We start from the raw sequence: 70,387 nt of genomic DNA on the forward strand, positions 1-70,387 counted from the left end.
CGCACCAATCCCAAATTACATTATGGGCTCCTTCTTATCATGAGTGTGTTAGTCTCCCTGTGTTTAAGATTACAAATGTCCACTAATTAAGTAAGTTACTGACAACTCACTTAATTAATATCTAGCTCCAAGAGTAGTACCACTCAACTTTATTGTCATATCGAACTAGGTCCACCTGCAGGGTTTAACATGGCAATCCTTATGAGCTCCTCTTGGGGACATTCTCAACCTAGATAACTAGGACACAGATTCCTTCTATAATCAACAACACACACTATAAGTAATATCATTTCCCAACTTATCGGGCATATTGATTTATCGAGCTAAACCTCACCCTTTGATAAGTTAAAGAAATAAATATTAAATATATGTGCTTGTTATTATATTAGGATTAAGAGCACACACTTCCATAATAACTAAGGTGTAGTTCTTTTACTAAGTCAGTATAAAAAGAACATACCTAAATGATCCTACTCAATATACTTAAAGTGTATCAGTGTAATTTATTAGTCAAGATAAACTAATACTTAATTACACTACGACTATACTGATAGTTTGTTCCTTTCTATCTTAGTCGCAAGCAACTGTTTATAATTTATAGAAAACCGACAACATGATCTTCTGAGTGTGACACCACACTCCATATTGTCTACTATATAAATTAATTGAACAATTATATTTAACAAATAAATGCAGATATTGACCAATGTGATTCTTTTATAATAAATAAATATTTACAAAAGCTAGGCTTTTAGTATACACTCTAACAAAGTGCTCAGCTAGTAGTCGAGCCAGTGATGTTGTCGGGTCGAGCCTCTCCGTATCTTGGTCGTTGGAACCACTTGCCCGATCGGCCGGTGATATTGGGACGTTGACCGCCTTGACTCTGACCTTCATTGACCTCCACCGTGGCCACTTCCACCGTGGCAGATTGGGTGAGGCCTCTCCTTATCACCGCATCAGACATCTTTCAAAATCATATTTGATAAAATAATTATTAATTTGGCCATACCATGCATAAGGCGATTGCTTCAACCCATATAATGAATTTTGAGCTTATATACTTTATCCTTATCACCTATTTTCACAAAACCAAGGGTTGTTTGATATAAATTTCTTCTTGAAGAAAATTATTTTAAAAAGTTGATTTGACGTCTATTTGAAATAATTTCCAACCATTTTGAGCAGCAAGTGCAATAATTAATCTAACTATATCAAGTCTAGAAACAGGAGCAAATACCTCATTGAAATCTTAACCTTCTTTTTGTTGTATCCCTTTTCAACCAATCTTACTTTGTATTTATTAATGGAGCCATCTGGATTTGTTTTAGTCTTAAAGATCCATTTCACACCAATCGGAGATTTGTATGGTGGCAAAGTATTGAACTCCCATGTACCATTTTTCTCGATGGAGATTATTTCTTCATTCATAGCATGAATCCATTTCTTTTATTTTGATGCTTCTTCATATGTGATTTGATCTTCTCCTGCGAAGAATGCAAAAAAGACTTGATCTGTCACATTTACCTCTTTGATCTCATCATAAATATCTCTCAAACTTCTTGTTTTCTGTGATGGTGATGGAGACATGTTCCTTTCAAGAATATTAGGTTCTAGTGATGAAGAATCATCTTCAAATTCTAAATTTTCCTAACTTGATGAACCTGCCAATTTTGAGAAATCCTAAGAAGCTTTTTCGTCAAAGTGGACATCTCTACTAAACACAATTTTTTTTTTGTTTTTGGATTGTAAAGCTTGTAAGCTTTGCTTCTCTCGCTATATCCAATAAAAATGCACTTTTCAGACTTGTCATCAAGTTTAGTTCTTAACGCATGGAATATGAGAATATATATGCAAGACAACCAAAAGTTTTTAAATGAGTAACATTTGGTTTCTTTCCATATCATGCCTCATTTGGAATAGAATTCTGTAACCTTTTTGTCGGTGTATGTTGATTAGGTAGACCGCATAAGAAGTTGTTTCAGTCTAGAATTCAGCTGATAAATTTTTCTTCTTCAACATGCATCTGACCATATCCATGATTGTCCTATTTTTTCTTTCCGCGACACCATTTTGTTGCGCGCGTATACCAAGATGTCAATTCATGTCTAATACCATGGTTTTGACAAAATTCTTGAAATAAAAAAGATAGGAATTCACCTCCTCAGTCACTTCTCAGATTTTTTATTTGATAGTCAGAAAATTTTTCCATTGACTTTTAAAGACTTTAAAGCAAGAGAGAGCTTCGGATTTTCCTTTAACACAATAAATCCAAGTTTTTCTGGTATAATCATCAACAAATAATAAAAAAAAAATATAAGTTACCTCCAAGAGATGGTACATGCATAGGTTCACAAAGATCTGTGTGGACAAGTTCCAAGGGTGAATGTGATTTCCACTTAGATTTAGATGGGAATGTCTTTTGGTGTTGCTTTCCAAGCTAACACTCTTCACAGACTTCACTTATCCCATCAAGTTTAGGAAGTCCTTGAACAATATTTTTGCTTGCTAACTCCTTCAAGATTTGAAAATTCAAATGTCGAAATTTGTCATGCCACAACTTGGAAATTTCTTCATTTGCAGTAAGATAACAAGCAACATTTATAATATTAAGTTTGAGAGGAAATAAATTATTTGAACTCAAACTGATCTTTGCCACATACTGATTTTTCTTCTTCATGGCGCAATACTTATCAACAAAATGATATCAAAACCTTTTCTTAATGAATGACCAATACTAAGTAGATTACTCTATAAACCAGGAACATAAAATACCTCAGACATTTTGTCAATTTTTCTAGACTTTCTTTTGAAAGAGATTTCTCCTTCTCCTTCAATTTTGTAGGACTTAGCATCTCCAATAGTTACCTGCCCATGGTTAGCTTCTACTAGGATTGAAAATAAGTTTTTATTACCAAGCATATGTCGACTTGCACTGCTATCCAAATACTAAATATTTTCAATATTTCCATCACTAACCATCAGTAAAGTTTTAGAATTTTTATATTCATTTTTCATGTACTAATCCAGCTTCACGTTTTTTCACTAGATATTTTTCCCAACAATTATTTATTTTATGTCATGGCTTATGACAATAATGATATTCAATATAAGGTTTTGTACTTTTGTAATTCCCACGTCCTCGTCCTTTTTGGAGATTGTAGGAAAATTGTCTCTCCTCTTTTGAGACTCTTCATTTCCATTTTCTTGTGACTGTTGGTAAGAAAATCAATCACCTCTTCTTTGATTTTGACCTCTTCCACGTCCATGATAAGAGCCACGGCCTCCCGTGGATGTGAACTGGGATTTCAAAGCTTGATTTAAAGAAGAGATAAGAGGACTTCGCTGTAGGATTCTAACCTCATGATCGAGCTTCCAATCTTCCTTGCAAACTTTGCAAGGACATTAGTGAAATATCTTGTGATTCTTCAATAGCGACTACCACATGATCAAATTTGTTTCATAGGCTTTGTAAGATTTTCTCCACCACCCTTTGGGTCTCCATAATTTCTCCATTTGATGGCACTTGATTCACAATAGAACCGATTTGTGTGAAATACTCTGAAATTTTTTCATTATCTTTCATCTCTAATTTTTCAAAATTTGCTCGTAGAGATTATAAGCATACATTTTTCACTTGGTATTGGACATAATAAGTTGTTTGTAGAATCTCCCATGCTCTTTGAGCACTCCTTACTTTTGAAATCCTTTCATAAACTAAAATTTCAAGCGCTTGATTAATTAAAAAGAGTTTTTCTATCTTTCTGCTTCTTGTTTTCAAAATATTTCTTTGTGATTCGGTTAATTGATCTTCCTCTTCTGGTACTCCTTCAATAACACTCCATAAGTCTTATGATTCAAGACATGACTTCATGAGAGTGCTCCAATAATAAAAAATTTCACCATTAAATCGAGGCACAAGATAAACGAGATTGTTGGTCAATCCTTTGATACCATATTGAAGGTAGATTACCCAAGGAACAAAGTATATTTAGAGAAGAAAGAAGATTAAGATGAAGCCAAGCTTTTTGGTTTTTACTATATCTCTCAAAAAATAAGACACGTTCTTCTCCTATTATACACTTTTGAATGGCTTGTAAAACACATTAACATTAAAGAAGATATTAAAGACAACATTAATTTTACGACTCTTTTGAAAACTAAATTTATTATAGGAAATGAAGAGCTTTGTTGGAAAGTTTTATTTTCACTTAATCCTCAACATGTAAGGAAGATGATGATGAAAAAACTTTTGTTAGGAAGATAACTTTGATTTAATTAATCCATCATCATGTCTTTAGCATAGAATAATGATATCTTTTATACGCAAAACTTGTTCTTTATATTCTTCATTCAGGTATAATTCCTTTATTAATATTTTCTTTTCCGGTGCAGGATGATGCAACTCCATTAAAAGCTCATCGAGCATCACATCAAACCCATGAAATAAGATCATTATCATGGCTACCTGGAATTGCACTACAAAATTCTAGGATGCCATTGTCACATCAACACTGATATTAAAGCTTCACTGATGTTGCTGCTTAGCTTAATTAAGTGTTTTCGGGGAATAATATATATAATTTTGTTGACTTAACAGATCTTCTGTTCATTGTCAACAAATTATAAAAATAAGTGGTTGGAGTCATTAGTAATAATCAAACATAATATATATTCGGATCAGAATTTCATATTTCAAAACCAATGCAAGTCAAGAATGAATCAATCCAAAAGCTGCAAGTCAAGAATGAATCAATGCTCTTTTAGCTCCACTTTTAATAGTGAATATATATAGCTGCAGTATCTTGATATATATATATAAAGATTTTGTTTGCGAGCAGGATTTAATATATATCAAATCAATAAATGAATCTTATCCTTCAAAGAAAGCTGCAAATTGAGAACAGTACACTAAAAAGTTTACATTTCCAAATTGACCCCGAGTCTTATCAAAACCTAATTATATTACTTGTCTTATTCAAAGAATTCGACTATATATCAACAATGTCATAGAAATCTAATTAATCATATAACCAATAATTATGATTAATATCTCAATAAACCCCCACCAATAAATAATAATTATGATCATTAACACATGTTCACTATAATAATATGACTCAAGCAATCTATACATTGAAGAGATACTTAACTAGTTAATTAAAAATACATTTGACAAATATTGGAGTCTGATTGAGATCATGCATGTGAGGCAAAGTGAGAGGAATCTGATGGTGGTGGCCTCGCCCTCCACCACCATCACCGTCACCATCCTCTTGGTTCTTTATTTCTTTTGTTGCCATCCTTTGTTGCACCAAAGAGGGGGAGGGAGAGAGAGGGAGAGAGAGGGAGGGGGGACTAAGTCATAAAGCTAAAGTTGTCATGTTCCATTGACAGAAGAAGCTCTTTCATAACTCAAAACTTACATTTGTTTTACACTCGATCTAGAGTTTATTTACATCGGGAATAAACTCGAGTAGAGTTATTGAGAATAAATAAGTAGAGTTGTCATCTTACAGAGGTTGATACTCTGTCAGATCTCTCATACTATATATCAAACACCTTGCTATATGCACTCTGACAACTATAACCCATGCAGATGCAGGGAGGTTTCTCTTTTTTTACCCCTCTTTTTCCTTTAATTTTGTACTACATGGATAAAAGCCTCAGACACCACCTTTATTCTCCAATGGAGGGCCAATTTAAGAAAGCTGCCTTGGTCTTTGCGAAAGCGACGATAACCCAGATTCCTTCAGCCACACTACTCATGCATCTATGGACCCCAGGCCACCTCCCTCTCCTAGTTAAGTTAATTGCCCCTTCTTCATTCTCTTTCTTCTCCATTCTCCATTTCTCCTCTCATATTTCAGTGCATGATCGGCTTCTACGACTACTGGCAATTGCAGGAATTTTAGTGACAGTGGCTTAGCTTTCGGCTCTCTTTTATCTGTATATAGTACACTGCCTTTACTTGATCTACACATGATGAACATCTAATTAACTGTGGATCTACATTTTCGTAGCTAGTGAATGGAAATTAATCCAACAGCCTGGTTATTGTACCTAATGAAAGGTAAATGACAGTGCATGCATGCACGAGGATGCATGTTTACACACATTGATACAAACCAATCCATGCAAGTAGAAGTAGTACTGTTGGTCAAAAGCTGTTCTTCCTCTATCTCTCAAAAGATGAGAAGTAATGCTTCATGAAAGCTTTAATCTGAATCTCTCTTACAAAGATGCAGGGAAAAAATAAAGCTTCAATTGTAATAATAATAATAATAATAATAATAATTTATGCTACTTTTAGCTTATATGATATACAAATAAGATATGAGTAGTCTAGCTAGATAATTTTTTTCTTAACAAGATGCACACATGAACAGATAGAGCTTGTAAACCTGTAAATGATCAATGTAATTAATTATATAAAGATTCATCATGCAATATAATTACATGATCAATGTAATTAAGCCATTATATGCAACAGGAGAGAGATGTTTCTAAACTTGATTAATTAGAACATTTTGTTTAGGAAAAAAAAAATCAACGAGACACTGAAGCATGATCGATTAGCAAATGATCCAGCCAACCTGATGCATATGGTGCATCAGTTTATATATAATTCGACTATATATAAGTAAAATACACAGCATATTAGTTAAGAACACACAACCTAGTTAATAGTAATCCGAAATTAACCGAGCTGAATGAAACCTAGCTACCACCTACCTACATTTCTTAGACTCGATCCCTTGTAGTAGTAATCCGTCATGATCATATCATCACAAGTTACTAATTAACTTCTTAATTCTTCTTCAAATGCTCTCCGTCGATCGGTGTTCTTCGAAGCCATTGCTCAAAAACTAATTAGCTTCTGGTCTATCAACGCCACAATTTTTCAGTTATCATGATCACATTAGATTGCCCAGGGAAGAGTTGTTGAATCCAGATAAATCGGGAGCCCATCCACCACCACCACCGTCGCCACCATTGCTGGTACTTCCGCCGCCGCCGCCGCTTCCGTTCCAAAATAATTGATCATTGCGCGAAAGACCAAGATACTGCATCCTCGCTAAATTATGAAACATTTGTTGGTTGTTGTTCTTATCCTCCATCTTCACCGCCGACGGTTCAGACGATTGCGCGTGTCCCGCAAATGATCCGGCAATGAACGAGCCGCCGCCGTCGCCTTGGAAAGGGTAGACCGGCATCGGAGCCGGAGGCGGCAGTGCGTGATCGAGATGCCCTTCTCCTAGAAGAGGGAATTGCGTCAACTGATGTAGCCTCAAATTCTCGGCGGCGGTCGCGAGCTGGTAATCCAATGTGTTCGCCGGTGGTTGGACTACTCCAGCTCCGTAGCCGCCGAAGTCGCGAAGCTGGTGCAGCGAGGCCATGAACGGAAGCTGGTGCAACGAGACGGCCGAGGTGGTGGCCGCCGAGGAGGATCCAGAGGTGGCCGCCGCCGAAGGGATCACAGCGGCAGCCGCGGTGGATGTGTTGGTTGAATTGGCAGAGCTGGAGGAGGGTTTGGTGCGCTTGTTGCGGCGGCATCCTCCGCCGACGGGGACGTTGCGGAGGGCGCCTCCGCGGGTCCAGTAACGGCGGCAGGTCTTGCAGAAGTGGCGCGGCTGCGAGAGGGAGTAGTTGTTGAAGTAGCAGAACTTGGTGTTGGCCGAATAGCACCGGGGGCACTTCATCCCTGCCTCCGGTTGCGGGATCTTCGCCAGTCGGGCTCGGTCCGACATGGAGCCTGGCCGGATTGATCCGGCTGCGAGGGCCAAGCCTGCCGGCGGCGGCAAGTGGGAACTACCATCTCCGCTTCCTCCGCCGCCGCCGCCGCCGCCGCCGCTACTGCTTCCTAGTAGACGAATTTGTTGATGCTGCTGCTGCTGCGGTTGCTGTTGCTATAAGAATAGATGAATATTCAAATGATCATGATAATTCCGAAACAACAACAACAACAACAAAAAAAAGAGAATAAAGCAAGAAATTAATGGTGTGTGTAGTGGTGGTATATTCAAGAACAAAAGTGAGGTTTTTTTAAAGTCTTTTTTGTTGTGTGTGTGAGAGAGATGCAATTAAAGAGAAAGCACTGAATTAAGGAAGAAAAAGATAGGAGGAGGAGGAAGAGGAGAAAGCAAAGGAAGGCACTCACCTGCTGGTTCAAATTAGGTGGATCTAGATAGAGAGGAAGAGAAGAGAAAACCATGGTTGGCCAAGAAGCTAGCTATAGCTTTGTGCTTCCTCCTAACCTTTAAGAGTGATTTCTTTTTTTTGCAAAAGGTTGATAGTGGTGGAGAATCACACATCCACAAGGAGAGAGTTGCAGAGAGAGCAAGGCACACAAAGGAGAGGAGGAGGAGGAGGAGAAAAAGGAAGAAAGGAATTAATTTATTATTTCTATATTATCATTATCGTGTAGTGGCGATTATATATATAAATATATTTTTAATTGATTGTGTCTGGTTGGCAAAGAGAAGCAGAGAGATTCCTGAGCCTTAGCCCTTAAGCTTTTAATGGCGGCATGCCATTTCAGTTATGCATAGGGTTCTTAATGAATTGAGTATTAGTATGTTCGATTTAATCAGAGTTTATTTATATTCATTTAATATATATAAGCATAATAATTTTTTAAATTAAATAAATAAATTTAAACACATATATTTAGTTTATTAATGTTCATGAATCATATTTATCAATAAAACTCTTATTAATATGATAAAAAATAAATAAATAAATTTATATTATCAAGTTTGATAACCAATTAAATTAATTTGAAATATAAAAAATTTCAAACAATCAAACAATCTTGAATTAAAAATTTGATATCATCTAAACGAACTATACTCAAGCTTATATAAAACAAACTAAGTCAAGATCAAATAATCATTTCAACAATAATTTAGTTTATTTTAGACTCGGCTTAATTATTTTATCAAATAACTTTGAATATCATAAAATTCAGCTTGACTTGACTTGTTTATAACTCTTTTGCATGATAAGGGTATCCTAGAAGTGTAATACCAACATTTTAAAATTAACCTTAGGGAGTTATCTCGAGATTGGAATTTTAAGATGTAACCAGTTTAGTTTAGTATGTAAGATTTTAAAAGTTATTGACAAATCATGTGTTTTAAGCACAAGAGGGGTGCAAATGAGTCAAGCTATTAGTGAGTTATTCATATTTCGGTTCAAAAAAAAAGTTTGTTCGATTAAATTAACGAGCCGAGCTCGAGTTATCAATATTTAGTTCGTGAGATCGTAAACATATTTATTTAGAGGGTTGTGAACATTTAATAATATATATATATATATATATATATATATATATATATATATATATATATATATATATATATATATATATATATATATATATATTAAGAGCCATGTGGAGAGGGAAGATTTTTTTCCCTTTCTCTCTCCAAGAGGAATACTTTTTAGACTTCTCTTCCTCCTTTAACAAAGAACACCTCTTAGACTTTTCTTTTCCTTCCCCCTTAATGACATCCTTCAATGGGATGCAACTCTTAGCCTTCCCTCCAAGAGGCACACCCCTTCGTTGGTCCCCTCTATATAAAGATTAGGGAAGGGAAGAAATGAGGGGAAGAAAATAAAAGGGAGGACTGTTCATTCTATTCTATTATAATTTCCGACCCACGAGCCGTCTCCGACCCATGAGTCGTCTTCGGCCTCCTCACAGCCTCCAGCAGCTGACACTACTCGCAGTCGGTTGACGCCCGCAGCCGGATGACACGTCTTCAGTTGTCCTCTAGATCATCATCATTACCGTATGCCCCTCAGATCCAACCGACTATACATGCCCGATGGCGATCCGGCATTCACTCCTTTAATATAGTCTATCTCTGACCTTTGATCCACTATTCTGTTTCGGTCATCGAACCGTTGTTGTATTCCGGTCTTCGAGCTATTGTTGTATTCCGGCCTACAGGTCGTTGTCATATTCTGACGATCTAGACCGCATCCATCTCTGTGCTGACAGATCCCTCTCGCATCCAGCTCCATGTCGTCAGGTCTGGCTCTATGCCATCAGATCTGGCTCCTCCGTCTCACATTCATTTACTCTTCCAGATCATGACGACTCGATCTGCATCACGGCCAGCTCACCAATCCATCCGAGGACGTCCCCTTGGGTCAGGGTATGTCACTGTACTTATTCTTTATTCATTTCATTATTCTACTATTAATCTATTCCTTATATATCTGTGGTATCTGCCTCGAGCATCGGGGTGCCAAGGACCGGGGAATCTCGGGCCCTGCCTGCAAGTAGAATTGATCAGAGATTTTATGATGACTGGGTCAACATAGAAGACAGCTCATCACACTCCCCCTTGGGTCATGGCGACTTGGTCTGCGTTCCAATCACGTCATTTCGGTAGTTCCTATTGGAACCCCAAGGTTGTTTTGGTGTGATCAACAAATTAAGTTAGGTCCTGTGTGTTTCTAAGCTTGTGTCTAAGTGTGCAGGAGCTTAGGAGCACAGGTACTCGAGCGGAAGACGCAGCTAGCGAGAAGGACGGCACGTAGTGAGTCCGAGGAACGAGGCACTGCGGAAGAGTACACCGGCGGACGAGAAGGAAGCATGCAGTGGTTCCGAGGGACGAGAAGCCGGAGCGGAAGATTGCTCGGGGAGCAAGAGACGCAGCTAGCGAGATGGTCGACACGGGGTACGACCGAGGGACGAAAACTGCGGATGAGTACGTTGGTGGACGAGAAGGAAGCACGCGGCGATTCCGAGGGACGAGAAGCCGGAGCGGAAGGCTGCTCGAGAAGACCGGAAGTTGGGTTCGGGGTGAGCTCTTTTCCGGATGACAAAGATCACCCAAGCGAGCGGATCCGGAGCAGAACACCCGGACCGAGGCGAGACTGAACCAGAGAAGAGGTCCCGGACAAAAAGTCAACTGCTGTTGACTTTTTGCTCCGGGGGCGCCCGGAACCATTCCGAGCGCCCCGAGTAGTCCGGGGGCGCCCGAAATGCTTCCGGGCGCCCGGACCCGACTTTTGACCAAGATCGAGATTTGGCTCGATCTGATCGTTAGGGGATAAAATTTATTCCCCCAGGGCACCCGGAACCCTTCGGGGCGCCCCGACCAAGGCTATAAATATAGCCTTGGTTCATAAGCTTTTTAACGAACTCATTACTTGTAATTCCAACGCTTGTGCACTTCTAGTTGTAGTTGAGCTTCTGTTTTCTGTGCTTCAACGCTGTAAGAGGCTTCTCCGCCTGAAGGAGTTTTAAGTGCTTAATCTTCCTTGGATTAACAACCACATCGGTTGTAACCAAGTAAATATCTTGTACCTCATCTTTTAATATTTTATTTATTTGCTCTGTTTATTATGCAAGTATTAGTTTAAAGAGTTCAAGAAGGGTTGTCTTCCTTTTATTTTTGCAGGATATCCAACCCCCTTTTTAAGCCGGCCGCAACGGTCCTACAAGTGGTATCAGAGCCAGGTTACGCCTCAAAAGGACTAACCGTCATCTGAAGCAACAAAACGATGGCCGGAGCTAGCGACTACCCACCAGCATTCGAGGGGGAGTTCTCCTTATGGAAGCAACAAATGGAGGTATATCTAAACTCTGATTCTGGTATTTTATCAATAATGAAACTTGGTTATGAAGAACCGAAGAACACAAATGGAGAAGAACTCGATATACGCCTCTAGAACAAGAAGCAACGTGACGAGTCAATGGCAAACGATCGGGCAGAATTTCACATTCTAACCGTAATACCAAATGAAGATCTCAATAGAGTTGGCGAATATAAAAGCGCAAAAGAACTTTGAGAAAAGTTCTTAAAACTCTATGAAGAACAAGTCAAAGTTGAATCCAACACCGATTCATTGCCAGAAGAGTTCGAGAATGAAGAAACTGGCCAAACAGCCGAAGTCCATCCCAAAGCCACAGAAAGTTCATCCCAGATGACCATCGATGAAGGGGGAGAGTCTTCGGAAGCAAGTGATTCAACAGGGGGAGAACCAACGGTCGACGAGATAAGTAAGGTATGACCTTTACCCTCTGAACAACTGGTTAATTTAATAGAAAAGTTGCCTAAAGATTTTTGTTATTTAAAAATTGAATTATAAAAAGAGTGTTTCGGTTTACCAATCATTTTGAAAGAATCTTACAAATTACAAAATATTTTGACAAAAGAACTTTGCAAGTTAGAAATTTTACCGAAAGACTTTTGTGAATTACAAAATATTTTTTCGAAAGAATTTCGCAAATTAGAAATATTGCCAAAATTTTTTTTCGAATATTCTTTTGAATTACAAATTATGTTATCGAAAGAATTTTGTGAAGTAAAGTCTATAAAGTTAAAATAAATAGTTTGTCGATTAAAATATCTCGACAAACTATTATTAGAAATTGAATCGTCGAAAAAGTTTTTTAGATTAAGAAATCTACTATCAAAAGAATCATCAAAAGATTTTTACAAATCAGAATTTTTGTTGTCAAAAAATTCTTGTAAATTACAAAATATTTTATCGAATGGATTCTGCAAATTAGAAAATATTTTTCTGAAAGAATTTTGCGAAGTAAAGACATTGCCGAAAGAATTTTTATAAATTATATTGTCGAAAATTTTTATTAAGTTAGAATTTATACTATCAAAATATTTTTACGAATTAGGAATTCAAAACACAATAGAAAATGACATGTTACAATTTGTACAAACTTTTACATGTTAAAATTTTCTTGCTTCAAATTTAAGAAATTATGATAAATTAAAATGAAAATTTAAAACTTTCTGATAAAAGTATTAGAATAAAATAAATAAATAAATGCATAGGAAATTTTTTTAATGTTATCAATTTTCTTAAATTTTCTTGCATAAAGTTTAGGGCTTAGAAATATTTTTTATGGTGAAAACTTAGAAAATTTTCAAAAGTTATTTTTTGACTTAGAAATTTTTTCCTTGACTTGGAAATATTTTTTCCAGAAAATCATTGAAATATATTTCTATAATTTTTCTAAGTGTCAACCCTTAGATTGTTCTTGCAACCCCAATTTTTTATATAATCAAAGGAGGAGAAGAAAAAGTATAAGTCTAGGGGGAGGTAGAAAATTAAAATTTTTTGAAATTTAATTTTTTTCTATCTTGTTGCATGTTATTGCAATATAAACTGTTTAATTTTCATGTCTATTTTGACCCTAACTTAACTTGGGTTGATCACATCAAAAAGGGGGAGATTGTTGGAACCCCAAGGTTGTTTTGGTGTGATCAACAAGTTAAGTTAGGTCATGTGTGTTTCTAACCTTGTGTCTAAGTGTGCAGGAGCTTAGGAGCACAAGTACTCGAGCGGAAGACACAGCTAGCGAGAAGGACGACACCCGGTGCGTCCGATGAACGAGGCACTGCGGAAGAGTACACCGGCGGACGAGAAGGAAGCGTGCGGTGGTTCCGAGGGACGAGAAGCCGGAGCGGAAGATTGCTCGGGGAGTAAGAGAGGCAGCTAGCGAGAAGGTCGGCACGGGGTGCGACCGAGGGACGAAAACTGCGGATGAGTACGATGGTGGACGAGAAGGAAGAACGCGGCGATTCCGAGGGACGAGAAGCCGGAGCGGAAGGCTGCTCGAGAAGACCGGAAGTTGGGTTCGGGTGAGCCCTTTTCCGGATGACAAAGATCAACCAAGCGAGCGGATCCGGAGCAGAAGACCCTGACCGAGGCGAGACTGAACCAGATAAGAGGTCCCGGATAAAAATGTTAGGATCGATGGACGCGGCTAGAGAGGGGGGGTGTGAATAGCCGCCCCAAATTCTTCGCGTTTCTTCCTACGATTAGGGTTAGCGCAGCGGAAATAAACAATAGAAACGACAACGGAGAATAGCAAACCTCAAACTCGTCGGATGTAACGAGGTTCGGAGGTGATACTCCTACTCCTCGGCGTGTCCGTAAGGTGGACGAGCCCTATCAATCCGTCGGTGGATGAGTCCCCGGAGAACCGGCTAATAAATACTCCTTGTGGGTGGAGAAACCTCGCCACAATAGCTTGCAACAGCAATATGGAAATACAAAGAAGAGCAAGAACAAAATACACAATGAATGTACAAATACTCGCTTGCCTTCTCGTCGACTGAAGTCCCGGATGAAGCATCAACTTCACGGACGAATGCCAACAAGCAACTCAGTCAAAGAAGCTCACACGAAGCTTCGGAGCTCAACAAAGCTCAAGAGCACAGCTTTCAGAAGAACAACAGCTCAGTTCAGAGGAGGAAGAAGAAGGAAGAAGTAGAAGTAGATCTGTAGTGCCTCTCTATCCTTTTATAACCTCTGATATCCTGAGCCAACCTGCGAACCTGCAAGGCAAAAAGGCCAGAACACAGAAGCCCGAAATAGCCTAGCCGTTGAGTCACAACGGCTAGGCCTGGACCGATCAGGCTCCACCCTGATCGGTCATGGGGACCGATCAGGCTCTATGCTGATCGGTCCCCAGACCGATCAGAATACTCTCACAGAGAGTTGCCCAACTCTCTGTGCGTACCCTGATCGGTCCCGGGGACCGATCAGGCTTCCTGCTGATCGGTCCCCAGACCAATCAGTAAGCTCACAGAGGCACTGATCGCTTTCTGATCGGTCTCCAGACCAATCCAGGTCTTGGTTTTTGCCCAAACCAAGTCCAAGCCAATATCCGGTCAACCTTGACCTCTTGGTACATCATGCTTGGTATCCGGTCACTCCCTTGACCTGCTAAGACTCCCCACCAAGTGTCCGGTCAATCCCTTTGACCCACTTGGACTTTTCTCTTCGTGTCAAGTATCCGGTCACTCCCTTGACCTACTTGACCTTCTCAACACCAGATGTCCGATCACCCTTGATCCATCTGGATTTTCCCTTGCCCGGCTTCACTCACCAGGACTTTCACCTAGCTTCACTCACTAGGGTTTTCACCTGGCTTCACTCACCAGGATTTCCAATCTGCCTGGCTTCACTCACCAGGACTTTCCCACTGCCTGGCTTCACTCACCAGGACTTTCCCACTGCCTGGCTTCACTCACCAGGACTTATCCGTCTGCCTGGCTTCACTCACCAGGACTTTCCACATCCGGTCCAGAGAACGAGCTACCGAGCCCTCTCTGACCACAGTTCGGAGAACGAGCTACCGAGCCCTCTCCGACTTCCATCCGGTCCAGAGAACGAGCTCCCGAGCCCTCTCTGACCACAGTCCGGAGAACGAGCTACCGAGCCCTCTCCGACTTCCCATGTGCCAAGCTTCCATACTTGGACTTCTCCGTGCCAAGTCTCCATACTTGGACTTTTCCCGTGCCAAGCTCCCTGCTTGGACTTTTCACCATGCCAAACTCCCTGCTTGGACTTTTCCCATGCCAAGCTCCCTGCTTGGACTTTTCCGAGTCAGGTCAACTCACCTCGGGTCAACCAGGCCAACCTTGACCACAGGTTGCACCCACAATCTCCTAAGCTTGTATCCTTGTAAAACATCAAGATACAACTTTTTTGTTCACGTCAAACATTGTCAAACATAACTTGTCAAACATCAAAACACAACTCGAGTCAAGTCAACTCGAGTCTGGTCAACCAGGTCAACCTTGACCTAAGGTTGCACCAACAATCTCCCCCTTTTTGATGTTTGACAAAACCCATAATCAAACCCATAATCAAGTTAGGTTAACCCGATAACCTAACTTAGGTTTTCCAATGTTCTTCCCTGAACATTCTCTAGACATTCTCCATTCTCCTTTCTACTCTCCCCCTTTTTGACACATATCAAAAAGAGTGAATCAAGGTCAAGAGTTTCTTCCTAATGAAAGTCTCATACCTTTCATTGAAACTCTTAATTTCCCCCTTGATACTAAGGTCCAACAATTAATATATATATATATATTAAGAGCCATGTGGAGAGGGAAGATTTTTTTCCCTTCCTCTCTCCAAGAGGAATACTTTTTAGACTTCTCTTCCTCCTTTAACAAAGAACACCTCCTAGACTTTTCTTTTCCTTCCCCCTTAATGACATCCTTCAATGGGATGCAACTCTTGGCCTTATCTCCAAGAGGCACACCCCTTGGTTGGTCCCCTCTATATAAAGATTAGGTAAGGGAAGAAATGAGGGGAAGAAAATAAAAGGGAGGACTGTTCATTCTATTCTATTATAATTTCTGACCCACGAGCCGTCTCCGGCCCATGAGTCATCTTCGACCTCCTCACATCCTCCAGCAGCTGAGGCTGCTCGCAGCCGGTTGACGCCCGCAGCCGGATGACACGTCTTCAGTTGTCCTCTAGATCATCATCATTACCGTATGCCCCTCAGATCCAGCCGACTGTACATGCTCGATGACGATCCGGCATTCACTCCTTTGATATAGTCTATCTCCGGCCTTTGATCCACTATTATGTTTCGGTCATCGAACCGTTGTTGTATTCCAGCCTTCGAGCTATTGTTGTATTCCGACCTACAAGTCATTGTCATATTCTGATGATCTAGACTGCATCCAGCTCTGTGCCGACAGATCCCTGTCGCATCCGGCTCCATGTCGTCAGGTCCGGCTCTATGCCATCAGATCTGGCTCCTCCGTCTCACATTCATTTACTCTTCCAGATCATGACGACTCGATCAGCATCACGACCAGCTCACCAATCCATCCGAGAACGTCCCCTTGGGCCAGGGTATGTCACTGTACTTATTCTTTATTCATTTCATTATTCTACTATTAATCTGTTCCTTATATATCTATGGGATCTGCCTCGAGCATCGGGGTGCCAAGGACCGAGGAATCTCGGGCCCTACCTGCAAGTAGCATTTATCAGAGATTTTATGACGACTGGGCCAACATAGAAGACAGCTCATCACACTCCCCCTTTGGTCATGGCGACTTGGTCTGCGTTCCAGCCACGTCATTTCAGTAGTTCCGTCTTCTTAGATTCCCTACAGGATCATAATGGCGCCATTGAGCTCGTGACTTTCCATCTACCTGATTTCACTCACCAGGGCTTTCACCTAGCTTCACTCACCGGAAATTTCACCTGCCTAGCTTCACTCACTAGGTCTTTCACCTGACTTCACTCACCAGGATTTCCAACTGTCTGGCTTCACTCACTAGGACTTCTCCTTGCCTAACCTCCAGTTAGGACTTTCCCAGTCAAGTATCCGGTCAACTCTTTGACATACTTGACTCTTCTTCACATCAAACCAATCAAACCTTGACCAGAGGAGAATTGCTCCAACAATCTCCTCAATCAGATGATTGCTCCTGCAATCGCCATATATTGTCAAACATCGAAACTCAAACATCAAGATTCAAGCTTGAGTCAACTCAAACTTAGTCAACCTGGTCAACCTAACCCAGGGATATTGCACTAACAATATTAGAGTCATGGGCTCTAGAAGTCAAGCGGAGACTATAAACCCTCGAGTCAGAGACTCCCGTACTGATTGTTGGATCGAGACGCGCTAGAGGGGGGGTGAATAGCGCTCGTGGCTATTTTATTCGATTATCGAAATCGTAAGAATTATCGGAGTAATTAAGCAGCGGAATTAAACAAAACAAGTACACAGAGACAGGAGGATTTTTACTTCGTTCGGAGCCTTGATCGACTCCTACTCAAAGGCCCGCGATCCTTGATCGCTTCCGGTGGGCAACAACTATAAGCTCGATAAAAGGATTACAAGATGAAGTACAAGTAAATGGAAAAACTAGTTATACCGACGACAAGAGTAGAATTTTAAAGCTTCGGGTCGTCGGAGACTTGTAGCAGCACTTCCGGGCGTCTTTCGGAGCAGCACGTTGAAGAGAGAAGACTTGGAATGCGTTGTTGTTCAATGCTGCTTGAAGTCCCCTTATAAAGGGCATCCAAGGCGCCTTAAAGGCCTCTGAAGGCGCCTTCAAGGCTCCGAGTCCACCGTGCAGATGAGCGCTGACCAGTTTGCGCTTATCACCTTTGAGGGCGCATTCAAGGGCCTTCAAGGCGCCTTCCAAGGCGCCTCCAGAGCTAGCTGAGGCGCCTTCCAAGGCGCCTCCAGAGCTAGCTGAGGCGCCTTCAACCCTGTTTCACGGCCAGGTCAGCTTTTGTACCCGAGGCGCCTCCAAGCTCCATGGAGGCGCCTCGGACACTGTTCATCCGAGGCTTTAGGTTGCTCTTTTGCACCTGCAAGATACGTTAGTCCCAAACACTATCCTGCAGCACAAAGTTAGCACAATAAACATGATAAATGAAGTATAGACAGTCTCCGGACTGTCCGAGTCTGACTTCGGATTTCCATCCGGAAACCCTAGGTCGACCCGACGCCTACTGTTCCCTCTACGGGGAACGCGTCCTCACCTACTCCACTCAGGAGATTTACCTGTTGCCAGTCGATCCTCCAGATCGACTGGACTTTTGCTCAGCACTCGATGCTTCCGGACTTTCTGCTGGACATCCGCTTCCCGGCTAGTCCAGACTTTCACCTGGTTCGCGACACCAGGACTTTCCTGTTAGGACCAAAAGTAGCTAGAGGGGGGGTGAATAGCTCGTCGCGTTCGCTTTGTGCGCTTCGTTGCTTGGCGTTGCTTGTTTCTTCTTGGATGTGCAGCGGAAAATACAGAAACAAACATAAAACGCTAACACTAGGATTTTACTTGGTATCCACCTCACAAGAGGTGACTAATCCAAGGATCCACACCAACGCACACACCCTCCACTAAATAAAACCTCCTTTGTGGTAACTACCAAGGGCGGAGAAGCCCTACAAGACTCAATACAAGAAGAGAGGGAAAGGATACAAGAAATACAAGCTTACAAGCCTTACAATGAGTACAAACCCTAACCCTAGCTTCTCTTCTTGGCTTTGATCCGCCTCTTGACTTGGAAAGCTTCCAAGAACCTTCAAGAACTGGCGATCACGAGCTTGGAGAGTGTTGTGGAGGAGCTGGCGAAATGCTGGAGTTAATCGGAGAAGAGATCGTGAAGTTCTACCGAAGACCACGCTCGCCTGCGGCTTTAAACCCGACGCAACGGTCGGATCCCGATCGATTCGAATGTTCCGAATCGATCGGGGAGGCTTTGGATCGATCCACGGATCGATCCGAGCTCGAGCTGAAGCGCGCTGGATCGATCCACGGATCGATCCGGCGCTTATCGCGCGAAAGTCGCCGATCGATCGTGATCGATCCGGGACCTGATCGATCCACGGATCGATCCGACCAGCTGGCAGAAGAATGCGGATCGATCCGATCGATCCACGGCTGAATCGATCCACGGATCGATCCGGCGCGATTTTGCCCAAACCAAGTCCCAAACCTCCTCACCAACATCCGGTCAACCTTGACTGTTGGTACATCATGCCTCGCATCGGTCACTCCCTTGACCAGGACTCCCCACCAAGTGTCCGGTCAATCCCTTTGACCCACTTGGACTTTTACTCGTCGTGCCAAGTATCCGGTCACTCCATTGACCTACTTGGACTTCCACTAGATGTCTGGTCAACCTTGACCCATCTGGACTTCCTTCCTTGCCAAGTATCCAGTCAATCCCTTTGACCTACTTGGACTTCCCAACACCAGATGTCCGATCATCCTTGATCCATCTGGATTTCCTTCCTTGCCTGGCTTCACTCACCAGGACTTTTACCTAGCTTCACTCACTAGGACTTTCACCTAGCTTCACTCACTAGGGTTTTCATTTTGCCTAGCTTCACTCACTAGGACTTTCACCTGGCTTCACTCACCAGGATTTCCTTCTGCCTAGCTTCACTCACTAGGACTTTCACCTGGCTTCACTCACCAGGATTTCCTTCTGCCTAGCTTCACTCACTAGGACTTCCTTCTGCCTAACATGCCAGTTAGGACTTCCCAGTCAAGTATCCGGTCAACCTTGACCTACTTGACTCTTCTTCGATTGATGTCTTATTGTCAAACATCTAAACCCTAACCAAGACTCAGCTTGGTTAACCAGGTCACCCTTGACCTGAGGGATATTGCCCCAACATTTCCACCTAGGGTTACCACCCCCTAGGACTTTTGCCTGAAGCCATCGACCTTCCAAGACTTTCCGCATAGGGTTACCACCCCCTATGACCTAGGGTTACCACCCCCTAGGGTTTTCCCTTTGCCTAACCGCAGCTAGGACTTTTCTCCACCTAGGGTTACCACCCCCTAGGGTTTTCACCTGCCTAACCGCAGTTAGGACTTTCCTGAAACACTCATTCAACATATTAGATAACAGAGAATCTTAACTTTGAATCCCTTTGCCATTATCAAAACTTAGGTTCGATCGTCGGATGCTTCCTGCACCAACAATCTCCCCCTTTTTGATTATGGCAACAAAAATTCAAAGTTAAGAAAATAATGCCATTAAAAGATAAGCATGAAAATACAAGCATAATGATAGTTAAGTGCAGAGCTAAATTAAGTGCAGAGCTCCCCCTTAATATAAAGACTCCCCCTTAATAAAAGCTCACTTTTTAAAATTTGAATTTCTTTCAATTTTCTTTAATTCTTTGAATTCTTTAATTCTTTGAATTCTTTGAATTCTTTAATTCTTTAATTCTTTGAATTTTCTTCTACTCTCCCCCTTTGCCATATATCAAAAATCAGTTGAAAGCAAGTTTTAAGATTTTAAGAAAACAATCTTTTTGAGAGAAGGTAGAAGAAGGCTAATATATGGATGATTTCGAATGATGTCTTTAGCCACTTTTGAGACTTGGTTGTTTTTAGAAAGACATACCTAACTAAAGTTAGAAAAACTTAGCTAGATTTTTTTTTTTTTTATTTTGGAGCCAAATTGTTTGTAAAGAAATTTGAAGTCTCAATTTACTTAGCAAAAGTCTTTTGAAAGCCATGAGTTAAATTTTGCAAGTAAAGAAATATGCTTTTTAACCCTTTTAACTTAGAAAAGTATTTTAGCATTTAGAGTTAAAATTTATAAGGTGGCTAAGTTTGAGAAAGTTTGAAGGGTGCTATATGAGTCACTTTAGCTAAGCCTTTTGCAAACAATGAATTTTGAGAATGTAGGTTCAGTTTAAAAGGTACTTAGCGTTAAAACTTAATTTTGAAAAGATAGGAGTAAGAATTTTTTTTTTTTTTTTTTGATAAAGAGGGAGTGACTAAATGTTTAATTTAGGTTATTTATTTTAGTTGGTCTTTAATTCCAAGCATGAGGTTAAATAGATTTTAAGTTATCCAGATTGTTTTGTTCAGGTATCAGAGTCCTAAAGTATGAGCATGCTCAAACTTCAAATCTCCATTTCCTTCAGGGCTAATTCCATATTCTTGTAAGTCTAGTAAATTTAGGGGAGCAAGATTTTCAAGTTAGTTTTTTTTCAAGTATTTTTCAAAGGATTTTGAAATAAGTTTTTCAAGTATTTTTCAAAGGATTTTGAAATAAGTTTTTCAAGTATTTTTCAAAGGATTTTGAAGTAAGTTTTTCAAGTATTTTTCAAAGGATTTTGAAACTAGTTTTTCAAGTATTTTTCAAAGGATTTTGAAGTAAGTTTTTCAAGTATTTTTCAAAGGATTTTGAAATAAGTTTTTCAAGTATTTTTCAAAGGATTTTGAAGTAAGTTTTTCAAGTATTTTTCAAAGATTTTGAAACTAGTTTTAAAAGATTTTTAAAATAATTTTGAAAGATTTTTAAAATAATTTTGAAATGAAGTTTTAAAAGATTTTTAAAGATGATTTTGAAAGATTTTTAAAATAATTTTGAAATGAAGTTTAAAAAGAATTTTAAAGATGATTTTGAAAGATTTTTCAAATAATTTTGAAATGAAGTTTAAAAAGATTTTTAAAGATGATTTTGAAAGATTTTTCAAATAATTTTGAAATAAAGTTTTAAAAGATTTTTAAAGATGATTTTGAAAGATTTTTGAAATAATTTTGAAATAAAGTTTTAAAAGATTTTTAAAGATGATTTTGAAAGATTTTTCAAATAATTTTGAAATGAAGTTTAAAAAGATTTTTAAAGATGATTTTGAAAGATTTTTCAAATAATTTTGAAATGAAGTTTAAAAAGATTTTTAAAGATGATTTTGAAAGATTTTTGAAATAATTTTGAAATAAAGTTTTAAAAGATTTTTAAAGATGATTTTGAAATATTTTTAAAATAATTTTGAAATGAAGTTTTAAAAGATTTTTAAAATGATTTTGAAAGATTTTTCAAATAATTTTGAAATGAAGTTTAAAAAGATTTTTAAAGATGATTTTGAAAGATTTTTAAAATAATTTTGAAATGAAGTTTTAAAAGATTTTTAAAATAATTTTGAAATTAATTTTGAAAAGATTTTTAAATAACTTTGAAATTAATTTTGAAAAGATTTTTAAATTGAGTTTAAAGGATTTTTGAAGTAATTTTGAAAATAATTTTAAAGTTAATTAAATTTGAAAAATAATTTTTGAAAGATAATTTTAAAGTTAATTAATCTAAAAATAATAATTTTAAACAATTTAGAATGATTTAGAAACTGAGTTTTAAAATAATTTAGATTTGAAAATAATTCAAGTTAAAATAATTTAATTGTTAATTAACTTGATTTAAGTTAAGTCAATTTTAATAATTTAATTTCCTAGTCATCTCACCCGATCTAAAATTGTCAATCAGGGAACCCTATAATTGTTGTGAGATGAATTATGGTTGAATTTAAGGGTTTGGTTTAACTTTGTGTTAGATTCAGGTTTAGCTTTGGGTTCAACAAGTAAGCATTCTTTAGATAAACTTCTGGGCTATGGTGAGTCACAAGGAACTCATTAAAGTAACCATGCCTTCGAGGTTTTCCAAATAGTCCTACCCATTGAACTTAATATTAAACCTTAGTCTAACTAGTTAGGATCCATTTAAGGGTAGCTTCGGTCAGTTCCACTTGGTCAAATGCACCAGGTCGAAGCCATATCTTCCTAGACATGCGATGCCCAAGTTTTCCTAACGTACTATCATCCAAAAACTTCACCAGTACTGTGAGTCAAGTTAAACCTAGCCCGTTTTGATCTAACTTTAATTACCCTGCCGGGTAATCTACTCTTGTTTTACCCATTTCGGGTAGATTAGGTTCAGTTACCCTGTCGGGTAGTTCAGTTGGGGGTGCCAGCGAGTCTGGATCCTCCATCTATTTTTATTTAACTTAAGTTGAAATTTAATTTTGAATTAATTTCGAATTGAATTTCAAATTTAATTTAATTTCAAATTTTTAATTGAATTTTAAATTTTGAATTTAATTTTGAATTTTTTAATTTAATTTCGAATTTTTAATTGAATTTTAAATTTTGAATTTAATTTCAAATTTAATTTGAATATTAATTGAATTTTAAATTTTGAATTTAATTTCGAATTTAATTTGAATATTAATTTGAATTATGTTCTTAATATTGTTTTTCTGTTAGCTCCCCCTGGATCATAGCCTCGATATTGTCTATCAAAGTAATAGACTTGATCCTTGGGGACCCAATAGTGACCAGTTCCAACTTGATTAACCAAGTTGGATTTTGGCACCCATGCTTGGAGAATTTTTCTATTATTTCTATTAACTAGCGATAAATATGATTTGTATTTTATTTTAGTTTTAAATCCAAGTCCAGTTTTGTTGTAAACGGCTCGCTGTTTTCCAAGAATCAGATCCAGATTCTTGGAGCCCAAGGTGAACCGTTCCAACGTGTCCTTGAGTTCTTTAATTTGAGCTTTCAAATTGGAATTTTCTTCCTCAAGTTGTTGGACTTGAGTTGAACTTCCAATTTGAACTGACTCAGTTAAAGAGCTCGAGTCAGCCGCTTCCTTAAGGGATGTTACCTCCTTTTGGAGCGACTTAACCCGGACGTTGGATTTAGCCAACTTTTTTACTAAGTAAGGTAATAATTCATGCAAGTTATCTAATTGAAATTCTGTGAGTAGTGAACTTACAGTGGAGTTCAGTCCTTCGGAAATGGATGTGGATCCGTGGCTTTGCTCGGACTCGGTGTCCGACTCGCTCTCGGTTTCGGATTCGGACTCGGACTCAGTTTCCACCACAGTTGCTAGTACTGGTAAAGCAAGGAAGCTCGTCGGTTCTTCTTCGTCGAACCCGGATTCATCTGAAGACTCAGACCATATCACCTTCAACATCTTTTCCTCTGTCTTACTTGTACCTGCAACCATCGTAATACCTTCCTCGGCCGAAGTAGTATTTTTCTGCTCATCTAATTCAAATAAATCATTTATTAAATTATGCCTACTTACTTGAGCATCGGAAGTACCTTCGTGTAGTTCAATCAATTTTTGCCACAACTCTTTTGCACTTGCGAAGGGGCCTATGCGGTTCAGTTCTTCATCGGTTAGACCGCATTGTAGCATGCAGGTCGCTTTGGCATCGACTTCAACTTTTCTCATTGTGCTAGAATCCCAGTTGATGCATGAGATAAGTTTTCCGGTGACGTCACGTGGAAGTTCGAGTCCGGTCTGGATGATGATCCACATCTCGACTTGCGTCTTGAGGTGGTATTCCATCCGGTTCTTCCAATATCCAAAGTTCTCGCCAGAAAAGAGCGGCGGTCGGACGGTGCAGAATCCTTCTTGGAATGCCATTTTAAAAGAACCTTGCACACAAAAAAATAGCAAAAAAATGTACCAAGACTTGATCCTGGATTAGCAGTGCGGTATGGAAGGATAGAAATAGAAGTTCACAAGTTTCGAGACAAAATAATAAAATAATAATAAAATATTATTAAAAAATATTTTTAAAAAATATTATTTCAAATTTTGCCAAATTCAATATTTTATCAATACTAACAAACCGTGAAAGGATGAAAATGAATTTTTCGAAAAATAATTTTGGAGGGAAAAAAATGAAAGGCGAAATTGGAAGTGACCCCGCTCTGATAAAGACGAAAAAGCCACAAAAGAAATGCTTGAATGGTGGTTTCACCTATTCGAAGCGACCCCGCTCTGATACCAATTGTTGGATCGAGACGCGCTAGAGGGGGGGTGAATAGCGCTCGTGGCTATTTTATTCGATTATCGGAATCGTAAGAATTATCGGAGTAATTAAGCAACGGAATTAAACAAAACAAGCACACAGAGACAGGAGGATTTTTACTTCGTTCGGAGCCTTGATCGACTCCTACTCAAAGGCCCGTGATCCTTGATCGTTTCCGGTGGACAACAACTATAAGCTCGATAAAAGGATTACAAGATGAAGTACAAGTAAATGGAAAAACTAGTTATACCGACGACAAGAGTAGAATTTTAAAGCTTCGGGTCGTCGGAGACTTGTAGCAGCACTTCCGGGCGTCTTTCGGAGCAGCACGTTGAAGAGAGAAGACTTGGAATGCGTTGTTGTTCAATGCTGCTCGAAGTCCCCTTATAAAGGGCATCCAAGGCGCCTTGAAGGCCTCTGAAGGCGCCTTCAAGGCTCCGAGTCCACCGTGCAGATGAGCGCTGACCAGTTTGCGCTTATCACCTTTGAGGGCGCCTTCAAGGGCCTTCAAGGCGCCTTCCAAGGCGCCTCCAGAGCCAGCTGAGGCGCCTTCAACCCTGTTTCGCGGCCAGGTCAGCTTTTGTACCCGAGGCGCCTCCAAGCTCCATGGAGGCGCCTCGGACACTGTTCATCCGAGGCTTTAGGTTGCTCTTTTGCACCTGCAAGATACGTTAGTCCCAAACACTATCCTGCAGCACAAAGTTAGCATAATAAACATGATAAATGAAGTATAGACAGTCTTCGGACTGTCCGAGTCTGACTTCGGATTTCCATCCGGAAACCCTAGGTCGACCCAACGCCTACTGTTTCCTCTACGGGGAACGCGTCCTCACCTACTCCACTCAGGAGATTTACCTGTTGCCAGTCGACTTTTGCTCAGCACTCGATACTTCCGGACTTTATGCTGGACATCCGCTTCCCGGCTAGTCCAGACTTTCACCTGGTTCGCGACACCAGGACTTTCCACCTAGGGTTACCACCCCCTAGGACTTTTGCCTGAAGCCATCGACCTTCCAAGACTTTCTGCATAGGGTTACCACCCCCTATGACCTAGGGTTACCACCCCCTAGGGTTTTCCCTTTGCCTAACCGCAGCTAGGACTTTTCTCCACCTAGGGTTACCACCCCCTAGGGTTACCACCCCCTAGGGTTTTCACCTGCCTAACCGCAGTTAGGACTTTCCTGAAACACTCATTCAACATATTAGATAACAGAGAATCTTAACTTTGAATCCCTTTGCCATTATCAAAACTTAGGTTCGATCGTCGGATGCTTCCTGCACCAACACTGATTGGCCGAGTTTGAGTTATATTAGAGTCACGGGCTCTAGAAGTCGAGCGGCAATAATAAACCCTCGAGTCAGAGACTCCCGTGCCGATCAGCCAGGTTTGAGTTATATTAGAGCCACGGGTTTTAGAAGTCGAGTGGCAACTATAAACCCTCGAGTCAGAGACTCCCGTGCTGATCGACCAGGTTTGAGTTATATTAGAGCCACGGGCTCTAGAAGTTGAGCAGCGACTATAAACCCTCGAGTCAGAGACTCCCGTGCCGATTGATCGAGTTTAAGTTATATTAGAGTCACAGACTCTAGAAATCGAGCGACGACTATAAACTCTCGAGTCAGAGACTTCCGTACTGATCAACTATAAACTCTCGAGTTAGAGACTTCCGTACTGATCAACCGGGTTTGAGTTATATTAGAGCCACGAGCTCTAGAAGTCAAGCAGCGACTATAAACCCTCAAGTCAGAGACTCCCATGTCGATCAGCAGAGTTTGAGTTATATTAGAGCCACGGGCTCTAGAAGTCGAGCGACGACTATAAACTCTCGAGCCAGAGACTCACATGTCGATCGATCGGATTTGAGTTATATTAGAGCCACGGGCTCTAGAAGTCGAGCGGCGAGTATAAATCCTCAAGTCAGAGACTCCCGTGCCGATCGGTCGAATTTGAGTTATATTTATATTAGAGCCACGGGCTCTAGAAGTCGAGCGGTGACTATAAACTCTTGAGTCAGAGACTCCCGTGTTGATCGACCGGGTTTGAGTTATATTAGAGTCACATGCTCTAGAAGTCGCACGACAACTATAAATCCATGTCTACGCCATCTCCACTAGTCTCGGACCAGCTTATTGATATATTTATCTTCCCCATTTGGGGTTGAGTCGTCTCCACTGGTTTTTGACCAGCATATCAGATTTCTTATCTCCCTCGTTTGGGGTCCAGTGGTCTTCACTGGTATCAAATTAGCATATCGGATTTCTTATCTCCACCGTTCGAGGTTGAGGTATCTCCACGGGGCTCGAACTAGAGCATCGCCACCAGTCTTGGATCGGAGTATCTTCGCTGGTCTCAGACCAAGGGTATCCCACGGGTTTCATGCTCTCCGATCGCACGAGCCTCGCACCCACTCTGGACACCAACATCATGCTTTTCGCTCTCGAGATCCTCTCCCACTCGGCATCATCCCGCTCGGTACTACTCAACTAACGGGTCTGCATTTTACGATCGCTTGGTCGGCATTCTCTGGGCCGCTTGGTTAGCACTTTTGTAGTCGCCTGATCCTTATCGCTCAACCGTCTGCTTAGCCACTTGCTCGTATCATCTGACATCCTTATGGTCGCCTGGTTGGCATTTTACAATCAGCCGGTCGATAATTTTCGATTGCTTGGTTACGGTCATTCGGTCGACATTCTTCGGTTGCCTGGTCGTCGTTTTACGATCATTCAATCGACATTCTCTCAGTCGCCTGCTCGATATTGTCTCAAGATCCGCTCCTGGCCGGTGTGCTCTCGGTCGGCACTTCTTGTCCGTACGATTTGCATTCATTCGACACCACTCGGTTGTTCCTTTTGTCACATTCAGGTTATCAGTTGGCATTTTCTCGATCGAGCGCTCGGAATAGCTCGTCCGTCGTCTTTCCACCCGCTCAACCTCCTCCCAATTGTCATGTTGCATTCTCCCGACCATCTGCTCGATATCACTTGGTCTCCCTCGGCATTCGATCGATCGCTATTTGGTATGCTCTTGGCACTATGTTTCGTCACTCGGTCGACACTTGTTTTTCTCGCCACTCTACCAGACTCTCGCCGATTCGGTCAGCACTTGCCTCACCTTATGTTTCAATGATGCAAGCTTGACGTCACACGACTAACCCAGCGATCTTACTTTATACTCGGGAGTGATTCAGCCTTTGCGATGGACTACCTAGTCAGTCAGACTCGCCTACTTCGACTAGACTTAAAGGGGAGACTAGACTTAAAGGGGAGACTTGTGATGTGAAGATAAATAAGAGCCATGTGGAGAAGACATTTTTTTCCCTTCCTCCCTCCAAGAGGAATACTTTGTAGACTTCTCTTCCTCCTTTAATAGAGACGACCTCTTAGACTTTTCTTTCCCTTCCCCCTTAATGACATCCTTCAATGGGATGCAACTCTTAGCCTTCCCTCAAAGAGGCACACCCCTTGGCTAGTGCCCTCTATATAAAGGTTAGGGAAGAGAAGAAATGAGAGGGAGAAAAAAAAAAGTGAGGACTGTTCATTCTATTATATTCTAGTTTTTGACTCACGAGCCGTCTCCGACCCATGAGTCGTCTTTGGCTTCCTCACAGCATCCAGCGGCCGACGCTACTCGCAGTCGGTCGACGCTCGTAGCCGGATGACACGTCTTCAGCTGTCCTCTGGATCGTCATCGTTATCGTATGCCCCTCAGATCCAGCCGACTGTACATGCCCGATGACGATCTAGCATTCACTCCTTTGATATAGCCTATCTCCGACCTTTGAGCTACTATTTTGTTCCGGCCATCGAGTCGTTGTCATTTTCCGGCGTTTGAGCTATTGTTCTATTCAGGCATGCAGGCCGTTGTCATATTCTGGCGATCCAGACCGCATCCAGCTTTGTGCCGACAGATCCCTGTCGCATTCGACTCCATGTCATCAAGTTTGGCTTTGTGCCATTAGATCCGACTCCTCCGGCTCACATTCATTTACTCTTCTGGATCACGATGACTCGATCAGTATCGTAGCCAGCTCACTAATCCATCCGATGGCGCCCCTGGGCTAGAGTATGTCACTGTACTCATTCTTTATTCATTTCATTATTCTACCATTAGCCTATTCCTTATATATTCGTGGGATCTGCCTCGAACATCAGGGTGCCAAGGATCGGGGAATCCCGGGCCTTGTCTGTAGATAGCGTTGATCAGAGATTTTATGACGACTAGGTCAACATAGAAGACAGCTCATCACACTCCCCCTCTGGGTCATGGCGACTTGGTTAGCGTTCCAGCCACACCATTTCGACAGTTCCGTCTTCTCAGATTTCCGACAAGATTATATATACACACACGAGCTGAGTTCGAACTAAGTTTATTTAATTTTTTAAAGGAGTCATTTTCGAACTGAGTTCGAATTAAGCTCATTTAACTTTTAAACAAGTCATTTTGAACCGAGCTTGACAAGTCATTTTGAACTGATCTCAAGCTGTTCATGAACTATTTAATTTCATTATGAGTCAAACTTGAATTTAAGAATTAAAACTTCAATTGAACTCGGGCCGAACTCGAGCTTAGGTAAAATGAACTAAGTTTGATCTCGAGCCTCCTACTGTTCGGATCGGCTCGATTCAATTACACTCCTAAGTATGACATTGTATGTTGCACAATGTGTAAAAATTATTCACTATGATAATATAATTAAAGACGTTAAATCCTTAGGGGGTGCTTGGTTGGAGGGAATGAGAGTGGGGAATGGGAAAAGGATTGAAAGTGGATGTTTGGTTGGGAGGATTAGTGGTGGGTTCCACGGATTCATTACCCCAAACATAGGAATGAATCATTCCCTAGCAAAAGGAGGGGAATGGGAAACCCCCCATTCCCATTCCCCACTTCTATCAATCTCATTCTCATTCACATTTCTTTATGTGAACCAAGCACCCCTTAGTGTTTTAAGATTAGAATAAAAACGCAAGGAAGTTGGCCATATTAGTAATCTAATTGTTAGTTTATTTACTTTTGTGACATAAATGTTATTTCTTGTGAAATCGTATTTTATATAGTTATTAATTATGGCATGTATAGATAGATAACTTGTGATAATGAACATGGACAAAAAATATTTGTACTATTAACAAAGTGTTGTATTTGGGTTCTTTAATGAAAATTTTGATTGAAATCTATGAATTTAGGAAAATTCGTCAAAAAACAAAACTCTTTGGCAGGTCATATTTGCTAATGCAGACAAGTTTAAGGACCGACTAGTAACATTCCTCCTTTTCAATTTCGTCAGAAGACTCAGAACGCTACCCGCGAGCTGAGCTGTCAACGTCCGGGGCCCGCTTAGTGGCCCTGAGAACCATGAGGGTCGGTCGGCCGGCCCGCGATGTAGCCTGACAGCGCCGCGTCCGTCGCGGGTGCTTAATCGTACGTACGTCGGACTTAAGAGTGCCGCCTGGTCCGGGACCACCCAACCGACGGCCGAGATGCACTGAGAGAACCACTCCCTCCCCTATCCTCTCCTTTCTTTTTCCTGTCTCCTGTCGTTGCCAGTCGGAGGACCACCTCATCGTCACCGTCCTAAAATGCTGACTAGATCCAAGATTAACTATTTTATTTTTCATTTTTTTAAAAAAAAAATACGTTATATACGAACCAAGAAATTACAAGGAAATATAAATTCCTTTCACTATTTAAATTAATTATATTAAATTTTGGGTATTTCCGTGGGCATTTGGAAACGGGAAAGCTATATATACACGTCAGCTTCCGTTGCATCGAGATGTTGAGGGAGACTAAAAGCCGAAGAAGTCGGAGGTTTTCCCATCCATCCAAATCGAGGTTATTGAGATCGGAATGAGAATTAGCGATCGCTTCGCATCGCAAGATTCTTTCGTGCTCGCGCGATCGGGAGGATGGAGCAACCTCAAGCGGATCGGAGAGCGACTTACCTCGCCGCGCTCACTCTGGAGATCCAGAAGAAGCTCCAAAAGGTTTTTTTTTTCCCCTTTCCCGTTCATTCGATCGGGCAGCTCACAGTTTATTTGCTTAAGAGGATTTAGTGTTCGAGCCTTCGGGGTATGTTTTAATCTGATTAACGACTTTCCCCGATTCTCGGACGTTGAGCTTTGCGCGGTAGCAGTTCTTTTTGTGAAGCCCCAAGTGGAAAACTTGTTTCTTTTCCTTGTCGGAATTCGATGAAAATGACTTTCTTTTAGCAATAGGTAGGGCAATGTGTTTTCTGCTTTTCCTCCTCGTTATTTTCTGTGTTATGGCAGGCCTTGAACATGCCAGTGCAGCGGCCGAGACTGCTCGAAGTATTGTTTGCCGATGTGGCTTTGGAAGTCAAAGATGAAGCTCGAGGTGCTACTTTATTTATGTGATCATTTTGCGTGATTGCATTTATGGATAATATGTTAGAGGTTGCACAACGCGGTTGTCTATTTTGACAACAAAACATAGTTGGGTTGCATAATTTCTGGGTTTCTGCGTGTGCGATATGCTGGAGTTTATAAAACATAAACAAATCGTATGGTATTTATAATTTTTTTCTTCCAAAAAGAATGACAACAATTCCGAGGAAGATTCTACTTTATATGTTGCGTGATTCTTCTTAGATTCTACTTTACGTACAATGTACTTAGCAGAGATAATATTGAACAAGGAGGAAGATGAAATCACCAAAACTGAGCAGAGCCTGTGTTTCTATGATCTTCTTGCTGATTACTATGTTCAAGCTCCCCAGGCCGGAAATAGTATTGTTGATTTAATTGTTCAACTCTGGAGCCAGTACTTTGTGTCACATATATTTGCTCTCCTATTCCACAAATGGGTAAGTTTTGCATTGCAGTAAATTTTATCTATTATATATATAAACATGACATTTCTATCTATTATATGATTACTCAAGATGGTGCGTTACTGCATTTCATACTGTGAGATAACCACATGATTTTGCATGTGGTGCACAAAACATAGCCATATATGCTATAAAAGAAAATATGGAAAGAACCAAATCCTGTCTATGAAAGAACCATAGCCATATATGCTATAACCTATTTCTTGTTTAGTGTTAATCCCCAACATGAGTTCTCTTGTACCTGTTTTGATAGTCATACATCTTGGTTCTTAAATTAACAAGAGAAATATGAACGATTTTGTAAATATCTATGAATGGGGAATGTAATGTTTTACCCTAAGCTGATCCATAAACTAACCCAAGCTGGAGAAGTATCCGGTTCCAATTTTTTCCAGTTGAGCCGGCAGCCCATTCCAGTTTTTATGACTATGTCTATAACACAAAATATGCTGAGTTCTTCATTTAAACTAGATATAGTCATATAACACAGCCTGCATAGGTAATTGGAAATTGGTTCGTTGTACCATACTAACATGTATCTGGTATTCTCCATGCTTACAGAAATCGATATGTATTCAACTATGATATACAATAATAAATTCTTTGTAAAATGTTTTAAATTAAACAATACTATGACTTGCAATTATTGAAATATGTATTCAACATGTATCCTATTTTCTAATCTTTAATAAATGTGTACCCAATCTCTGTTTGTATATACTATTAGTAGATTAGTATAGGGACTACAATTAATCCATATTTCCTATGGAGGAAACAACAGCTAGCAAACAAATGAGGTCAGAAAAAAAACTATTGAGAAGGTTGGAATAATTTTTCTCTAGTTGCATTTTTTAGAAGGAAAGAAACTAGGAGAAATTTCCTTTTGCACTGTTTCTTTGGAGGGAAGGAAAGAGAGGGAAATTAAAAGTTCTAAAATTGATGTGCTAATTGTTTTTTTTAAAAAAGAGAGAATATATTAAAATATTTTGACGTTGGCAGATTTGTGTTGTACAGTGAAGTTTCTACTCAATTCTACCTAAGGGAACAGAGGGAAAGGGAGCTGGAGAATTCTTTCCCTAGCTTAGTATTCTTCCTTAGGTGTTTCTTGCCAAGGGAATGCACCCTTAAGGGCTGAAAATCAACCCTTATTAGCATTTTCATTATGGCATGAAAGCACACCATATAGGTGGACTTTAAGCAGTTATGGAGACATCGGACATGGTACATCACTTCAGAAAATGATGCAAATTCCTAAAACCAGTTTTTTCTTAATACGAATTTTGATATGACAACACCAAAGATTGCCTAGGCAGCTTCTCATGCTTTCGGAATGTTATCTTTTTTTGAGGAACTGGTTAAGAGGCATGGAATGATACAAGGAAAAACATGAGAGCAACGCCTATAGATAATATATCTACATGATTCATCCTTCTTGTAATGTATTTACCTAAATTAAAGACAGAATTAAATTGATGAAACATGCTATGAATGTGCAAAGAGACAATCTCAGAGAGTACTCTTATAATGTGTTTCAAGTATCTTATTTATCATTCTCATTATCTTTGTAAATAAGGGTGTTGTTACTGGATAGTATGATTTCTGCTTTGCAGTTATTCGAAGTTTCAGTTGAAAACACTGAAGTTTTGTTACGATATGCATCTGCCCTTGTCCAAGGTTCTTCCAATATTTTCTGGTACGTTAGAAATTTTTTTATGGACCTATCTTGTTCAAGGTTCTACCAACATTTTCTATCACGTTAGATTTTTGTTGTTGTTGTTAAATTGATTCGATGAATGTCGTGCTGGATTAACATCAGCACCGCCAGAAGATCACTAGTCCTGCCAATTTAGCTGTTTTCTTCGATGTCACAAAAAAATATCAAAATGTCAACGGTTTGAAACAATAATAAGTAGTGAAAAAAAGGAAATAAAAAAGGAAATGAAGAAAACACTAAAATGCTGTTAAATGATGATGATAGAAGAGTGTGACTCAAGGATCAATCAAGTTGCATGATTACAAGAGCCTCTTGACAATGTCGTCTCAGTGAGAATCCCTCTTTAATAGAAGAACAAATAGCATGTTAGCCATATGCTCCATAAACAGATCATAGATGCCAAGATTAACCTCTGTGGACCATCCTATGGAGCAATTAACAAAAAACTTGGTGAGTAGTTTTTGAGTCGGATAATAAATTCAATGATAAGATCACCTAAACACATACTAATTAGTGTTGAGTTGTTAAACTAGTAGAGATCAACATTGCATCTTCATTCCTTGACCGAAAAAGAAAAGTTCAGCTTCATTCAAATATACACCAATGCTTTATTCTGAACATTATCTTTGGATCTGGTGGATGAGTACATGTACTATTCCTCAGAATTACATGAAAATTTGATGTGCAAGATAAATTAGTTGCATATAGTTCCTGCGCCTTGTTTGGTTTGCTATATTGCAATCGTTCAATAATGTGAACCGTGTAAATGGCCAGAAGAAACAATCATGATTCTTCAACTTTTATACTTTCCTCTCTTCTTTTTTCTTAAGATTTTCTTTGTTACATCCACCATCAGGATTGATATTCAGACAAATAGGAGGAGATTTTTATCCTTGTTCAGGGTAAGATACACCTGGTTCACCTCCTATGATCTAGTAGTGTATTGCGAAGCTTACCTTGAGCTTCATTTTTCAGTTTCTCTTTGAGAAGGTTGCCATTGTACCACATGAAAGAAATAAGATAGCAGTGCAGGTTTTTTCTTTGCTTTCGAATATACTATATTGGTTACCGCTTCCATCTATTTTTTCTGAAATATCTTGATACTTAAGTTTTACTCTGTTCTTATATATGAGCATAATATTCTTTTATAGGCCCGTCGAGACCTCTATCTTCTTCTCTCGAGATTCTTATTCTTCTACAATTTAGGTGCAAGTTCTATCACATTATTCTATCCCCCTTAACAGTAGCTTAACGTCCGTAATCTTAATGCGATTTTAATTAGAACCTACAGATGATGATATGCTAGAAACTTTTATAAAACACTTTCCTGCCTTCCCAAATGCCTTTCTGATTGGAGGTCCAGCAGATGTTTTCGTAATTGAGGTCACAGATCAGGTTAGTTTTCTACAACAATATCATCATTAACTGCTGCATTATCAATGCCCCCGTACTATTTCAGCTTCAGAAGTTAAAAGTGGAGCCAGTCGTTCTACATTATATCTCCCGAATGAGTACTCTTCAAGGTTAGATACATATTTTAACAATTGCAGATGACTCTAATCTTCATTTTCATTCATGGTACATGATTCTGTTAAAAATTTTAAAGGACTAGAGTTGAGAATGACTACGAGTACACGGCTAAAGGCTTGCCTTTACAGCTTTACTTCACCCGGAGGCCCAATGTATCCAACAAGAGCCGTACGACATGCAGCCTGGGAAACGTTGGATCTTCTCTTCCCGGTGACTAATCTTGTGTTCATAATCGTTTGACTGAATATATAGAAATAAATATATAAATAAAAGACTCGTGTTTGAATACTTGACCCTGCCTGATTGTTTCTGAATGTTTCATGTTTGCACAGGTTGGTCGTTATCCGCGGCATGTGATAAGCCTGTTCTTCCGGTTGCTGTATCCATGGTGTTGGCCTTCTTCTTGTTGGAACTTCATTAAGACTTGCATTAGGGCTTTTTTTTGCTACTTCATCAACAAAATTATTGCAAGTTGGGAGAAAATGAGGAGACCGAATACAAAGAGTTCCTAGGCTCTACACTGCCACGTATAAATGTTTTCCGCTGTGTTTTTTCTTTTTCTTTTTTAAATTTTCCCACTTAATGTTCATCGGGAATTACAATCGATTTTCATTGAGGTGCGGTGGCTGTTAAATAATTATAAAAAAGACACACTATGTTTTTTTATGTGACACTCAATTAAATTTTTTAGAATTTTGTCTTTTTTTATTATATTATATAATTTATTTAATTTTATTAACAATTAATTTATTTTGTTTGGGTCGGATTGAAATGAGAATGTTATAAAAAATTATAATCCGATATGAATAGAAATTTAGAGGGTGTTTGACTGAATTTATAAACTCTCTAAAATAGTATATAAGTTATTTTAGAATTTATAAATTTTTTAAATTTGTTTGATAAATTATTTTTAAAAAAATTTATAAGCTGTCAAAATAAGTTGTTGTGAAGTTTATAAGTTGTTTTTAAACAAATATGGAAGATTCTATTTTTTAAAAAATTATTTTAAAATTTTTTTCTCTAAAATATTCCTATATAATTTCACAAATCCTTATCTTATTCTCCATAAATTTTTATAAATTTAATATCTTTTTATCTCCACCGACTTCTCTTCTTGCGTTGTGTCATTTTCTCCGTCAACGTTTCTTTTCAAATTTTTTTTCTCTCAGTGCATAAATTCGTCCAAAACTTTTTATTAATAAAAAATCTAAAACCCTCTATTAATAATATTATATTTTTTTTATAATTTTATTAATAAAAAGATCTTATAATACCAAACACATCAATACTTTTAAGTTGATTGTAATAAATTTATCCAAACACTTTAACAGTTTATTTTTAAAATAAAATCTAATAATTTATAAACTCTTAAAATAACTTATAAAGTATACGAACTTTTAAATTATTTTTAATAAATTTAACCAAACATCCTCTAAATTAGAAAACTATAAATCTGAATCCAAATAAACGATTTTATTCTTTTATTTTTCTTAATTTTTTTAAAAAATATATTAATAAAATAAATAATTTTAAAAATGAAAATAAAAAGATAAACCAATTATCTTTCTCTCCAAATGGTCTCCAAACAATTTAATCCGAAAAATTTTAGATCCAACCCGATTTGACCGAATAATATTTTTCGAATCCAATTCGGATCCAAACATTGAATTAACTTTATGCATAGGATTATCTATGCTATTTTATTCAATTCAACTCTATCAAAAAGAAGAAAAAAAAAAGCCGCAAAATTTTAGCTCCAAACATTCCCAACTAAAAAAAAACTTCAAGCCTATAATTGAACCTGCTATTTAGAGCCAAAAGATGTCAACTAGGAGAATTCATTATCGGGAATCAGACAAATATGTCAATAAATAATGCTATAAACTTATCCGGGGATAGTAGTTGTCTGTCAGAGTTGCAGAAAAATACAAAAGACAGTTTATCTAAAAAAAACAAAATTACGAGGATACAACTTCCAAACTGTCACCAATATAAACTTCCATGGACACATCATTGAAACATAACAATAGAAAAAAGCTATATGAAAATAACAGACCCAGTGATCAACTTCACATAAAACCACCCTCGGTCCAAGTCGATTTTCCATTTTGATGCACACCCTTATTTGGTAAGCTATGCTTGTAGCTATCGTAGCCATCGTCGTCTTTGACGTCATCCCAACCTGCCCAACTTTCGCTATTCTGTGTGCTGCCCTTCCTTGGCTCTTCCTTCCTGTCACTCTCACCCCAGTCATCCCAAGAGCTATAGGAACTGGACTGTTTGGTTGAATTCCCCGTAGGTTTGTTCCAAGACTTGTCCTGACCAAATTCTTGATAGTAACCATTTTGCTCGCTTTCTTTTTGTGGCAAGTTGTCTTTCCAGCTGCTGCCTTCTGTAGTGTACTGTTCTACTTTTTGTGTAGCCATTGCCATGACTCCTCTCATGATTCCCCATGTCTTCTGCCCAATTTCAGTGGTTTTGTTGGTTACCACATTCACAGTTTCATTGACCTTCTGATCATACCCTGACTCCCTCATCTGTATTATCAAAGAAAAAACATCCTTTTACTCTTGATAAGGATGAGATCATCTGAAGGAAGCAAAAGAAAAACTAAGAAATAGCACAAAGAACATTCTCTGGCAGAAGAATAAATGAATACCTAAATAGGTACTTAGTTGCATTTTAATGAACAGCAATTTTGATTCAATATACCATGGGATACTAAGATGTCCTCAAGCTACATGAAAATTGATAGGACAAAGTAATATTGACAAATAAGCCAAGTTTGAAAAGCAGAAGTCCCACAGAAGAATTTTATCCATTTTATAATTCAACTTTGATGCAGTCACAGTTTATCAATCTGTATTCAGTAGTATAATACAAACTGGGTTCTTAATTCTGCCAATGAATCAGACAAAACACGTTCTTCTTAATGGATAACATTGTGTCTTGTGAATTTCTTTTTTTTCTTAGATTTCCTCTCTTCCCTCTTATATTTTCCTCTTCCCTTTCTCATCTTCACCATCATCTATACTAATTCCACCACTTTGTCATATGCAAAATTAAGGAATTGAATATTACATTATCAACAAGGAAGATATATGTCATTTGACATGAAGCACATATAGTCAAACTCCTGAAATTGCATGCAGAACAAGGTAAGTTTTCAACCACAGATAAGGAGGCATTAAATATGATTTTGGCAAAACATTATAAAACCTAAATGTCATTCATAAATGGTTGCTCTGTGTCTGAAATAAAGCTAACATTGAAAAATATAGTATTTCAAAAGCCAGTAACATTTTCAAAAAACAATAGACACTACCTTATATGTCAGCTCCTTGGTACTAGCTTGGACAACATTAGCAGCAGACTGTGCTGCAGAGCTTGCAACCAAAGATAGCCGGCCAAGACCCTAGCAAAATGCAAAATAGATTATTTCTTTCAGTTAATTACATCATAGCCTAGAAAATGAAATTATGATGCTGAAGATGGCAACTGCATATATGGACTACAATATCAATTGTTCAAAACACTAGGCAACTACAAGAACCTCACAGACAACTAAATGCATGTTCAGTATATAACTATAAAACCATACAAGGAAAACTATAAAACTAAATGAGCAACATTTTTTATGATTAAAAGTTAAAACCATGGAAATATAGACAGTATATCCTGGGAAGGAGAATAGATTATTATGAAATTCAAGCCTTCAAGGAAGTGGAGCCCATAGTGGAAGTGCACAGAAATTATAGAAAAATAGAATAACTAAAGAGAGAATCTCAATGATTAGGGGTAACAATTTGCAATTAAAATAAAGTGAAGAAAATCTATAACCGAGTAGGCTCAATAAGAAATTGGGCCTCTTGTTATATATGTTATAGTGTGTTATAAAATTAAATTTAAATATCTCTATGGTTTATCACAGATGGATTATTGCATGAGAATCTTGTAATTTTTGTTCATGTTAGAGTATCCTTTCTAGCTAATCACAAGCCCAGAAAGAGGCAGACATGGTAGCAAAAAATAACCAACATTTAGCAAGAATTTTAACAAAAATATGAAAATGAATGTATCAACATCAAGCAATCCTTGCAATGGTCGCTTTTCAAAGGTTGTCTAAAAATACACAGAAAAAAAAGGACATTGTAAAGCATAGTTCTGATTTGTCCAGCAGATAGGCACGCGCACACATGCATGTGCACACAAATATGATGATTGAAATAAGTAAACTTGTCCTGATCTTTTGTGATGTTGTACATCCCTTAGTCAAAAAAGGAATTTTATAAGATCATAGTACGACTTGTCAAACTTTTAAAAAAACTGATCTTTGAAATAAATGGATATGTAAGATTATCATAAAAGGTAAAATAAAAAATAGTATTATCCAAGAGCATTTAGGTATAACTGTAAATGAATTGAGATGGTAAGAACATTTTCATAGATGACAAATAGATCAAAACTAGACTAATTGTATTGATTAGAGTGGAAAGTGTAAATATTGAGTGAGATTAAAGAAATCTAGTTAATGTAATAAAAATTATTTAATTGATTAGAATATGACTAGTAATATAGCCTTGTGTAAGTTCGATGGATGATCAAATTCATGTGGCCGGCCCACGATAGTTGGAGCAAACAAAACTTAGATGATGATGATGTATCATATACACATATATACATTTCACATAATTTATATTATAGATTAGATGGTCCTGTGGCACAGAAGGCTTACTTCAAGGTTAATGAGGTCTTAGAATTAAAAACAGTTTCCTTAGTTGGTAACTTCGTGGCACCATCATTGGTTGGGCTTCACATGTTGATTAAGGACTTGCAACCTTGATGAGACACTCTCGAATGGTGGAATTTGAGTAGATGCATATTAGTAGAGAAATCCCATAGAGTAGATTATTTGAGTAACTTTCAAGGTTTCTTAACATAAATCTTACTGTTTTAACAAACATCAGTTTTGTCATAAAATTTTGATGCTAATGATTCACAGTTTCATGAAAGTTCTTAAGGAAGCAAACAGGATAAAAGATCACTGATTAAATAATTTGTAATCACAGCACAATGTGCTGAAGGGGGGTTTTAACAGATATAACTATACCAGGATATATTTTCAAGAACCACTAACATTTAACCTTTTAATTAAACATTAATAACATATATAATACCGTGAACAACTTAAGGCATAGAGGATAGTTAAGCAAGAATGAGGAAGATGTTTTATTAATCATGTGCCTGTAAATTATTTAAAGATATCGTGTATAGAAATAAGGATATCATGCTTGAAATTATTTGTGAACTCCTATTAGTAAAAACATGAATGTCTCGTGATTTTAAGAACTTGTGTCTATCTTGATGATGCCATTTGTAGTAAAAGTATCATGAAGGAACACCATAAAATAAAATAAAAATAAAATAAAATAAAAAGGTGTGTGACTTGGATCTCCAATTCTTAACTTTCATATCAGAAACAACTTCATGATCAGAACAAACCGGTAAGTGAGATCACAAAGTTGAGGTAGTAGATACGTTCATGATAAGCCAAGTAAAATGCACAAACAAGTATTAAATGACTTGTTCATCACCTGAGAAACCACGGAAACTGTATCTCGAAGCACATCACCCTGCGAATTATTGCTCTGGGAAGGAGGCGGTGTAGACCCGAATCCAATGTATTTGCCACCCTGGGATGGTGGGATCCCTTGAGGACGAGATTCGTTTTCAGCCATCTTCCTCGAGAAAAAGCTCTCCTTGTTAGCCGCGGACGCCTCGAGTTGTGCCCTGGTGTACATATCCTCCGTCGATCTAGATCGGGGTGGCTGCTGCGTCCCTCCAAATCCTCTGCCACCACCAGACCTAACATCACCGGACGATTGATTCCTCCTCATATCAGAAAAGGATGAGGACTGGTAATTATCGTTATCCCAATTATCCCAGTCACTATTACTTGAGAAATTGCCATCTTTCCGAGCACTCGATCCCGACGGTGGCTTTTTTGACTTGGAATCCAGCGATTCCTGAACGACAGGCGGATCCTGCCAGGATCGGCCTTCGGCGAGGGCCTGGATGCGGTCGCGGTAGACAGATGCCGCCCGTGTATTATACTTGGCCACGATATCCGTCTCCTTGAGGACGCCATAGCGAGCGAGGAAAGCGTTAAGGCGGTCGTTACCACCAGACTCCATTTTCTTAAGCTGGATCTCGGACCAGGAGTCCATGGTGACAGATCGGACGAAGCTGATGTGCACGCCAAGGCCGCGGTGCTTGCCGGAGCACTCAAGGCACATGAAGATCCCGTAAGATACGGAAGCCCACTGTGGATTCTTTTGAGCACAATCGACGCACGTCTTGTTGCCCGGCTGCGATTGGAGGTCACGAAGGCGTCGCGTGGCGGAGGTGGCTGCCATTTCTGCGGCGTCCTCGATTCCGGACGGATCCCGATACCGCGACGAAGGAGGGTTGGATCGGAAGGAGAAGGGCGGAAATGGATCGAAGAGGAGAAGAGACGAGAAGCCTCGAGGGGATCGCTGAGTCTCTCCTTCCCCCTCTCTCCTTCCGTTTCCTGCTCTAAAAACCGAAGATCACGATTTGGGCATCGCCGACGCCGTATATAAGGAAAGATTCGTTTGCCTGGATAAAATTAATTTAATTGTTTACGTTCCATATAGATAATAAAATATATTTTTATAATGTAAATTAAATTAAATTTGGCAAATTTCTGTTTTTAACCAGGTATATCTTATAATCTGATTAATGACCAGTCCCACATTTCCCTTACCAAGTAATTTTAAAAAAAAAAAATCATTCAATAGTTCAGGTCGAAATAAGATGATCGAGTAGTTTAATTATTTTAAAAATATAAATGAATGTCAATAACCTATTAAGTAGTTGAAGAGTTATTTTAACAGATGAAGCACATGAGTTATCAAAAAGTTATATTGAGTTTACATATGTATACTTTGAGAGTACTTTCGAACAGAGGTTAAATAACAAGGCAATCCGTAGTTCATGAGTGGTTACTGAACTTAAGCACATAGAACATCATTCATAAACAAGGCAGCTCGATTTACCATAGTATTTTCGTCTTCAATCCACAAAAATAGAACATGAAACGACGGTAGATTTTAGTCCTCGATCCACAAAATAGCACATCAAAACAACAAGAAACGTATCCGGCTTATTCATATACAAAGATGAGCAACGCCTAATTAAGATCAAGAGCAATCATGTAACCTCGGTTACAGATGATATATTGACTTTTGCAAGCGCCTCCACCAAGAAGTTGCCTCCACATTTTGAATCTTGGTTGTCGACTGCATACTCTGCACCTTCAGTGCTGGATTTGCCATACTCCTTCAACACTGATCTACTATTCCTAACAGTCTGCAATCTGAAGAAGAAGAAAAAAACAAGTTTCGATCTTAATGGAATAAATTCTGCATGGTAATTATGAAATTTAAACCAGAATAAACCTTGCGTTGAAGGATTCAGTCCTATAGCTGGTCAGGCTCCTATTTGCAGTTCTTCTATCATTGTTACTTCCTCGAGCTGACTTGGTCTTGTGCTTGTTGTAATAATTTTTCCTTGCTTTGGGAAGTTGATGGTGATTCTTCTTCACAGTGTGTGATAGTAAGGTGCATGGTGGATCATAGACATCAGGAGCCCATTTCACATGTAACTTGAAGTTCGATGGTGAACCATGCTGTGCGCGATTTCCCTTCATGGCAGAAATAAGCTTTGGGAGCACCTGGAGTAGCAGTATAATAAATACATTAAGGAGAAGTATGAAATTTGCAAACATGAACGTGTATCACACCCATATGGCCAATCCCGCTAAAGAAATTATAATCCAATGAAAGTAGAACCAATTCTTGCGAGTTGCAACTAACATGGTCCTATTTTCTATAAATAGGAGCAAATCATTTTTGTAGACATGAATCGGCTGCATTTATGCAGAGAATGCAAATATGTCTTTTTTGGAGTAATACTAATTAAGGAAGTTCAATCCATATGAAAAATTATAACGAGTTTATTTTCATACTAAAATCTCTTTTTTATGGGCAAAAAAATTCACACGTTCAAAATAAAAATTTGTTTTTTTTTTACCTTTGACAATAAGCTAGCATATCCAAACCGTGTCTAGATGTTAGAATGTGATACTCAGAAAATAATAAATTTGTATGATCTTTCACAGGTAAATTTTCAGTATTACAATCCAAGTATCCAACCAAAGAATTTGAGACACAATTTAGAGTATCAGGAACTCACAGGAAGAGATATTGATCTTTCATATGTAGGATTAGACTTTGTCGAAGAACACTGATTTTCCAATTCAGTGCTTGGTAGGTCACAAGCACCCCCTATAGAAAGGTCACTGTCATCCGCCACCAGTGACAAAGGAAATGTTGCAGATTTGGCCAAGGCCTTCTGTTTCTTCGCATTCCAGCCAGTAGGAAGACAAAAGTCTTGGTGAGTTTCTGTCTTCTTGGGTTCAAGTAAGTTCTCATCTGAAGTCAAATGGCTCAAATCGCAAACAGATAACTGTCCTTGAGGATCATTAATTGACAGAACCAAAGCTTCAGTGTCATCAACCTCATGGATAGCTGCTATCTTGTTCTCATTACAGATAGAAGCAACATTTGAAACCCCTAGCTTTGTGGTCCTGGCAGTCTGATTATTATCCAAATAGACACAAGTTTCTATCATTACATGTGATTTCTCACAGCTGAGACAGTATTCATGCATGCAGACCGTCGTTTCACATGGTGTATCTAAACAAGAGAAACTTCCCATGAAGCTGCTAGTGTACGAAGATCTGCCAAGGGTAAACATTTTGCAAATGATTTCTCATACAATGAACACTATTTTTGTAAATAAAGTCAGGCATTGAAATGAATTTTAACTCATCCTAGGCTATCGAGTAGACATGATAATACCGTAACAGAAGTTCCTGGTGCAAGACTTTGATGATGCACTTATCGTCAAATGTGTAGTTTAATAATACTGAAAAAGCTCAAACATGTTTAATCAAAAGCCATTGAAGCTACTGCATCCATTTCGTTTTAACAATTTTAAACCAATCCTGCATCACAAATGTCCTAAGATCTAGGCATATATGAAATGAACACGGTTATACTAAATTAAACAAGCATGCCAGTGGTGTTACATAGTTTTTTTCTAAAAGAAAACAATACTAACATATCTATAAGATATATATTTGCTGGAATTTCAGAGTTAAGATAAACTAAAATCAGGCTTGAATAAATTAACATAACTGGTCGAGACAAGACATCTCCAGCATACACCTAATTGATTAAAAATCAGACGCTAAAAAGTAAAAATATCTTAACATTTATATGAATACATAAATTAATTGTATGGATCAAACCATGCCTAACCAAGAAAAGGCAAAATTGAGATGAAAGGTCATTATTCCCTTGTAAAGCTTCGGCATCCATACAATTTTTACTTAAATCAGATAGAACACTACATAGTGGATGATTAAACAAACAAAAGTAACAAACTACTCGATAAGAGCATGCAGTTTACCTTATCATCCAAAATACCAGATGTAAATCACAAACAAAAAAGTGCTAAAGATCCTGATTGAGCTTGCCAAAAGTACATCTCATCTCTGTCATGAACAAATTACAATTCCATACTTTCTCACTTGGTTCTAGTATGAGCAAGCCAAAAATAATCATATTAATGAAGTAACTGTGAAGTAAAGCATATCCCTAGTTACAATATGCAAAAGCTTATTTATCTGGAAGCTGCCATAAGCCTCTCCTTGAATAAAGTCATTGTCTGGTTTTGACTCAAAAGCAAAACATGTACTAGATTTTGTTGTTAAAAGGTGCCCCAGCAGTCTGACACAGCAGCTACAATGAATTGGAAAAATCCAACAAAGGCTTGAAATTTAGCGGAAGGTAGAAGAAGCCAGTTGATCGTATAAGTTAAACAATAGCAAGGAGGGCACCGAACAGATCCGAAAGAAAGAAACTGTAACAACTATAAAGACGGTATCTTTCTCAGAGACAAGCGAAAATTGGCAAATATCATCAATTACCTCAGTCCGAAAAGACGCTAGACCGGATCAAACAAATCCCCAACACAGATATCGGCGCCGACGACCAACACAGGAAAAGATCGCAGAGTATTGGAGAAACCCCTAAGGTCGAAGGAGGGAAAAGGGAGAGAGATCGCGAACGAGTAGAGACAGGAAATGAAAAGGAGATCCAGGAAACCGCAACGACGGGATGGGACTGTATCACTGAGTCAGATTGCCGCGCCGACTCCATTTCTCGAGTTGTATGAGGCGATGGGAGCAAGAAGCACCGTCGAAGGAGGTAATCGATGGGATCATGGCGGCGCGTCGAGGAAGGCGCCCTCCGATCACCGAAGGCATGGTCGATGCCCGCGGAGGGAACGCAAGAACCCTGAGATCGAGATCAAAATAGCCCTTTTCCGATATTCTCCGATCTAAATTAGCCACTCCGATGGCGAGACGAAAAAGGCAAAGATCGAGACGAAGGCAATGGGCAGGCGAAAACTTCTCACATGGGAAAGAGAAAATCGTACTGCACCACCGGCAACGGGGGGTTTAGTGCCCATGTCACCGACACGTAGCGCTTCGGAAGAGGCCCGCCCGATGGACACGCCAAAACCACATGCGATCTAATTCCAAGGGTATGACTCATGATTAATCATATTTTAATTGCTATTTTAAAAATGAATAACATATCGCACAGTCACGCACAGGTTGTTTTATTTTATTTTTTTAATTTTCGATTATGTTTTTAGGTAGAGAGCGACTAGTTATTAGAACATCCACAAGGGTTAAAACTCACTATAAATTTCTTCGTTGTCACGTCTGTACCACATCTAAAGTTAAAAATCTCATACCTCTTTCCACTATCAAAAAAAAATCTCTCAACAACTTCTTCATGGGTCCCACATTTTTCATTATATATATTTCACTATCTCTTCTTCATATTTATATTTTATATAATTAAATTTTAATAAAATTTAAATTCATAAATTACTAACATAAGATAAATGTCATAATTAAAAAAATTACATAAATATCACAATACATATATCGCAATTAATAAATTTTTTTTTCACTGATTACAATTATAGCGTGCCCAAATATACTCAACTAAGTCGGCTCGAAGTTTATGATGTAGTTGATTATCACGTAGCTCGTAATTTCTACGGATATATGCTTGAAATTCTTGAGTGGAGCCTTGAAATATTTGTGATTGAGAATCTCCTTCATCGTCCGACCAATTGACTACTGCATCTCCCTCATTCTCAATAATCATGTTGTGCAAAATAATACAGGTATACATGATGTCCTTCAAATTATCATTGTACCAAAATCGTCCTAGACCTTTTATCATTGCCCATCGTGATTGGAGCACCCCAAATGCCCTCTCGACATCCTTTCTCGCAGCCTCCTGTCGTTCCTTAAATATTTTTCTTTTGGGATCCTGGGGGCATGGAAAGCTCTTGACGAAAGTAGCCCATTCTGGATAGATCTCATCGGTCAGATAGTATCCTTTTGTATATTGTGTATTATTAATCGTGAAATTAACCTCGGGTGCATTCCCTTTTAAGACGTCGTTGAATAACGGTGATTTATTAAGCACATTGATATCATTGCGTGACCCTGCAATCCCAAAAAGGCATGTCATATCCACAAGTCCGAAGATGCAACGGCTTCGAGCACAATTGTTGGGACGCCATGATCTCCTCGAGTAAACTGACCTTTCCAAGCGACGGGGTAATTTTTCCATTGTCAATGCATACAATCAAGACTACCCAACATACTGTTGGAAACCATGTCTCTGCTCATGCATTTCAAGCAAGTGTTGGATATCAGCAGCATTAGGTCTTCTTAAATATTGGGCCCCAAACACTTCAATTACACATCGACAAAAGTTGAATAAACATTGGATGGCAGTTGTTTCAGCAATCCGTAGATACTCATCATAATGATCAGCAGGGGCTCCATACGCCAATTGACGAACAGCCGCTGTGCATTTCTGAAGTGGTGACAAACCTTTTTTCCCCGCTGCATTGACCTTCCATTGAAAATATTCGGAATGATTTTTCACGGCATCAACTATACGAAGGAATAACTCTTTTTTCATTCGAAATCGACGTCGAAATATGTCATCAGGATATACCGGATCATCAGAAAAGTAATCATTGAAAAGACGAGCATGTCCAACTTCACGATCCCGATTCAAATACCTTCTTTTATTATTTAAAAAAAACTAAAATAAAAAAAAATAATCAAGGAGCGGCTCCTAAACAGAGAGTCACTCCCTAGTCCCTAAGAGCAACCACAGTGGGAGCTCTTTCCGAGCTCCCACTGTGACGTGGACTTGGTGAAAAACCTCCCATGTACCTCCCTTTCAATGAGTCATTATCCTATTTTCAAAATAAGGGGACGTTTGGTGCAAGAGAATAGGAGTGGGGAATGAGAATGAGAATCATTTATTGTCATTGTTAATGTTTGGATTATAGGAATAGGAATACAAATAAGGGAATGAATCCTTGAAATTGGGTAATAACTCATTTCCATGTACCTCCCTTTCAATGAGTCATTATCCTATTTTCATTAATCAAAATATTCTCTTATTCCAAAAATATCTTTGACCTAAAACTAAAATTTTCTCCCTTAATATCAAATATCAAAATATATTTATTTATTTTTTCTTTCATATCACTTCTCCTTGTTCTCTCTCATCATGTTTTCTCTCTCATCATTTTATTACACACTTTCTCTCTCCTTAATCTCTTCTATCACATTCTCTTTCCTCTTTTTTTTCTCATTACACTTTTTCTCTCAGCATGCTTTCTCTCTCCTCAATCTTTCCATCGCACTCTCTTATTTTTTTCTCATCATACTTTCTCTCTCATTAATCTCTCTCGTCACTTTCTTTTCTTTTTTTTCTCATTACACTTCTGCTCTCATCACACTTTCGCTCTCTTCAATCTCTCTTGTCACACTCCCTCATTTTTTTCCTCAACACACTTTCTCTCTCATCATACTTTTTCTCTCCTCAATCTCTCACATTACATTCACTGTTCTCTTTTTCTCTCATCACACTTTCTCTCTCCTCAATCTCTCCCATCACACTCACTGTTCACTTTCTCTCTCATCATACTTTCCCCCTGACTATACTTTCTCTCTCCTCAATCTTTCTCATCACACTCTCTCTTCTCATTATATTTTCTCTCTCATCCCACTCTCTCTCTCTCACCGTACTTTCTCTCTCATCATTTTCTTTAATCATATTTTTCTCTTATATTAATTTTTCTTTCACATTTAATTTTTTCTCTTATTTTCCTTTAAGGGTAAAAAATAAAATTTTAATTTATTCCGATAGAAAATATGCAACTAAACAAATATTACTTTTAAGAGTGATATCCATGCTCATACTCATTCTCATTCCACAATATAATGATTCCTATTTTGATTTCTATTCCTAAAAAAGAATCAAACGTCCCTTAAGTTTATTTTGAAAAAGTATGGGTTCTAAGGAGTTGTTGAGAAAATTTTAATAGGGAAGAAATAAATGAGATTTTTACTTAATATGACAATGATATGTCAGAGTGGAAACTCTTTAAAGCTCCCCACTTGAAGATGCTCTTAGTTCTTGTGATTTTTAAATACAAGTTATCTCCTTCGTTATGATTATTTTATATGTAAAAAAAAACTTAAAAGGGTGTCTCATTTTTCACTTATCGTCAAATTAACACCTCTTTTATAAAAATTACCAAATGAACACTCTAATCTCCACATGTCATGTTGGTGTAGTTACTATCTACGTCAATATTTATTCTAATAGGTATTTGGATCCATTCTTAGCATATGTAAAATATTTGATTAAATACCTGATCTTTCTCATACATAAAGTTATTATGCTAAGGTAAAATATCTCTATAATTTATCTATATCTTATCGCAGGACCTATAATATTAGACTATTTAAAATAAGTGAAATCATCTTTTGCTCCAATCAAATGAACAATCTAATATCTATTTTATTCTAAAAATATCCTTACTTCAACTTATAGCAACTACTACACTACTGTAATAATCCTGACTTCCAATACTATATTGTAACAACTAAGACTAATTACTATAATACTATAACGGTTTTTATGTTCAATCATATTATAACAATTATGATTAATTATCATAATATATGCATTTATTTCTAATATTATTGTACCAACTACGATTAATTGCTACAACATTTAATAGTTATAGACTAGCTGCTACAACATATAATAACATTGTCCTTATGTAGGATTGAGTTGTTATTATGGAGCAGAGTTGTTATCATAGGATAAGATTCGAATTTTGATAAAGTTAAGGAAAAAATGTCTCCACATATTAATCAACTACAACTTTTCAATTTATCTACTCACATATAGTTGTGAGACAATGACATATTCTACCTTTTTACTACCATGATATGATATTATTATAGTATTATAGTAGCCATTAAATTGTCGTTGTAACTATTTTAAAATTATGTTGATCAACTGAAAATGATTTTAATGAATTTAAATAATTTTTAATTAAGTTGGTAAATAATATTTTAATATAATAACATTTAGTATTTAGAATTCAAGATTTTAAATTTAAAAGTGATCGAAGTTTAAATAATTTTGATTAATTATAATTAAAATTGAAATTAAATAGTTAAAATTTAAAATTATAGTAATTAATAAATAGATAATATTGAAATAAGGATTATTTTTAATATAAAATATCAATATCCTTTTGATTTTGTTTAAAGGACGTTTGTATCATGATTTGTATAATTTGGAAGTTCTTTTTATTTTTTATGTGTTTGTGAGCATGTGAAAAAGGTGACTCTCTCACCTATTTATGGTGACCAAGTAGGATGAGAGGGGTTTTATTTATGAAGAATTATTTTTTCGGAGATTTAATTTTTACTTTCATATTATAATCTATTATCCAAGTACTTAGAGAGTCAGATATTTTTTGATTTTTTTTATTTGTAATCTAGGTATCGGGTGGATATTCCACTGCAACATTAATCGGGTTTAGTGATCGATAATTATGTGTGGTATCAGTTTGATTTAATTCTTTAATTTAGTCAAAAATAAGCATCCTACTTTGACTCGTTCGTTTGGAAAAATCTGAATTATCTGTCAATGGTTTTATTATTCCAAAGTTTCTCACGTTCTATTTTTGACCAGAGGAAATCGATCTTTTCTCTACCTTTATTAAATAGACAAATTGAACTTCACACGAGAAGACAGAATCATATTTCCGCTTCTTGAAATTGTACCGACCTAATTTTTTTGAAAAAAATCCAAATTATTTGTCCTTCCGTTGGTGAGAGTGGGTAAATTACTTATAAATATAAAATTAATCGTTTTCTAATCTTTCAACTTAGTAGTAAAATTATAATAAATTAAATAAACAATTAATAAAAATAAAATTAAAAAGATTAAAAATTATTAGATTATAACCTATACGGTTGTTAATCTAAAGTAAATAAAAATATTAAAAAATCTCCTTTATTTAAGACGAATAAACCACTTACACTCAATGCTTAGAAATATGTTAGGAAATGAATACAGAAGTTGTTAAATATTTCCTATATCTAGGATATTTTTAAAATCCTTGGAAAATATTATTCGTAGCTTAAAGATACCTTCAAAGTGGTCTAAGACATCTTCCATTGAATATATTTTATTCATCAAGGATAAAACTTTATCCTTAGATAACGGTTAAAGAAGGCGCCTTTTATGAGACATTGAAAGCGCCTTCCAGTCCATGAAAGGCGTCTTCTTCAAGGCAGTGACTTCCAACCCATGAAGCCTTAAAGTCGCTTTATCTTCTTCGCGTGGATGATGCTTTGGTTATCTAGAGTTGAGCTCATTCAAACTCAACTCCGACCTTCTCCTCAAGCAAGCTTCCTCCCTGACTTCTCGTCCATCGATGTACTCTTCCGTAGGCCGTAGCTCCTCACCTCTTGGATACACCGAACCTGTCGACTCTATTCTCGTGTCATTATTGTCATATGCTGTGTTATCCGCTCGACTTCTTGTGCTCCTAAATTTCTACTTACTTAAACACAATACATCAAATGCATATAGAACCTAACTTAACTCGATTAATCATATCAAAACAAACCCGACTACTTACACAAATTATCTTAGATTTTATTTTTTAACTAAAGGATATTTTTAAATATGTTTATTGAATAGTATTTAAGGGTAGTTGCAACGATGGATTTACAAAACCTAAGAAGTTGGGTTTACAAAATCCAATGGCATTACACGTGTTGTAAAAATTGAGGATACAAGAATCCGACATCCAAAATGGGATGTTGGGTTCATAGTGTTTTTCTCATTGTAATGATTTATTTGTTAATGTTGTAAATTATTAAATTTTCAATAATATTTGTATAATATTATTTTGTTCATAAATAAATTTAGTGAAAATAAAAAGAGAGTTAATTATTATATATTAATTACTAAATTAATAATTTATTTAAAAATATTAAATAAAACTAATATATATTATTAATAAATTAATTAATATGTATATTATAAATATATCTTTATGATAATATATAAATAAATATTAAATAAAGATAGTAAGTAGAAAATATAGATAATGATGTGATGGTCCAATATAAAATTGTTTGTTGGGTTTATGATTGTAGGAAGAGATTTATAAAAGTTGTAGATTTTTTATTTTTGATGTGACAATGATGTTATATAGTAGGTCCTATAATGAAGTTAGGTTTGTAAATTTAAGGTTGCGATTATCCTAAAGAGACAAAATGAATTTCACGTGAAAAAATGAAAACATATTTCTGTTACTGAATTGATGTGAAAAAAGTAATTCGGACTTATTTTTAAAATTTAGATATTCTAAATTATTTAATAATTTTAATAAAACAATTAATATACATCAAGCTAGATAGATTAGATAGTATTGAATCATTAGATAGATTAAAATATTTAAAAATATATATAGTTGCATTCTTCTAGAAATTAATATGTTCATTCAGCTGCCAATAAGTATTACAACGCGTGCAAGCGATCAAATAGTTAATACAAGTATCCAATAGCGGTTACAATATATTTAAGATAAATTAGGATTTATAATTTAAGATTTACATGGTATTATATAAAAATTATCAGTACTTCTTTAGAGTGTATTTAGAATTTAAAATTTAGCTTTAGAATTTAAAAACTTAATCAAATTTATGCAAACTCTATCGAAATCATTTTAAAATAATTATAAAAATTATAAGATAGTTGCTACCATTCTAAATCCAAAATTCACCTTAAATATACTTTAGTAGTTATTAGATAACCTGTTCACGTTGTACTAGTTATTGAAGCTTCTAACTACTACAACACTGAGTTAAACGGTATTTTTGAAATAAAATCATCCCTTTGAGTTTATCTGCCTTTTGATTTTTGCTTAAATCATTTTTTAAAATTTCTCTGGCTTCTAGCAAATTTATAATTTTCTTGCTACATAATAAATAAATTCAAAAAAGTAACACTCAAGTAGACAAATAAACCTCTGTTTTTTTTTCACCAGCTATAAAAATATAATGGCAGCAACCAGTAGAAGACAAACATACATTGACTTTGTGCAAGCTACCAAACGAACCAAAACGGAGGGCTAAACACGTAAAGAGAAAGAGACAAAGTCGAAAAGAGTCAATAAAATTTGAGCTTCTCAATGAACAAAAAAAAGGATTCAGTGCCATTTCTTTATGCACGCAAAGAGAGGTTTTGGAGAAGCAAATAACATTTAACTTTCCTAAAATTCCTCCCTCGGCCGCTTAACTACGTGCCTTAATCATCAAGGCAAAAGAAAGCCTTCTTCACCCACATAAGTAGTATATGTTTCTTTGAGTCTTTTTAGGCTGATGCAGTCTCTATCTTAGAGTTCTTTTTGTAACTTTGTTCTTTTTCTTCTTCTTCCTTCCTTGGGCTCATTGTTAATCCATTTGCTTCCGAGAGAGCTGGGTGAGATTGGTGTGGTTGCCTCACTCCCTTTACATTGTGGCTTTGTGCCTCCTGCTAACATTGTAGGCTAATCTTTTAGCATAATGCCATGTAAATTGAAAGCTTAATAAACAGTTTGAGCTAGATGCCCAAGTTGTTATAAAGAGAAGGTAATGAGCATCCAACTACCTCTCTTATCATCCATTGTTCGAAAATGGCAACATAGAAAAGTTTCAAGAACAAGGCAAAGGAATCCAGCTATATGGAGTTATGGACTCGACTGTAGTGACTTCAGCTCTTCTTTAACAAGCAGAGCAAAAGGCTGTGCTTCTGCAGACAAGACCAGAGTGCTGCAAAGGAATGTCTGACAGTAGCTCTTTCGACCAAGGGAACCCCTTAGGCTCTTCTTTACCAAATAGAGTAAAAAAGTTGCTCTGCTCTTACACCCCCATAAACAGGAATTCCTATCAGAGCTATAGTACACAGCTTCTAGCTGAGAGGTCAGCTTCAGCATCTTGGCAGTAAAATTATTCAGTGGTGTTGTGTGGTATTATATTCAATCAAGATCGAGGAAACATTGATTCATCCAAACATATTTCAATCTATTTTGTTGATCAAAAACGACTACTAAAGCAAATGTTTGGTAGTGTTGAGGACGAAAAGGAAGATCCTTGTGAAAGTTTACCTGTTGGCATTGTAAGAAGAGGACCTTTTCAGGCATGGGAACTCGTCTCGGCCATAACTCGCCTTCTTGGTTTCGATCAAGCTCCCGCTGAAGTATTCTTTGCCGTCGGTGAATCCGTCCGTTTCCTTCTTGCCCCCTGAACCCGACCCAACGCGAGCAGCCGGTCCCTGCTTGCTCTGTGCTGGCGTCTGCGCCGACACCGAGAGGCCGTGGCGGTCCTTCGTGTTGATGGAGCCGCACGAGAGAAGTTGCATTAGCACGGTCGAGGCTCGCATCCGCCCGCTCGCGGATGTCCCCGCCGTCCTCCCCTGGCCCTCGGACCCAGCGGCGACGGCAGTGATGGCACGGCCGTCCGCCTTGATTAGCTTCTCCAGAGTCTCCGAACTCGACGACGACAGCGGAGGTGAGATATCCTCCGGCTCCAGCTCCGTGGTCGGTGGACCCTCTTCTTCCGCCCTCGGGACTGCCGATCGCCGCCTGTTCCTCCCGTCGTCCGTCTGCGTCGATGCGTCGGCCGCCAGGTCGGTCTTATAGACCTTGTATTCGTTGAGGTCGAAGGAGCCCCAGGGCGCCCTCTTTCTTCTAATCTGCAAGCTCTCGAAATCGTCGTGCACGGATTTGGGAACCTGCAGCGGCTTCTCGGAGGCAGGAACTGCCGCACTGTCTTCCTGGAAGCAGGGAGAGGCGAGAGGTTGGAAGAGCTCCGAACCCTTGAGAACGTACTCATGGCCATGCGTCGGGTGGATCAGATCATCCTCGGTGAGGTCGTGCCACACGAATCCATTCTTGTAGCTCCTGAAACATTCTCAATCCAATAAGAAGACGAAACCAAAATCAGCGTAGCAAATCTCGATTCAGCCACACCTTTTAGAAGACCACGAATACAAATTAGCCATCCCCTTGCCTCTGAGGAAGCTGAGGCGGTCGATCACATCTAGAAAACAACAAATCTCATGCAAAGAACAATGGGGCTTTCCATAGATTAGGCGGAGAGCATGGAGCATACCTCGGAGGTAGAGGCCGTCGGCGGAGGAGAGAGTGACCTCCATGAAGTGGGGGTGCTCCAACTGGCCACTGCGGGAGGATAGATAGTAAACGACAGGGACCTTCGTGGGCTTAGGTTCCTTCCAGACCTTGGTCCTCTCGGGGCTGGTGTCCTGATCCTTCCACTGCCGCAGGGGCTCCATTCTCCCACGCGAGGAAGCCAGCGCCATTGTTCTTGCTGTTGCTGTTGCAAAATGGAGCAAGGCTGGATGAGTAGGCTTCTTCCTTATACCAGGCGATAGATAGCTTGGGAACAAAGCCGAGGGCGGAGATAGAGTCAAAGGCGAAGAAGAAGAAGAAGACAGCGTGAAGGGTGAGGGTGAGAGGAAGGCGGAGGGAGAGGCGGAGAACACGTGTCGTGGACTGATGAGCTGCAAGGACAACCACGATGTGGAAGAAATGGTCGCATCCTTTAAAGCCATTAATATGGACTTTGTAGCACGATTAACAACCTACAGTGAATTCAAATTATGCGAAGAAAGTCGAATCATCTTAGTATTTATGATTTAATCCCAACTATAATATATTTATATGTAAAATTTAAAGATATTGAAATTTTGAGTTGATCGCATGGTGTTCTGATCATCAATGAGAAAATTTTATGAAATTAGATCCATTATTTCAGGATTAGTCAATAAATCTAATTAAATTTATTATTTTTAATTCTTATAATTATGATATAGTAATAAGATATTTAAGTTATCATTCAAATATTAATAATTCAAATTTATAATATTTTTAATGGGACGTGCAGCCAAATGATGGATTTTTGACTATCCATGACGAACACTTTTAATTTATCTGATATCGATAGAAAAATTCTATAATATCAAATCAATTATCCCAAATTAATTAATATATTATTATTTTTTCTTATAAGGACATCATACTGTATAAATGATATATTGTCTTTTACGGAAATTACTTTTGAATGATAATAATGGTTTGAAATCTTACAAATTACTCTAAATTATATTTTTTTAGTCTTAAACGAGGTTATTATAGATTTCGCTTAATAATTTGTTGCAGATTACTAAACAGAATGTTAATATATTATGTACTATATAATTCAACTAGAGTTAAAAAATTACAATAACTACTAAACCGATATAATATGAATATTAAATCTTAATTTTTAAAAGACTGTAACTTTCAATGGGGATTGAATCATACGACACACATCTTAATTATATAATGAAACTCATAATCATGCGATTTTCCAACTCAAAAAATATTTAATTTTTTTAGGTTACAGATAATTTGGTTCTCAGCATCGCCATGAAATCGATACGTTAAAACTCATTTGATTTAAATGAGTGAAGTATAATTGTATTAATTGATAAGAGGCGTTATTTTCATTACAAAATCACGATTCGATTAAAAAAAAAATAGTCCTTTGACTTTTCCCAATAAAAAACAAAGAAATATTTTGTTTGAAAATTTATTTTTATGATTTCGTAGATATATTTTTTTAATTATATATATAAGTACTCTGACAGGATCAGCTAATCCAATTGCGTGCGTCTTGTGTTTTTATAAGATGGTAAAATTACCATTTTACCCTACAGGCGGGAGAGGTTCATTTGTATTTTGAAAATACCATTTATGAGCCCATTTAGATTTCCAACTTGCCCAATATGCACACGCTACTTTTAATATAAAAGACGCATTCACTTATGCGCTCTTCCCATCATATTAAATTTATTTTTACTCTTTATCCTGTGTTTTTTCCCTTTTTTTTTTTTTATACAGGAACATCTGTATGTATAAATTTTCATATAAGTCCATGTTGAATCTAACATGAACTTGATATGATTCATATTAGGCATATATTAGGATTAGTCGATTGTTTCTCATTATATATTTTAAGATTTCTAGAAAAGCTAAAATAAGTAATGGAAGTTACCGTTAGATTTTTTATAGTCTCAGAAATTCATAAGACCTAAAATTTATCAAAAATCCATTGATAGTTAGGCATGCCATTTTAGACCCATTTTAGATCATGTGGGTTTTTGAAACTGCAAGGAATTCAACGATGTCATCCATTGTTTATTTCAACTTCTCCGGAGATGTTAAAATAGTATTGAAAGAATCGGTTCCAAACCCTAACGTGGGGCTAATATGATTCATATCAAGCCCACGTTGGAGTTTAGACACAATTCTTCCTCCCTAAAAAGCCTAAATATGCAATAAAAGACACTATTGTACTCCTTGCAGTCTTATAAATTCACAAGACATGAAATGAGTTAAATGGTCAAAATCCACTAATAGATCTAGACATGCCCAATTGTATCCATTTTAAGTCCTTTGGATTTCTAAGGTTGCAAGGACTCCAACGATATTCTCTATTGCTTATTTTGGTTTCTTCGAAGGTGTTAAAATATTATTGGAAGAATCAGCTCTAAACCCTAATATGGACTTAATATTGTAGATATCAAAACTCAATGTGTCCATAATGGATTTTGGTCAAAATCCACTAATGGACTTATACAAGTCTGATTGGATCTATTTCGTGCCATGCAAATTCCTGATATTGCAAGGATTCTAATAATGTCCTCCATTGCTTATTTTGACTTCTCGAATGTGTTAAAATGTAATCAGGAATAATCGACTCAAAACCCTAATGTGAGCCCGATATAAATTATATCAGGCTCAATGTAGGCATCATATGATTCATATCATACTCAACATGTTCATCAATTGGATCTATTTCAGGTCCTGTAAATTTCTGAAACTACAAGGAATCCAACGATGTCCTCCGTTGCTTATTTCGACTTCTTAAATGTGTTAAAATATAATAAGGAAGAATTGACTCTAAACCCCAATGTGGGTATGATATAAATCATATTAGACCTAACATGTCCATCAGTGAATTTCTGTCAAAATCCACTAATGGACCTAAACAAGTCTGATTAGCTCATTTCAAGTTATGTGGATTTCTGAGACTGAAAGATGTCGGTGCAAAAAATAACAGATGATCGAACCTAAGTTTTGATTATGATAAAGGGTTCAAAGTTAAGGTTTCTTGTTATCTAACAAGTTGAACTGAGTGTACAGGAAAGTCTTAAGTGATCTTAGGCAATGAAAGTCCTAGTTGTGGTTAGGCAGGTGGAAAGTTCTAGTTGCGGTTAGGCAACGAAGTCCTGATCCGGAGGACTGGGCGAAGTCTTGGTGGGTCGAGGACTTTGGGCGAAATCCTAGAGTCAAGGACTTTAGGTGAAAACTCTGGGGGTCACGGACGGCAGATAGAAGACTAGACGAATCGTGGATCTGACGTTCAGCATGAAATCCTGAAGTCTCAGATGTTGAGTAAAAGTCGAGAAGGTCTAGAATACCTATCTGGTAAATTCTCCTGAGAGGAGTAGGTGAAGATGCATTCCCCAAAGAAGGAATAGTAGGGGTTGGTCCAACTTAGAGTTTAATGCGAAACTCAAAGTTAGGACCGGACAGTCATCCGGAGGTTGTCAAGGACTTTTTATATATTGTTTGTTTATAATTCTAATTCTGTTTTGCAGGAAACTAACATTTTTGCAGGTAAAGGTTTTTACCTTGTTCCGTCAATCGAATGTCGGGATTAGTTGACCGAACCCCAAAGATCATATCAGCTCACAATTAAGTTTCAACCAAAGGATCGGTCGACCGAACCTCGGGTTTAGTTGACCGAACGGTGCATAAACTGCAAGTTGATCAGACCGGGTTAATCAAACCAGATAAGTCGAGGAACATCAAAGGTTTGATCGACCAAATGGCGAGATCAGTCGACCGAATGAAAACTTCTATCCGAAGAGGCAACATCTGGACGGAAAGCTGGGCGGATTCAGAAGGATCGATCGATCGATCAGGGAGGATCGGTCGACTGATCAACCTCAAGTCAAATAGTGATCCCGAGATTAGTGGATCTGGATCAGGTTCAACTCGACCATAAAAAGGGGTTCGACCAGCAACTTCGAGTGCATTCATTTAGAACAACTTCCGCTTTTGCGCACTGCTCTGGAATGATTCAAGAACGCCCAAACGCTGCTCTGACAATCGACAAACAATTTATTATTCTTTTGTTGTCAGTAACTACATTTTTATAGCTATTGTATTTCAAATTGTAATCTTATTCGAGCTATTAGTGATTGTCCAACGAAAACGATCAACGATTACAGATCTTGGAGTAGGAGTCATCAAAAGACTCCGAACCAAGTAAACGAAAAGTGTCAGCATTGCTTTTACTTTCATTCTTTCATTCTTTCATTTCCGCTGCGTTTATTCTGTGTTATTTGAAAACGTGAAAAAGCCACGAGTGATATTCACCCCCCTTTAGCGCTTTTGATCCTACAATTGGTATCAGAGCGGGGCTTCCCTGAATCGGTACAACTACCGTTTGAACATTCTTTGTCATTGCTTTCTCGTTCGTTTTTTGTACAACGCCTTTTTTCATTTACAAATTTTTGTCATAAGTCAGAATTAGTCTAATAATCTCTCCTGACAAATTTATCAATTTTTTTCTAGAAATTGGTGCAACATCAGTCGAGCCACTTTTTTTTGTATATTCTCTTTTATACCGTACTACTAATCCAAGACTAAGTCTTGGAACAAGTTTCATCATTTTTTTGTACGAGATTTTCTATCAATGGCCCACCAAGAAGGCTACAGTATCGCTCGCCTGCCTCTTTTCTCCGGCGAGAAGTTCGGATACTGGAAAAGTCAGATGGAGTACTATCTTAAGACCCAAGTGGAAATATGGATCATAATCTAATTGAATTCACGTTTCCCACAGAACATAGAGTACTCATCTCTTGCGACGAGTGAGATTCACCAACAAAGAGGAAGATCGAGGCGGATACAAAAGTGACATGTACCCTACAATGTGGCTTAACTAAAGAAGAGTTGAACTGGGTTAACCCTTTCTCAAGCGCAAAAGAATTATAGGAAAAACTCATCGAATTGTACGAGGGGACCTCCGACACAAAGGTAAGTAAGAGAGATTTAATTCTTAATAAATTTTATAACATTAAAATGCAGAAAGGTGAGTCGGCGAGCCAGTTACACGCTCACATCCAAGATCTTCTGAACAGCCTCATCCGACAAAAAGTAGAGAATCGCGATGTCATCAGGTATGCCCTTAACACTTTTCTGATGAATACCTGGTGGGCATCAATGATAGATGTTTACAAGGTATCTAAGGGCATTTTTTAATTAGAATAGATGAATTATTTTTAGAATCCAAACTTCACAAATAGACTAATGCACGTCTAATCGAGAAATGTATTGCGTTAATTGTAGGTGCAAGCAAGACAAAGGAGTTTATGAACAAGCGTCAGACCGAACCCGAGATCGAAGATAAATCGGACTCAAAAGACAACGATGAAATCACCACCAAGCTCGTGAAACTAGTACAAAAACTATACAAGAAGAAGACGGTGACTCAATCAAACATGAGGCCAAGTCTAAAGCTACCTGCTACGACTGCAATAAGAAAGGACACTACAAGCCGGAATGTCCAAACCAGAAGCGGAGAAGAAGGAAGGCTTTGAAAGCAAGATGGTCCAAATCCTCGGAAAGCATACTCGGATACATGGCTAGACATCAATTCAAATCTTACTTATCTTTAGTGAATCGATCAACTAAGAACTTAGTTCAAGTATGGGTCTCCAAGCCTAACCTAACCAATCAAGTTAGAGTTGATCAATATTGGATCCCCAAGGATCAAATTCACTACCTCGATAAACCTTATAGAGGCTATGATCTAGGGGGAGTCAATAGAAAGACCATTTTCATTAAACAAACTGATTGATGCTTGATTTACTGCTTTTTCTTATTCGTGCTTTGATTATGATATATAAGGACTTAGGTTGATCGACATTTGAATAATTAGACTAAGAGTTCTTAGAAAGAAAATTAAATATTTAATTTATTTAAAAGACTTTGTTTATAAGTGATTGTTGCTTCAATAACCAAAAAGGCCTAGTATCTCGCTAGAGTCTGGAAGTCAATTATTGAAATGAATATTTAATTGACTAACTGTTAAATCTTAGTCTAACTCAAATATAAATTAATCCTTAGATTCTAATCTAAATCGAAGATAAAATCATCTCATAAAACAGATAAAGTTACTTGATTGCTAACTAGAAAAAGGGTGAGATCAATTTAGGTAAAAAAAATAGTTAATAAAATTTAACTAAACTTAACTTTAATCAAATTTAACCAAATCAAATTAAACTTAATTTAATCTTCAGAACTTATTTTTAAATCATAATTAATGTTGATATTTCAAATCTTAATTATTTACAAATATTAATTAATTTTTAAATTTTAAATCTTAATTATTTTTAAATGTTAATTAAATTTTAAATTATAATCAACTTTCAAATTGTAATGAATTTCAAAATATGATTTAGTTCAAATTTAATTTTTTTTAAACTTAAATATTTTTAAATTTCAAAATTATATTTTTAAACTTAAAAAAATATTTCCTCCAATGAAAAATCAAGGAATTTAAATATTTGAATCTCAACTGTGGTGCGCTATAAGAGATTTTTTCCCTCTCAATTCAAGCTTGACTTGAGCTTGGTTCAAATGTTATCAAGTTCTCAATTCAAGATGGTTTGAAACTTTTAGTTGTTTGATTGGTTATTGAGCTTGATAATTTAAATTTATTTATTTTATTTTATTTTATTGTTTATTTAACATATTGAAAAGAGTTTTATTAATGAATATGGTTCGTGATCATTGTTTATGAACGTTGTTTACGAACGTTAACGAGCTGAACACATATGTGTTCAAGCTTGTTTATTTAGCTTAACGAGCTGTTCAAACTTGTTCGTTTAATTAATCTTATGTATATTGAACGAACATAAACAAGTTCTTACCAAGCCGAACATCAAGCTTGTTTACGAACGCTTGGTTTATTTACAATCCTACTATCTAGATGAGATTTTATAAGAGCTTCCTGATTTATCTTGATGGTCAATAAAAAACTTTCATAAAATTCTAAGATTAATCGATTCGAAGAACTAGATATCCGAATTATTAAAATAAAATAAAATAAAATCCGATACTTTCTAAAATTATGTTGAACTGCAAAACATGGCAACGGCTAAAATTTGCCCAATAAAAAATTTGTACGGTATACAACTAATAAACAATTTGTATTTATCAACTTTGGATTATAAATCTAAGTCCAGATATGAACTGAGTAGGTTACTAGTCAAAGAATTGACATATATAAGCCAAAAATGCTGGTTGTATTTATTGTAAGCCATTTGTGGTTCAAGAAAGCAAAATAAAACAGCTAAAATCTATGGTTGCCTTCAAAAGTAGCTAGTAACCACAAACTTGAACTTGGATGAGTGAAAACACATGCTGCGCAGATTCAGCATAAAAACCTTTGCAGGAAATTATGAACTCAGCGCCAATCTGAAAGATATAACAATTTCTGTATAATGTGCACCACATAATCTTCATGAACTTGATGAACATGAGTGACAGAGTGAGCCATCTTTAATAAAAGGCTTAAAGACTGCAATAAAACAAACACACAAAAACTTGAGTTTTGTGCTGATAAGTAATGCCAAGCAACGAGACCAAATTCAAACATTTAGTATTATGGATCTAACTTGACTTGATTAATCATATCAAAACTACCATGGAATATTTACAGTACCCATGCCCCCCTGATTCAGCCAGAAACTCAACTGCTGAGTTTCTAGTCCTGCTTGTAGATTTGTAAGTACTATAAAATATTTTATTGTTTCAACTAACTTAATTATTTAACATTGTTTGTTTGTAATAACATATTTGTAAATTATGTAAGGGTTATTCACAATATTAATAGAATCGTGAATAATCATTAGGGAGGTGTTTCAATGACATGTACAAGCACTCCAACATCTACCAATGAGCTTTGGTGGAACGAGTTTAAGGTATATCCCCTTTAGTTTATATACGAAATTAAAGTGAATATATAATCAATTATTTTTTTCCATTTATATGGGTATTCAATTGGAACTCGAGTGAAGAGATAGAGATAAAGAGAATATTTAAGAAAAAAAATACGACAATCACATCCAACATGTACTAAATCATACTAAGACTAGGGGAAAAACCACCCTTCATCACCGATGAATATTGGGCCACGATCTCCAATGTTTGGGCAACTAACAAGAGAAAACAAAGGAATCATCAGAATAAAATAAATCAAGCTTATAATTCTGTAGACTCATCTGCTACATATGCGGGAGATGTTGGTCTTTTGCAGCCGACAAGAGGGGGTGAATTACCCTACAAAATATAAAATAAACAAACACCCTTCTCGACTTTGGCAATAATAAAACACTTGTATAATAAAGATTGACAAGTTAAATAATAAATGAAAAGAGACACAATAATTTACTTAGTTTGCAATCAGAAGATTACTAGTCCAAGACATTGAAAGCTCACTATCAAATCTCCTTCAAACGGAGAAGTCTCTTACAGTAATTAAAGCACTAGATCACAAAGTAGAACAGAAAAAAAAGACTGTTTATAAGTGTTGTTATGAACTACTAGGATCAGAGCTGTATTTATAGCCCTGCTCCTGGTGCCTGGAAGGGTTTCGGGTACTTGGATGTGAGTAAAACTTTATCCATGTCATAACGGATCGTAGCATAATGGATCTAGACAAACTTTCTAATTCGGGCACCTGGAAGGGTTCTGAGCGCTCGGACCACCTTCGCACATGGGTGCCTCGCCAAGGCGCCCTGGCTTGACCAAACCGGTCTGGGCGCCCAGACTCCAGTCAACTATGTGTTGACTTTTCATTCGGGTCTTCTACTCCGGCTCTACTCGTTTGGGTGATTTCGGCCATCCAGAATAAGGCTCACCCGAACCTATTTTTCAGCCTTCTCGAGCAACCTTCCGTTCTAACTTCTCGTCCCTCGGAAATGTCGCGCGTCTCCTTCTCGTCCGTCAACGTACTCTTCCGCAGCATCTCGTGCTTTGGATGCACCGAGCCCGTCAACTTTCTCCCATGTTGTCCTTCTCATTAGCTGCGTCTTTCGCTCGACTTCCTGTGCTCCTAAATTCCTGCACACTTAGACATAAGACATCAAAAGACAACAAGACCTAACTTTGACTTGGTTGATCACATCAAAATTACCGCGGGGTACTTACAATCTTCTACTTTTTGATGTGAGCAACCCAAGTTAAGTTAGGGTAAAAAAAAAAAAAAGGTAACAAGTATAAATTTTACAATTAAAAAATAAAAAAAAATGTACCCTCCCCCTAGACTTAACCTTTAATTCTCACCATTTGATCACATTAAAAATAGGAATATACCATGAAAAGAATTTGAAATAAATTCAAAAAAGAGTCTAAGGGTTAAAAATACAGTGACTATTATCTAGAAAAATCATGAACTTTAAATTTTGAAAATCTAGATTTTTATAATTTATAAACTATTTTTGAAAAAAATAATTTAAAAAAGATTTTTAATCATTGAAAATTTTTGAAATTTTTTATAATTGTTAATCAGACACATAGTCAAAGCAGAATTAATATTTTCACTAAAAATTTAAATTACCCTAAGTAGTAATAATTTTTTTTAATATAAAGACATATTTTTGTAGAAAAAATTCTTAAAAATAATTTTTAAGCTCAAAAAATCTTAAAAATTTGTTTGAGTATGTATTATAGCAAGTAACTTTGCATAAAAAATAAATTTTCAAAAAATAACTTTTCTAGAATTTTTAATATTAAAGGGTAGCACTTGGATAAATAATTCATATAAAATTTAATAACAGTCAAAACATTTTGAAAATATTTTTTTGAATAGGGAGCATGATTACTTTTCAAAGAAAAATAAAGTTTTCAAAAATTACTCTATGAATTATTTTTAAATAAAAATATAATTTTTATTAAAAAATTTATAAAAAATAATTTATCAGTCAGGAAAATTTCCTATAGATAAGTGATGAAATTCTTTTTCTTAGAAAAACTTAAAGAATAAATTACTTTCCAATAGGAATTATATGAAACAATTTATTTAGATAATTTTAAGCAAACAATAAAAATTAAATCAATTAAAAGTATGACATGAATACAAATTTAATTTAAGCACGATTTTAGAACTCAAAATAGGTTCCTACCAACTGGATTAATCAAGAATTTTCTAAGAATATATTTTCTTGATAATGTTTTAATTTGTCCCTTGTGGTACCTAAATTACCAATTTAATCCTTTATACTTTTTGAAATTTGAAATAGCAATATTCAAACATGCATAATTCTTTAGATTCTCTATTTCTACTTTTAATTTTTTATTTTCAATTTTTAGGTTGTTGAAATTTTCTAATTGACAAGATGTACTAAAGTTCCTTTTAACTCATTATTTTTTGTTAATAATTTTTTATTATAATTTTCTAATTTATAAGAATTTTTTGATAAAATTTTAATAAATTTAAATAATTGGTCAGGAAGTAGATACTGTACTTGACTTACCTTGTTGATATCTAATGCTCTCCCTGTAGAGCTGCTTTCTTCTTGACGTTACTTCCCCTTCTTTGATGCTTTCAATGCTCATCTCATATGAGCTCGCTTCATCTTCTTCTTCTTAGTGACTTTCCATCAGTGCATGTCTAGCGTGGATTTCGATCTCCGACCCTGACGACGTTTCATCCGACGTCGCCTTTAGGTTTCTATGTTTTGTCTGGGTTCCCTTCTTGTCCTTCTCTTTATTCTTTAATTTTGAGCAGTTATCTTTGACATGCCCTTCCTCATTGCAGTGGTAGCATCTTACTTTTCTTTTTCTTCTTTTACCTTGTACTTGATTAAATTTATTAGTTTTAAAAAAATTTTGAACTTCCTTAAAATGAATGTCATTTCATCATCATCGAGAGAAGTTTCGGATTCTGGTTCATCAATTTTTACCTTTAAGGCAATGTTGTGCCTTGACACTTTCTTTAGATCTGCATATCTTGACTCATGAATTTCAAAAGTTAAAAAAAGTTCTTCTAAACTACTTACCTCTAAGTCCCTAGAGATGAAATATGCATCTACTAGGATTGCCCATTCAAGAGTCATAGGAAAAGCGTTAAGCGCATACCTTAGTGAATCTTGGTTGGTTACCTTTTCTCCGAGATTCATGAGTCCGGTGATAAGTTTTTTGATTCTCGAGTGGAGGTGTGTGACGATTTCGCCTTCTTCTAACAGAGGTTGCTGATCTGGTTCAGGAGCAGGTCTTGTCTCACGAGTTTTACCTCTGAGGTCCCTTCGTGTAGTTCCAAGAATTTATTCCAGAGCTCTTTGGTTGACTCGTAGGTTCCGATCCAGTTGACTTCTTGTAGCGATAAAACACTCAGCAAATGGAATTCTACTTTATCGTTTGCCACGAAGTAGACTTGTTCCTTTTTTGTCCACTGAAGTTCTTTTTTATCCTTTGGTTGTACAAAATCATACTTCATAATAATTAATAATTCAAAATCTATCTTGAAGAATACCTGATCCATCTTCTTTTTTTAGTTCGCGAACTCTCCCTCGAACTTCGGTGGATAGATGCTCGGTTCAGCCATCCTCTTTTGTGCTTTGGTCAGTAGTTTGTCCTTCTAGAGCGATTTGACTCTGATACCACTTGTTGGTCCCTTACGACCGGCAAGAGGGGGGTGAATTACCTTGTAAAATATAAAATAAACAAATACCCTTCTCTTTGGAAATAATAAAACACTTGTATAATAAAGATTGATAAGCTAATTAATAAATGAAAAGAGGCTCAACAATTTACTTGGTTTGCAATCAGAAGATTGTAAGTCCAAGATGTTGAAAGCTCACTATCAAATCTCCTTCGGGCGGAGAAGCCTCTTACAATAATTAAAATATTAAATCACAAAGTAGGACAGAAAAAAAGATTATTTACAAGTGTTGTTCTGAACTACTAGGATCAGGGCTGTATTTATAGCCCTGATCCGAGCGCCTGGAAGGATTTCGGGAGCCTATAAATGTGGATAAAACTTTATCCACGTCGTAATGGATCACAACGCAATGAGTCTGGATAAACTTTCTAGTTTGGGCGCCTAGAAGGTTTCTGGGCACCCAAACCGCCTTCGCACAGGGGTACCTCGCCAAGATGCCCCGGTTGGACCAAACCGGTCCAGGCGCTCGGAATGGCTCTGGGCGCCCGAACTCCAGTCAACTCCCATTCGGGTCTTCCGCTCAGGTTCTACTAGTTTGGATAATTTCGATCATCCAGAATAGGGCTCACCTGAACTTATTTTCCGGCCTTCTCGAGCAACCTTCCGCTCCGGCTTCTCATCCCTCGGAAACATCACGCACCTCCTTCTCATCCGCCAGCATACTCTTCCGCAGCGCCTCGTGCCTTGGACACACCAAGCCCGTTGACTCTCTCCCGTGGCATCATTCTCATTAGTTGTGTCTTTGCTCAAGTTTCTATGCTCCTAAGTTTTTGCACACTTAGACACAAAGCATCAAAAGACAACATAATCTAATTCTGACTCAGTTGATCATATCAAAACTAATACGGGGTACTTACAGGAGACTATATTAATGTAGATGAGCATGCATACATATTGATAATTTTTTAACCTTCTCATAAATTTTTTAATCTATTTATTATTTCTAACCGCGTTTTTTCAAACCAAGGAAACAAGGGAGGAACTTGCATTCATAGATAATTTCACCCACACATTTATAAAAAAAGATGAGTGTTTTTTAATCTATTTTTATAATTATGATTAATACTATTAATTTATTTTGAACGAGATGGTGAGACCAATACAAATTGAAAATCCATGCACGAAGTATTGTGTTTTGTATTAATTTATAATATTTTCTTTCTTTTTATAAATGATACTTTTTATTTGTTTGTTTATTTGTCCGTTTTGATGCAGGAAAAGAAAAAAAAAATTAAAGAAAAATAAAGTATTTGTCATGGAAGAAGAAGATGATTTGGTGATGTATCTATTAACTTGTATGGTGGATTTAATATGTAATTGATACTTATTTTTATGGATTTGATATGTAAATACGATGTGTATGTAACCTATTGACTTGTTTGGATGTATGAATTTTATATGGATTTGGTTTAGGAAATAAATAGGATGTGTATGTTGTGAAATAGGATGTGCAATTAGGATGTATTGGATCTATATGTTAAATAGGATGTGTTATATAAACAAGTTTGTAAATGGTTGTTGATGTATATTGTATTAATATAATAAAATGTAGAAATGGCTAGGTTCTAGAAATTCTTTTAGAATTTTGGGTTGAATTTGGCGACAATTATTTTCATCACCAAATTATATTCATTGCAGATTTGACAAATTTATAGATTGGCAACAAATTTATATTCGTCACAGATTTGACAATGAAAATAGTATTATCGTCAAATCAAGGACGTAATGGGGATTCGTTGCAAACTATATTTGGTGATGAACGTTGCCAAATCTGTGACGAAAACTGGATTGGTCGTCAAATTTGGAACGCAAATAGAATTTCATTATAGATTTGCGTTTGGTAATTTTGCGACAAATTTAGTTTTCATTGCAAAATTGCAATGAATTTGGTGGTGAAAACACAATTCATTGCAAATTCTATGATGAATTTACATGTTTTCGTCGCATAATTTGGCGATGGCTTATTTACAAGGAAAACTTTTTCGTCGCAAATTTATTTTACCTTGATTTTTTTTTTTAAATTCATCACAAAATGCGTTCCAAATTACTGATTTTTTTTTATAGTGACATCATAATAATTATGATTTCATAGCTGCTACAATTCATCTGACTTACTTAGAATTCAAAAATATTCACTATGATCTTATAGCTATTACAATACAATTCAACTTATTGTTATAATATATAGTTTCGTTACTACTATAATTATTATAATTATAACAATTATAAAATCGTAATTATTACTATATCGTTTTGTCATATTTATAAAATGAGTCGATTGTATAAGGATTTAATGTGTGTGTCGCTATTTGTATCATTTTATTAAATAGGTTATTCGGCTGGAGTGTGCTTTTGATAAAAAAAAAAGTTAAAGTGGGACATTTTTTACTATTTAAAAATAAAGTGACATTTTTTTATTTTTTAGTTGGTTTGAGAAAAATTCATCCATACTTAGATGTCTGATAAAGTAAGAAATAGGCTCTGCCGCTAAGGTTGTAAATGAGCTTAATCGAATTAAATTTTAGGGTGTTTAAACTTATTTAATTAGGTAATCGAATCAAGTTAAATAAACTAAGTTTTTGAAATAATTTTTTAAATTTGACTTGGTTTATTTTTTATAAGCTTGAGTTTATTTGAAGTTTGACTTGAGCTTATTTGAAGCTTAGTTCGTTTTGTTGTTATTGAACTCTTAATTCAAGTTTGGCTTGAGTTTGGTTCGAGTTTGGTTCGTTTAGATGTTATCGAGCTCTCAATTCAAATTTGTTTGATTGTTTGAAACTTTTAATTGTTTGATTAGTTACTGAGATTAATAATTCAAACTTATTTATTTTATTATTTATTTGTATATTGATAAGAATTTTGTTAATAAATATGGTTCGTGAATATTGTTCACGAATATTAACAAGTTAAACATATATGTGTTTGATCCTGTCGGGAAGCTGAGAAGATGGACCTGCCGGTGTGACGTGTCTGGAAAGTTGACCGCATCCCCATGACCCGGTTGATGAGTTGTCTCCTGTGTTGACCAAGTCGTCCGATGTCTTCTGGTCAACAACACCTGCAACAAGTGACAGGGTTGCCCCGATCTCTGGTACCTCGATGCTCGAGGTGGGTCCCGCGAATATATAAACATCCACATAATAACAGGACAATAAAATAAGTACAAAATGAATACGGTGACGTACCTTGGGGGGGCGCCCTCGGATGGATGGATGAGCTGGTCGCGGCGCTGATCGAGTCACCGCGGTCGTGAGGAGTAGGTAGATGCCTGCCAGATGAGTAGCTGGCTCCGGTGGCTAGAAGCTGGGCGCAATATGGATCTGCAAGGCAATGAACGGTCCAACTACAACCTTGACTCGCAGGCCGACATGCAACATCGGCACGAAGGCCGAACATACTCTCGGCTCGTAGACCGGAATATAGGCATAGTACGATACCTGAGCCCTCGGAAGACCACTGCTCGGAGGGTGGCGATGCTGCCCGGAGGTGTCGGCGGCTACGGCAGTGGCTACCAGAGGTGACGACGGACGCCGGAGTAGGCGGAGAAGGCGACAGCCGCTGTAGACGACGGGGACAGCCACTAGAGGCGACTGCGCTGGCCATGGCGACATCGGTCACTGTAGACGGCGTCGGACGCCGGAGGTGCTGGCCGCCAAAGACGGCTGTGGCAGTGGTCGCCCGAGACGATGGCGCTGGTGGCCGGAGATGACGGCGGCAGTGGCTGCAGCGGGAGGTGCTGGTGGCGACAGCCTCTGGAGAAGGCACATGGCCTGAGGGAGGCGCTGGCGAACGTCTGGAAGCCACGGCCGGCTGAGGCACTCGCTGCCGGCAATGTGGGAGAAAAGCTACCCCCCCCTCCCTGTTACGGTGAGGAAGGAGAAGGCGGCATTGGCAACGGAGAGGATGGCGTCGACGTGTGGGGCGGCTCCAGCGAGTAAGGGACAGCGTTGTGCGGGGAGGAGGCTGTCGGCGTC

General features: G+C 37.5%; 6 protein-coding genes across 12 annotated transcripts; 1 reads left to right on the forward strand and 5 right to left on the reverse strand.

Moving 5' to 3' along the window:
- Window positions 1-6,573: 6,573 nt before the first annotated feature.
- On the reverse strand, window positions 6,574-8,416 carry LOC122049985 (dof zinc finger protein DOF2.4-like). Of its 2 annotated transcripts, none has more exons than XM_042611091.1 (2): window positions 8,162-8,416; window positions 6,574-7,904 (listed from the first exon to the last, which is right to left on the reverse strand). In XM_042611091.1, exons 1-2 carry the CDS (start codon window positions 8,213-8,215, stop codon window positions 6,918-6,920), a joined length of 1,041 nt encoding a protein of 346 aa, XP_042467025.1. In that variant the 5' UTR covers window positions 8,216-8,416; the 3' UTR covers window positions 6,574-6,917. The 2 variants fall into 2 exon arrangements, with proteins under 2 accessions (XP_042467025.1, XP_042467024.1); XM_042611090.1 differs by having other exon boundaries at window positions 6,574-7,910; window positions 8,162-8,415.
- Window positions 8,417-30,648: 22,232 nt separating this feature from the next.
- On the forward strand, window positions 30,649-35,656 carry LOC122050013. 4 transcript variants are annotated; one of them, XM_042611092.1, is made up of 11 exons: window positions 30,649-30,880; window positions 31,166-31,250; window positions 31,535-31,719; window positions 33,357-33,439; window positions 34,317-34,362; window positions 34,436-34,492; window positions 34,612-34,666; window positions 34,743-34,855; window positions 34,920-34,983; window positions 35,067-35,200; window positions 35,323-35,656. In XM_042611092.1, the coding sequence occupies exons 1-11, from the start codon at window positions 30,803-30,805 to the stop codon at window positions 35,500-35,502; spliced, it is 1,080 nt and encodes a 359-aa protein (XP_042467026.1). In that variant the 5' UTR covers window positions 30,649-30,802; the 3' UTR covers window positions 35,503-35,656. The 4 variants fall into 4 exon arrangements, with proteins under 4 accessions (XP_042467026.1, XP_042467027.1, XP_042467028.1 ...); XM_042611093.1 differs by having other exon boundaries at window positions 35,073-35,200; XM_042611094.1 differs by having other exon boundaries at window positions 34,752-34,855.
- A 1,194-nt stretch (window positions 35,657-36,850) lies between these two features.
- LOC122050059 (probable ADP-ribosylation factor GTPase-activating protein AGD6) lies at window positions 36,851-41,597 on the reverse strand. Its single transcript, XM_042611097.1, has 3 exons — window positions 40,585-41,597; window positions 38,316-38,405; window positions 36,851-37,527 (listed from the first exon to the last, which is right to left on the reverse strand). Exons 1-3 carry the CDS (start codon window positions 41,404-41,406, stop codon window positions 37,060-37,062), a joined length of 1,380 nt encoding a protein of 459 aa, XP_042467031.1. The 5' UTR covers window positions 41,407-41,597; the 3' UTR covers window positions 36,851-37,059.
- A 446-nt stretch (window positions 41,598-42,043) lies between these two features.
- LOC122050075 lies at window positions 42,044-45,588 on the reverse strand. Of its 2 annotated transcripts, XM_042611099.1 has the most exons (5): window positions 45,069-45,588; window positions 43,936-44,002; window positions 43,268-43,814; window positions 42,472-42,746; window positions 42,044-42,389 (listed from the first exon to the last, which is right to left on the reverse strand). In XM_042611099.1, the coding sequence occupies exons 3-5, from the start codon at window positions 43,790-43,792 to the stop codon at window positions 42,224-42,226; spliced, it is 966 nt and encodes a 321-aa protein (XP_042467033.1). In that variant the 5' UTR covers window positions 43,793-43,814; window positions 43,936-44,002; window positions 45,069-45,588; the 3' UTR covers window positions 42,044-42,223. The 2 variants fall into 2 exon arrangements, with proteins under 2 accessions (XP_042467033.1, XP_042467032.1); XM_042611098.1 differs by lacking the exon at window positions 43,936-44,002 and having other exon boundaries at window positions 45,069-45,587.
- Window positions 45,589-46,122: 534 nt separating this feature from the next.
- On the reverse strand, window positions 46,123-47,157 carry LOC122026452. Its single transcript, XM_042585226.1, has 2 exons — window positions 46,845-47,157; window positions 46,123-46,673 (listed from the first exon to the last, which is right to left on the reverse strand). The coding sequence occupies exons 1-2, from the start codon at window positions 47,155-47,157 to the stop codon at window positions 46,123-46,125; spliced, it is 864 nt and encodes a 287-aa protein (XP_042441160.1).
- A 5,573-nt stretch (window positions 47,158-52,730) lies between these two features.
- Window positions 52,731-55,150, reverse strand: LOC122050101 (protein SOSEKI 5-like). Of its 2 annotated transcripts, none has more exons than XM_042611101.1 (4): window positions 54,726-55,150; window positions 54,584-54,653; window positions 53,720-54,514; window positions 52,731-53,106 (listed from the first exon to the last, which is right to left on the reverse strand). In XM_042611101.1, the coding sequence occupies exons 1-4, from the start codon at window positions 54,931-54,933 to the stop codon at window positions 53,085-53,087; spliced, it is 1,095 nt and encodes a 364-aa protein (XP_042467035.1). In that variant the 5' UTR covers window positions 54,934-55,150; the 3' UTR covers window positions 52,731-53,084. The 2 variants fall into 2 exon arrangements, with proteins under 2 accessions (XP_042467035.1, XP_042467034.1); XM_042611100.1 differs by having other exon boundaries at window positions 52,731-53,109.
- Between the last annotated feature and the right edge of the window lie 15,237 nt (window positions 55,151-70,387).

The sequence above is a fragment of the Zingiber officinale genome, chromosome 1B, assembly GCF_018446385.1.
Source record: "Zingiber officinale cultivar Zhangliang chromosome 1B, Zo_v1.1, whole genome shotgun sequence".
Lineage (NCBI taxonomy): Eukaryota > Viridiplantae > Streptophyta > Magnoliopsida > Zingiberales > Zingiberaceae > Zingiber > Zingiber officinale.

What these genes read in the sequence shown, in the direction of transcription:
- LOC122049985 (XM_042611090.1), bottom strand. Translation starts at nt 8,215, where the DNA reads ATGGTTTTCTCTTCTCTTCCTCTCTATCTAGATCCACCTAATTTGAAC. An exon ending in CACCTAATTTGAACCAGCAG is followed by an intron (nt 7,911 to 8,161) that starts GTGAGTGCCTTC and finishes CTATTCTTATAG; the next exon opens with CAACAGCAACCGCAGCAGCA.
- LOC122050013 (XM_042611092.1), top strand. Translation starts at nt 30,803, where the DNA reads ATGGAGCAACCTCAAGCGGATCGGAGAGCGACTTACCTCGCCGCGCTC. An exon ending in AGTCAAAGATGAAGCTCGAG is followed by an intron (nt 31,251 to 31,534) that starts GTGCTACTTTAT and finishes TGTACTTAGCAG; the next exon opens with AGATAATATTGAACAAGGAG. An exon ending in CTCTCCTATTCCACAAATGG is followed by an intron (nt 31,720 to 33,356) that starts GTAAGTTTTGCA and finishes TCTGCTTTGCAG; the next exon opens with TTATTCGAAGTTTCAGTTGA.
- LOC122050059 (XM_042611097.1), bottom strand. Translation starts at nt 41,406, where the DNA reads ATGGCAGCCACCTCCGCCACGCGACGCCTTCGTGACCTCCAATCGCAG. An exon ending in CAGTTTCCGTGGTTTCTCAG is followed by an intron (nt 38,406 to 40,584) that starts GTGATGAACAAG and finishes GCATTTTGCTAG; the next exon opens with GGTCTTGGCCGGCTATCTTT. An exon ending in CCAAGGAGCTGACATATAAG is followed by an intron (nt 37,528 to 38,315) that starts GTAGTGTCTATT and finishes TTGATAATACAG; the next exon opens with ATGAGGGAGTCAGGGTATGA.
- LOC122050075 (XM_042611099.1), bottom strand. Translation starts at nt 43,792, where the DNA reads ATGGGAAGTTTCTCTTGTTTAGATACACCATGTGAAACGACGGTCTGC. An exon ending in AAAGATCAATATCTCTTCCT is followed by an intron (nt 42,747 to 43,267) that starts GTGAGTTCCTGA and finishes CTGCTACTCCAG; the next exon opens with GTGCTCCCAAAGCTTATTTC. An exon ending in ACTGAATCCTTCAACGCAAG is followed by an intron (nt 42,390 to 42,471) that starts GTTTATTCTGGT and finishes CTTCTTCTTCAG; the next exon opens with ATTGCAGACTGTTAGGAATA.
- LOC122026452 (XM_042585226.1), bottom strand. Translation starts at nt 47,157, where the DNA reads ATGAAAAAAGAGTTATTCCTTCGTATAGTTGATGCCGTGAAAAATCAT. An exon ending in AATGCATGAGCAGAGACATG is followed by an intron (nt 46,674 to 46,844) that starts GTTTCCAACAGT and finishes TTGGGATTGCAG; the next exon opens with GGTCACGCAATGATATCAAT.
- LOC122050101 (XM_042611100.1), bottom strand. Translation starts at nt 54,933, where the DNA reads ATGGCGCTGGCTTCCTCGCGTGGGAGAATGGAGCCCCTGCGGCAGTGG. An exon ending in TATTCGTGGTCTTCTAAAAG is followed by an intron (nt 54,515 to 54,583) that starts GTGTGGCTGAAT and finishes AGAATGTTTCAG; the next exon opens with GAGCTACAAGAATGGATTCG. An exon ending in TCTTCTTACAATGCCAACAG is followed by an intron (nt 53,110 to 53,719) that starts GTAAACTTTCAC and finishes CTACAATGTTAG; the next exon opens with CAGGAGGCACAAAGCCACAA.